Source organism: Musa acuminata, chromosome BXJ3-5 (genome assembly GCF_036884655.1).
Source record: "Musa acuminata AAA Group cultivar baxijiao chromosome BXJ3-5, Cavendish_Baxijiao_AAA, whole genome shotgun sequence".
NCBI classification, from domain to species: Eukaryota; Viridiplantae; Streptophyta; class Magnoliopsida; order Zingiberales; family Musaceae; genus Musa; species Musa acuminata.
The window spans coordinates 9,122,024-9,194,112 of NC_088353.1; the positions used below are offsets into that span (position 1 = coordinate 9,122,024).

Sequence of the window (72,089 nt, forward strand, 5' to 3'; positions counted from 1 at the left end):
GTAAGTCATACCTATCAGAACTCCTTCTAGCTCAATGAATGATTATCTTTATAATAATTCACTCGACTCATCGACTACGAACGTACTAGGTCACTACGTCATAGTCCCTAGACATACATGAGAATCCAATCCTTTGGACATATCTATCCTTAGTTACTGTGTACCTATAGTCCCTCATCCATCTAATATCCCAAAGATCGTATACTGGGCATGGTGCTGTTAGGCCCATACGATTTCTTCTACAATCTTGTTCTAATCGGATTATTTTAGAGAACTCTTTCTCTCTCAATTCGAATGATCTTGGCTAAGGATTTATTTGAGCAAGAATATATGAGATATTCCTCTCATGATACTGAGAGCAAATGATCCTCTATCGACACTCAATAGCCCTCGTAAAGTTGGTTGTCACTCCCGATAACTAGCTGTGCTAGATTTGGAACATCCAAACCCATAAGTCTGGTATCAAAGAGTAAAGTAATCATACAAAACATCCTTAGTGTCTCAAGTCTAAGGACTAGTTACACCATTGGAACGACGGAATCATTATCTAACAATAAGATATCATCAATCATCCTACTGATCATAGGTGCCCTATAAGCCAATCATGTGAGTGATTGCACGTGTGATATGATACACATTTTTTTACTTATTATTATTATTTGATATTTTATCTTTATATTACCTGTTGCATGAATATATTATGATGTCTATGGATTTATGCAATGAGAATCGAATCGTGATGAGATCATAATAATGAGACCGATTCGCCTTTAAACACGGATCCTAAATAATATCGTTCATAGGTTACTCGAGAGGGACATCAAGATAACCAAACAGATTGATGTACTATATACCTGTACATATGATGGAGGCGGCCGATTGCATAGCTGCTCATGTGAGGATACTAGAGATACAATGTATGTGCTCATTGTAGAATGAGTTCATCGATTGAAACACTCATGGAATGTTGGATGATTAATGATATCTCATTATCAGACAACGATTCCATTGTCCTAGTGGTATACTTTGTCATTAGACTTAAGACACCAGGGTGTTGAATCTCGAATTTTGATGATAAAATCAATTAGTAAATTATTGATCTAATCTATATGTTGAGATAAGTATTGCAGGATTAACTACAATAGCAATGAAGGCATAAAGCAAAATATTAGGCTGGAGTCAAATATCGGATGATATGTCGAAGATTCAAACTATGTGCTAGTTATTCGTTGGAAGCTCGCCAAGAGTTCGTTAGGAGCTCGTTGAGAGTTTGTCGGGAGTTCGCTGAGAGTTCATCAGGAGTCCGTCGAGAGTTTGTCGAAAGAACAATTGATATACCGAACCAAGATTGCTTAGATAATATCTTAAATTATCATTATTAGACTTTAAGTTGAGTTAGGATTTGGAGGTAATCCCACTAACTCAGTTAGGGGCCTGCTAGTCATAGGTGCCCAACAAGCCAATCACGTGAGTGATGACACGTGTGACTTGATACAGAATCTTTTTGCTTATTATATTTTTAGCGTATATCACTTTATAACTATTGCATAAATGCATATATATATATATATATATATATATATATATATATATATATATATATATATATATATTGTGATGTCCTTGGATTTGTGCAATAGGAATCGGATCGTGATGAGATCATGATAATGAGATCGATTCACCTTTAAACACATATCCTAAATAATCCCAGTCATAGGTTACTCGAGAGGGACATCGTGATAACCGGATATACTAGTGTGCTGTATACCCGTCCATATGATGGATACAGCTAGTCTCATAGCTACTCGTGTAGGGACACTAGGGATACAGTACAGGTGCTCATTGGAGAATGAGTTCACTGATTGATCCGCTTACGGAATGCTGGATGGTTGATGATGCCTTATTGTCAGACAGCGATTCCGTAGTCCTAGTGGTGTATCTGGTCCTTAGACTTGAAACACCAAGGATGTCCTGTATGAGTGCTCCACTCTTTGATACCAGACTTATAGGTTTGGCTGTCCCAGATCTAGTACAACTGGTCATTGGGAGTGGTAGTCGACCTTACGAGGGCTATTGAGTGTCGATATAGGATCATCCACTCTCGACGTCATGAGAGGAATATCCCATGTGTTCTTGCTCAGAAAAATCCCTGGCCAGGGTCATTCGGGTTGAGAGAGAAAGAGTTCTCCGGGAGAATCCGATTAGAGCGAGACTCGAGTAAAAACCGTATGAGTCTAACAGCACCATGCTCGATATACGGTCTCTGAGATATTAGATGGATGAGGGACTATAGGTACACGGTAACTGAGGACAAACAGGTCCAATGGATTGGATTCCCTTGTATCGTATGGGGACTACGGCATAGTGGCCTAGTACGTCCGTGGTCGATGAGTCGAATGAATTATTACAGAGATAATAATTCACTGAGTTAGAAGGAGTTCTGACAGGTATGACTCACAGCCAGCTCGATATTGGGCCTAGAGGGTCACACACATATGGTAGGCATTGCGATGAGTAGAGGTTCGGATATGAGATATCCGACGGAGCCCTTGTCTTATTAGATGCAGATTGACACGGGACCTCTATAAATTGGAGGGATTTAGAGCATCACCGTTAGAGAGGAGGACGCTTGACCTCCTTCACCCTCTCCTAAGGATCTGCAAGGAAACAGGGATATACGATCTCCCTAGGTAACACAACCTACTCTATACACAATTTTAAGTTTCGCGGATTTTGCGCAACAATCAACGCACGACAACGAACATCTATTTGGGAATCGGAGATTTTATTTTCTTGTTTTTCCACTGCGCATGTGATGTCGCCCCCAAGATTTCCCAACAGTGGTATCAAAGCCAGGTTGTTCGTGCGAATAATTGGTTTTGAACTACGTGTGTTGTGTTTAGGAAAAACCTTTTATGTTAAAATCGTTGACGCAGCAGCCGACCGGCGGAGCTGGCAGCCCGCGGGCAGAGGCGCTTGCAGCCACTTCTCCCGCGGGCGAAACCCCCCCCCCCCCCCCCCCCACAGGGGCGGCCGCCCGGCGGGACAGCACCGCCTGCGGGCGGTGCCCCGCAGGCGAGGGCAGCGCCCCGCCCCTCGTCGCACAGGCCGCCGCCAGCAGGGTGGCAGCGGCGGCGACAGCAGCAAAGGGTAGTAGGGCATTAGGGTTTTCTGGACAAAAGACAGTTTTGCCCCTCGAAATTTGAGAAATTCTAGTTTCTGTCTTTTATCCAAATTACGAAAATACCCCTATAAATTCAAAAATTCTCTACATGTCCCTGATTTCAGAAAATATTAATTAATTAAAATGTTTAGTTGATTATTATTTTTATTATTAACTAGTAGTCCTACATTATGATGATTATTTATACATGTGATGTATGATGTGTGGACGGATGATCATGGACCGTGTGATGTGTATACTTGTGATTATTATTATTGAGGTCTGTGAGCCTCCATTATATTTTTCATTTATTGTCGGGCCTGCGTGCCTATGATTAAGTTGTAATCACATGAGGAAGCGCAGCGGGAGCGTCGATGCGATAGCGGGACCCACGAGACAGACGATCGTGATGCATGAAGATGCATCAAGACGTCGACGGAACCGACGAGGACAAGATGGACGATCACTGGAGATGCACCGTTGCACACATAGATCTTGATGTGAGTGATTAGGCCTACTGGCTCGGGCCTAATCATATTAGGTTGTGGTCCATGATCATCTGGTGTGATTGCTTATACACATACTAGATATGTATATATATTTGCATGCGATGTAAATATATATTAAATATGTATATGTGTGACATGTCATATTAAGAGACCAAATAATAGAAACATCTCTTGATAATATTAAGTCGGTAAACGTGAGACAATTAGATTGACCCACGTGGCCTTCCATCGTTATAAGTAGGAACCGATTCCCGGTGTAGGTTGAGTTGGTCGAGTCCCTCGAGACTCACCTATATCGCGATTCGCTATCTTGCTTACGACATAGAGATGTCACCGGTGACCTGAGGGCATGGTATACTTGGTCGAGTCCCTCGAGGGTATATCATCAAATCGCTCATCTTGTAACGAAGGTGTTGACTTAACCGAGCATCATGGTTGGTCGAGTCCCTCGAGGCCATGGTGATTCGGAGGTCGAATAGGACGGGAATCACAAGGAGTTGCCTACCTTTTAGGTTTAGTGTGATTGGTCGAGTCCCTCGAGGTTACACTAAGACGCTGATTGGATCCTGATCCCCACTAGAAGTCTGCCGGAGACTTCCGTTTCACGTGCCGAGGGTGTCGCGTGACTCGTTAGTAAAATAGTGAGAGTATATTAAGATAGAAGTCCATATCTTGATAGTTTATTTCTTGCAAAATCTGCATGTTATTCATTTCTGCTGCATCTTTATTTTCAGAAAATGTCGTTTTCAAATCCCTTATGTGGCATACTTGATGTCAACCGTCTCACTAGTCCAAATTATACGGATTGGCTCCGTAACTTGAGAATTGTTCTCACAGCGGAGAAAATCGTGTACGTCCTTGATATAGTGATGCCTACGCCCGAAGAAGGGGCAAGCGAGGATGAGATCGCTCGCTACGTGAAGTACATTGATGACTCCACTCTTGCTCTGTGCTATATGTTAGGCTCTATGACTCCTGAGTTATAGAGACAACATGAAAAGATGGATGCCAGATCCATTCTCCTACATGTCCGCAAATTGTTTGAGGAATAGGGAAGGACTCAACGATATGAGATATCTAAGAGCCTCTTCCGCGCTAGGATGACTGAGGGGACACCGGTTCAGAACTATGTCCTAAAGATGATTGAGTGGATAGAGAAACTCCGTCCCTACCATATTCCTTTTCACAGTTCATACTGAATTTTAATATGAACAAGCTTGAGGTGACTCTCCTAGAGCTCCTCAATATGTTGAGGGAGGCAGAGAGTACTATTAAGAAAGAGAAGCCAGTTCTCTACACTGGTGAGACCAAAAAGAAAGGAAAATAGAAAGGTCCCTTAAGAAGGGAAAGGGCAAGGGCAAACCAAGTAAAGCAAAGGTTGCTAAGAAAGACCCAGCAAAGGACAAAGGCCAGTGCTTTCACTGTACTAAAGATGGGCACTGGAAGAGAAACTACAAAGAGTACCTTGCAGAAAGGGCGAAACAAAAGCTTGATGAAGCTTCAGGTACATTCATAATCAGTCTCCATTTGTCAGACTCTTATGATAACACATGGGTATTGGATACCGGTAGTGCTTATCATATATATGCAATTCGTTACAGGTTCTGGCAAGGCCTATGAGACTAGAGAGAGGCGAGATGGATCTCAAGATGGGTAATGGAGCAAAAGTTGTTGTAGTAGCTGTTGGCGAGGTCGCCCTACATCTGCCTAGTGGAGCTTTTATTGCATTAGATACATGTTATTTTGTTCCTTCTATTATGAAAAACATTATCTCCATTTCATGTTTAACAGTTAGTGGATATAAATTTGTTTTTGAGAACAATGGTTGTTCGATATTATTATATGATAAGATCATCATGAAAGGAACATTGCATAATGGTTTATTTATGTTAGACACTACTCCACATATCATGAATGTAAATATGTCCAAAAGGAAACGAGATGAGTTGAACAGTGCATACCTATGGCATTGTAGGCTAGGTCACATCAATGAAAGAAGGATTCAAAAGTTACTAAATGATGGATATCTAGATCCATTCGACTATGTGTCATATGCAACTTGTGAGCCTTGCATTCGTGGAAAATTGACCAACTATCCATTTAGTGGAACTAGAGAGAGAGCCACTGAGTTATTGGAACTCATACATAGTGATGTATGTGGACCCATGTCAACTCATGCCATTGGAGGTTACTCCTACTTCATTACATTTACTGATGATCTCTCAAGGTATGGATATGTGTACTTAATGAAGTACAAGTCCGAGGCCTTTGAGAAATTCATAGAGTATAAGAATGAGGTGGAGAACCAGACTGGAAAGAGTATCAAAACTCTTCGATCAGATCGAGGAGGTGAGTACTTAAGTACAGAGTTTACTCAGTTCCTCAAGGACCATGGGATATTATCCCAATGGACACCTCCTTATACACATCAGCTCAATGGTGTCTCTGAAAGGAGAAATCGTATGTTATTAGATATGGTACAGTCCATGATGAGTTTCGTTGACCTACCCATCTCATTCTGAGGATATGCCCTAGAAACTACAGCTTACCTTCTGAACAGAGTTCCAACTAAGTCGGTAGTGTTTACCTCATATGAGATATGGAAAGGGAAGAAGCTTAATCTTAAGGTTGTTAAGATTTGGGGCTACCCTGCTCATGTTAAAAGACACAACCTCGATAAGTTAGAATCAAGGACATAGCGATGCAAATTTGTGGGATACCCCAAGGAAACTTGTGGGTATTATTTCTATCATCTCGAGGACCAAAAGGTCTTTGTAGCTAAGAGAGCAGTGTTCCTTGAGAAGGAACACATTCTTGGCAAAGACAGTGGGAGAATGATAGAGTTGAGCGAGGTTGGAGAACCAAGCTCAAGCACCACTCTACAGCCCGAGTCTGTTCAGGTACCTAATACACAAGTTTCAACTTTACGTAGATCTGATAGAGTATCCCATCCTCCTGAGAGATATGTGGGACAGATTAGAGGAGAGGGTGATGAGGATATTGATCCTCAGACCTACGAGGAGGCTATTATGAGTATAGACTCCGGGAAGTGGCAAGAAGCTATGAATTCTAAGATGGATTCTATATACTCTAATAAGGTTTGGAACCTAGTTGATGCGCCCGAAGGTATTATACCCATCGGTTGCAAGTGGATCTTTAAGAAAAAGATCGGAGTAGATGGAAAGGTAGAGACCTATAAAGCAAGGCTAGTGGCTAAGGGGTATCGTCAAAGGCAAGATGTTGACTACGACGAAACCTTCTCACCCGTAGCAATGCTAAAATCCATCAGAATTCTATTGGCTATTGCAGCATACTATGATTATGAGATCTGGCAGATGGATGTGAAAACCACATTCCTCAATGGGAACCTCAAGGAGGAGGTGTATATGATGCAACCTGAGCATTCCTCAATGGGAACCTCGAGGAGGAGGTGTATATGATGCAACATGAGGGATTTGTGTCCAAGAACTGCCCAGATAAGGTGTGTAGGTTGCTTAGATCCATTTATGGACTAAAGCAAGCTTCCTGAAGTTGGAATATAAGATTTGATGAGGCAATCATATCTTATGACTTCGTTAAGAACGAAGATGAGCCTTGTGTGTACAGGAAGGTAAGTGGGAGCGCTATCACCTTTTTGGTGTTATATGTGGATGACATCCTGATCATTGGGAATGACGTAGGAATGCTATCCACAGTAAAGGCTTAGTTATCTAGACACTTCTCCATGAAGGATTTAGGGGAAGCATCCTATATCTTGGGGATTAGAATCTATAGAGATAGATCCAAGAGGATGCTTGGCTTGTCCCAGTCCAGGTACATAGAAACCATTGTCAAAAGGTTTGGCATGGAAAATTCCAAGAGAGGTCTCATACCGATGAGACATGAGATATCGCTTTCTACGAGTATGTCCCCAAATACTCCAAAAGAAAGGGCGAACATGAATATGATACCTTATGCCTCAACAATAGGGTCTATCATGTATGCCATACTATGTACTAGGCCTGATATAGTGCATGCTCTGAGTGTCACAAGTAGGTATCAGGCGAATCCAGGCTTAAAGTACTGGAAAGCAGTAAAGTGTATCCTTAAGTACTTGAGAAGGACTAAGGATCTTTTACTAGTATATGGAGGTAATAGTCTTAAGGTTGAAGGCTACACTAACTCAAGTTTTCAGTCTGATGTCGATGATAGCAAGTCGAATTCATTGTATGTGTACACCTTGAATGGAGGAGTAGTGTGCTAGAAGAGTTCCAATCAAGATACCACTGCTGACTCGACCATAGAGGCGGAGTACATTGCTGCATCAGATGCAGCAAAGGAGGGAGTCTGGGTGAAGAAGTTCATCATAGATTTGGGAGTCGTGTTGAGTAATGAGGAGCCGATTACCTTATATTGCGACAATTATGGAGCGATTACTCAAATAAGGGAACCCGGGTCTCATCAGAAGTGTTCTGAGGAGGTTCCAGTTTATCAAAGAGATCGTAACCCGAGGAGATGTAGTAGTGGAAAGAGTTCCATCCGAAGATAACATTGCAGATCTATTGACAAAGCCGTTATCTTAGATTGCCTTTGAGCATCATAGGGGTCTGATGGGGATCAGACACATAGGTGATTGACTTTAGGTCAAGTGGGAGATTGCTAGTCATAGGTGCCCAGCAAGCCAATCACGTGAGTGATGGCACGTGTGACTTGATACAGAATCTTTTTGCTTATTATATTTTGGCGTATATCACTTTATAACTATTGCATAAATGCATATATATATTGTGATGTCCTTGGATTTATGCAATGGGAATCGGATCGTGATGAGATCACGATAATGAGATCGATTCACCTTTAAACACATATCCTAAATAATCCCAGTCATATGTTACTCAAGAGGGACATCGTGATAACCAAATAGATTAGTGTGATGTATACCCGTCCATATGTTGGATGCAGTTGGTCTCGTAGCTGCTCGTGTAGGGACACTAGGGATACAGTACAGGTGCTCATTGGAGAATGAGTTCACTAATTGATCCGCTTACGGAATGCTGGATGGTTGATGATGCCTTATTGTCAGACAGCGATTCCGTAGTCTTAGTGGTGTATATGGTTCTTAGACTTGAGATACCAAGGATGTCCTGTATGAATGCTCCACTCTTTGATACCAGACTTATAGGTTTGGCTGTCCCAGATCTAGTACAATTGGTCATTAGGAGTGGTAGTCGACCTTACGAGGGCTATTGAGTGTCGATATAGGATCATCCACTCTCGGTGTCATGAGAGGAATATCCCATGTGTTCTTGCTCAGAAAAATCCCTGGCCAGGGTCATTCGGGTTGAGAGAGAAAGAGTTCTCCGGGAGAATCCGATTAGAGTGAGACTCGAGTAGAAACCGTATGGGTCTGACAACACTATGCTCGATATACGGTCTCTGGGATATTAGATGAATGAGGGACTATAGGTACACGGTAACTAAGGACAGACAAGTCCAATAGATTGGATTCCCCTATATCATCTGGGGACTACGGCGTAGTGGCCTAGTACATCCGTAGTCGATGAGTCGAGTGAATTATTACAGAGATAATAATTCATTGAGTTAGAAGGAGTTCTAACAGGTATGACTCACGGTCAGCTCGATATTTGGCCTAGAGGGTCACACACATATGGTAGACATTGCGATGAGTAGAGGTTCGGATATGAGATATCCGACGGAGCCCTTGTCTTATTGGATGCAGATCTAATACCCACTAGGGGAGGACCCATTAGGGTTTGACACGGGACCTCTATAAATAGGAGGGATTCATAGCCTCATAGGCTAGAGAGTCTTTGCTTGCCTTTCCTATTCTCCTCTTCCTCTCCACCTCAGAGTAGGCCTGGAGTTTTGAGGAGCGTCGTCGCAACCCTGCTGTGTGGATCACCGCTAGAGAGGAGGACGCTTGATCTCATTCACCCTCTCCTAAGGATATGCAAGGAAATAGGGATATACGATCTCCCTAGGTAACATAACTTACTCTATACGCAGTTTTAAGTTTCACGGATTTTGCGCACCAATCTTCGCACGACGACGAACATCTCTTTGGGAATCGGGGATTTTGTTTTCTTGTTCTTCCGCTGTGCATGTGATGTTGCCCCCAAGATTTCCCAATAGGGCCAACTAGGCCCTTAACAAGGCTGAATTGGGTCGGTTGAACAGCCCATTCAGCACCTGAAGTCATGGCCAATGGTGGCACCACTTGGGACTCAATTGTTAGGAACGAGGTCGACACTAAGAGGGGGGGGTGAATTAGTGCAGTGGTAAAATCACGTCTTCCAGAAAAACTTTCATTTCGATAAAACTAATTTCCGACGTAAAACCATTTAGTAAATATCTTAACTTAAAACATGTTCGTAAATGAATTGAAAGCAGTAAACACTTAAAGAGGTTTGTAGTAAGGTAATAGCAAGAATAAAATGCAAACCAAAGAATACGATAGTTTTAGAGTGGTTCGGTCAACGTGACCTACATCCACTTTCGGCTTCCTCCTCCAACGAGGTCACTACCCTTTTACACCCCTCTTCTCCTTTTACCAAGTTTAGGAGATAACCCTTACAAGCAAATATACTCCTCTCTAAACAGAACTCTACGTTTAAGCTAGAGGAGGGAATTCACTTATGATTGCAACAACGTTTTCTCTCTTTTAATCTCTCTGTGCTTGTGTGCTTTAACCAGGGATGAGAGAGATATTTATAGGCTTCAAGTTCATTCAAACTTAGAGCTTAAAACTTTCCCATCCCGGGTTCCTCGGGCACGGGCGGTACCACCACCTAGGTCTGGCGGTACCATCGCTTGGCACCCTATCAGGGGTAGTACAACCGCCCAGACTAGCGATACCACCACCTGACACAGTCTCGAAGACTATGGCACAACGATGAGACTTCTTGGGGCATTGTTTGAGCCTCTTATTGGGCCTAACACAGTTCTTACATGGGCCTAGCTAGCCCCTAATTGGGTTGGCCCAAATTCAAGCCCAATTACGTGCTAACTACGAAATCCTAAGACATTTGCTAAGCTAAACAAGTTCCTATGTCTATTCTTTTAATGAGCTTCTAGCGATCTTCCGACGAACTTCCGACGATCTCTCGGCAATGTTCCGGCAGACTCCCGGCAAGCTCCTGGACTTCACGACGATCGTCTTGGCGAGTTTCAATGAGCTTCTTTGGCAAGCTCTAAGACTTCTCGGCTGGTTCCGCTAGAACTCCCAACGAAGTCGCATCCTTGAACATCACCGAAAATTGCTAGCTTGCCTATCTTAAGAAGTAAAAGTACAAACTTATAAAATTTACAATCTTACATATCTTTAAAATTAATGATGATTTGGTGATTAGGCATGTTGTAAAGTGATAAAAAATTTGCTAGCTTGTATGTTGCAAACATTGCGTATCTCTAAAACTTAATAGTTGCACTTCTCCTTTTTGCTGATGACAAAAGGGGAGAAGATACGATGAGATGAGAATCATACATTACCATGATGATTTGAATGATGCATGCAAAACTTATGATAATGATGCATGCAATGCAATGATATGCATATAATGTATTGCATATGATGTGACTCATGATTGCTTTGACTTGAATTCAATTTGAAATCAAGGCTCTATCAATATGACACATTGATAGGGGGAGTTAAGGTTAACTCCGTTATCAATTAGTTGTCATCATAAAAAAGTGGGAGATTATTGAATCTCAGATTTTGATGATGAAACCAATTGATAGTGTTTATCTGATCTGAGTTTTGAGTGATGCAGGAAGCTTCGATTAGAGAGAGATAATTAAAATAGGAAAAATCATGTTGGGCCGAAGAGAAACATGTTAGAAGATTAGACGTCGAGCCGAAGGATCAGTCGACGTATCGGTAGAAGGCTTTGAGCTATGGGTTCGGGCATCAGGCCAAGAAGAGCAGAAATTGCAACAAGGAAATTAAAGTTGCGGAGGTCACCTGGCCGATTGGGTAATAGGGCGCAAGAGAGGACGATGCACCGAAGAATCGGACGAAGCGTCGATGAACCAATGATATGTCGGACAACATTTTATCCAATCTTTGTAATAATTGTCTAGATCGAAGTATGTTTTAAGTGTGCAGGATTAACTATGATAGCGATCAAGACATAAAGTAAAATGAAGTCCCGGAGTCAAAAACGAGATTTCGTTAGTATTGAATCTCGGATTTTGATGATGAAATCAATTGATAAATTGTTTGATATAATCTATATGTTGAGATAAGTGCGCAGGATTAATTATGATAGCGGTAAGGCATAAAAGCAGATGATGGACCGGAGTCAAAGATTCAGACGATGCACCGAGAGTTTGCCGAAGCTCGCCAAGAGTTCATCGGGAGCTCGTCGAGAGTTCAGCGAAAGATCGCCGAGAGTTTAGCGGGAGTTCGCTGAGAGTTCATCGGAGTTCACCAGAAGCTCGTTGGAAAACTCATCGAGAAGTTCATCGGAGGATCGTTGAGAGAAAACTCGACATACCAGACAAAGATTGCTTGTCTTAATCGTGATTAGTACATTAGTTGAGTTATAATTGGGAGGTAATCCCACTAACTCAATTAGGGGTCAACTGGGCCCTTAACATGGCTGAATTGGGCTGGTTGAATAGCCCATTCAGCACCTGAAGTCACGACCGACGATGGCACTGTCAAGGCCGGCGGTGGCCTTGCCTAGGACTCGGTCTCCCAGGTGCTCTGGGCGGTGGTACCATCGATAGTTAATGTTGTCAGGCGGTGATACCGCCAGATGTTGTCAGGCGGTGATACTGCCAGATCTTAGTCTCCGAGCTCTGTTAGGCAATCGTACCGCTCAGACTGGGCAGTGGTACCACCCAGTGTTAGTCTACAGGTGGAAGTATCGCCCAATAATGGCGGTGGTACCGTCAGTACCCAAAATCCGAGGATATGACACTTTTTGGCTCTAATTCTGAAGCCACTATGGCCTATAAACATCTCACCCTTTTCTGCATGAAAGGACATAAAAAAGTTTGAACAAAATCTTGAGTTCTTAGGGTATTAAAAGTGTTATAAAAGTGCAAGAGTCCTCCTCCTCCCTTTCTAGTATTGTGATCATTCAAGAGAGATGTGAGGCTTATAAGGGTTATCTTCTAAACCCGTAAAAAGGAGAAAGCATTGTAAAGATGTGGTTGGTCTTCGTCTGTTGAAGGAAGACCATTAGTGGATGCTGGTGACCTCAACGGAGGAGGAATCGAAAGTGGATGTAGGTCACTACGATCGAACCACTATAAATTCTGGTTTGCATTTCTATTATTGTCATTTACTTACTTTGCAATTGTTTCACTTCTTCCTTACTTGGTTTTCACTACTCTTACGAACAAACACACTTTCGAGTTATGTTCCGAGATCAATTTTTCATCATACGAAATTTATAAAATCGATATTTTTATCCACTACACTAATTCACCCCCCTGCTTAGTGCCGACTTGATCCTAACAATTGAGAGTTCGAGAGTTCGTTAGAAGTCCAAATGTTCTGTCACGAACTTAGCTGGTTTTACCTAAGTCGTGCGGCACCCTTGCGTGTCCGTCTATAAAGGTCAGCCTCCCCAAAACGTCTCATGGTCCCTTAGGACCTACAAAAGAGAAAATGGGTTAGAGAAAGCGCCTCACTCAGGATTCACAAGCAAACATTTCCGAAAACACTTCATAGACAATGCAAATTACAAACACACTTTACAAGCTCTGAATGATTACACAACAAAGGGTCAAAATGATCCACTACAGACCAAATATCTCTTACAAGTGTCTAAATGACACAACATTTATTTACAAGCCTAAAACGACCACCAAACCCAACTAAAATGGGGTTGTTAAGCTTTCGACCATCCCTCTATATGCTATGCAAAGCATGAACAAACCAAGAGACATAGACATATATAAGCATTACATCAAACATCCTATTTAAAATTTTGTCCGTGATAGTTCGTCGGAAGTTCTGCCGGAATTGACCGAGAAGTCCGGGAGTTTACCAAAGAATCTCATCGGAACTCACTAAGAAGATCGTCGTGAAGTCCAGGAGCTTGTCGGGAGTCTGTTGGAACATTGTTGAGAGATTGTCGGAAGTTCGCCGGAAGATCATCGGAAGCTCGTCGGAAGAAACCTAGACTTATCGAACTTATTTAGCTTAGTGTATGCCTTAAAATTCGTAGTTAGCACATAATTAGGTTAGAATTAGGCTAACTCAATTATGGGCCAATTGAGCCCAAGTTTGGGTTGTGTTGGGCCAAGTGAAAAGGCCCAAATAGTGACCCAATAGGTGAAATTGTCGTGGCATAGTCTCCGAGACTGTGTCAGGTAGTAGTACCGCCCAAATACAGTTTCCAAGAGACTGTCAAGTGGTGGTACAGCCAGACTGGGAGGTGGTACCGCCCAGTGGCAGGGTGCCAAGCGGTGGTACCACTAGATTGGGTGGTAGTACCGTCCGGTGTCAATGCTACAAGCGGTGGTACCGTCAGGATCCGAAAAACTTGGGATGAGATACTTTTAGGCCTTAAGTGCGAATGCACTTAAGGCCTATAAATATCCCTCTCATCCCTGGTTAACATACATAAGAATTGAGAGCAAAAAAGAAGAAAAATATTATTTTAATCTTATGAGAACTCCTGTAAAAGTTCTAAGTATTAGTATAATTTAAGAGAGGAGAAAGTGGGAGTGAAAAGATTATCTCCTAAACCTATAAAAAAAAGAAGAAGGGTGTAAAAGGATAATTGATCTTCGCCCATTGAAGGAAGATTGTTAGTAGATGTCGATGGCCTCGACGGAAGAGGAATCAATGGAGTAGATGTAGGTCACGATGACCGAACCACTATAAAACGGTTTGTATTTCTGTTTTGATGTTTATATTTATTACAAATTACTTTATTTCCTCGTTACTTTTGCTGTACATCCTTCCTACACTTTCAAGTTAATATCTTTCCGAAACGGTTTTTCATCGTATGAAGAATTTTTAAATCAACGTGATTTTTATCCGCTGCACTAATTCACCCCCCTTCTCTTAGTGTCGACTCAATCCTAACAGTCTGGGCAGTATAATCGCTTGACAAAGCCTTGAAGATTGGGCTCTAGTGATACCACCGCCTGACAGGGTAACTACGATAATTAAGGCTAAACAATTATAATGCAAGCAATCCTAGTTGTCCAACACATTAATTGTTCATCCGAACTTCTGGTGAAACTTTCGGCGCACTCCCGACGATCTTTTGGCAATCTTTCGAGGAACTTCCGACAAACTCCCAGCGAGCTTCTGACGCATCATTCGAACCTTCGGCACATCCCTCGATTCTTTCGAGCCGATAGTCGATCTTTAACTCCGGCCCAACATTCAATTTTATTTTAATTTTTTTGCCTTTTCACGATTGTAATTAGTTCTGCATCACTTTTCTCAATATATGGATTAGATCATTAATTTATTAATTAATTTCATCATCAAAATATGAGATTTAACATATTTTACCAATATTTATTTTTTTAAAACTTAGACAAAAACGTCCTCACTCTTTATATTAAATTACATTGAAATATATTTTTCTTTATCAACGTGATTTGGTTTGGTTTGGTTCACCAACTACTCGTTGGTCTTCTCATAGTTTGCTCCTTTTTTATCTTCTCTCACTTCACCTCCCATTTTATCTCTATTTTCTCCCATATCTTCTTCTCCCTACAGTTTACTCAAAAAAGTTATTGAACTTGAATTATAATCATATTACACTCAAATTATACTCATTCATATAATATATAAAAAATATAATAATTTTATATAAAATAATTCTAAATTTATCATAAAATTTAAAAATTAAGCTATTCTAAAAATATATTATTTTTGTATAAATTTATCTAAAATTATCCAAAAAATTATTACACTCTAATTACACACATTCATAGAATATATTAAAAAAATATTAATTTTATATAAAATTATTCTAAATTCATCATAAAACTAAATGTTTAATTTTTATCCTATAAATATATCAATTTTTATATAAAATTATCCTAAATTATTCAATAAAACTAATCATAAGATTTTTTATTTCCTATTTCTTTTATTAACCTACTTATACTTGAAATTGAACTAATTCGATCAACTACCTTATTTTAGAAATAGTACTTTTTTATTTTTAGATAATTTTAGGATGATCAATTATCAAAACTTTGATAATTCTATTAGAATATGATTCTAACAAAACTTGTATTATTTTTCCCTTTATAATAAATTTAAGATAATTTTATATAAAAAAAATAATATATTTTTTTAATAAATTTATAAATAAGTATAATTTGAGTGTAACTTAAGTATAATAGACTTTTTCGATATAGACTATGAGGAGGAGGAGGAGGAGGAGGAGGAGATACTAGAGGAGGGGAGGGGAGGAGGAAGCCAGCGATAGATGATGAGTAACAGGAAAATAGGAGGAGAACAAGGGGAGGAGGCCAATGTGGCGGAGTGGAAGGCGAAGTCGGATGAGGAGAGTATGAAGGGAGAGAATGTGAAGAGTGAGAAGATGGAGTGTGAGGAGGAGGGTTGATTTGAAATAATTTATTAGTCTAAATCGACTTAAAAAAAGTTAAAAATAAAAGAAAAATGAATATTTATGAAAAGGAAAAGCTTCAAGCCATCCCATACAAAAACGAATGGTGAGGACACTGTTTGATAAATTGCCCTAATTACTTTTGTGTGTTGATTCCTCAACACAGTTGGCATTATAACAATTAGAAAACACATTTGTAAGGACAAATACATTATTTTTAAAATGCCAGGATGTGTGTGTAAAATTACCAGATGTATTAGGAATCCCTAACGGGGGAATCGCGCTCTCTGAGCCAACGGGTTCGCGTTTCACAGGGTTGATACTTTCTTTCGGCAACGCTCGAAGAATCCGTTGTTCTTGAGAGGGAAAAAGATGGAGGAGACGCCACCATCACCGACCTCGCTGGTTGTGAGCAGCCCGAGGCGAACGCTGAGCCTACTCAGAGAGAGGAGGCAGAAACATCCCATTCCCGATCCCGACGAGAAGACCGCCGCCTCCGCCGCTGCGGCGTTCGCCGAGGAGCATGGGCCGAAGCCTTCCGAGGTCTACGGTTTCGTCGGCTGCATCACCACCGTCATTGCAGCAGGTGTTTGTCCTCTCACTGCACCCGATTGTCCAAAGTGGATCATTTTGCCTGACAAACAACTTGTGTGTGTTTCGTTGCCTCATTTTCTTGATGTAGTGATCTTTATAGTGTGGGCGTACACTCCTGAGCCGTGGTTGCATTATTTGGGCATCACCTACTATCCTAGTAAGTAAGTGAGTTTTGATTGTATGCTTGTCTTGTTTCTTTAATACGATTTGATTCCTGATCATGAGTCCATACTAATGCTTATAACCTGATTGATGCTTGTAAAAATGCCCCAACGAAATATGTTAGTCAATTATCCCAAGATTGATATTTTGATATTTTGTGGCTTTTTGCCTTCTCGGAAATAGGAAGATATAGTGTATCCTCAGTGATCTATTTATTTTTGTTGTTTCATCAATGTCGGAACTACAATCGAAGGTTGGTGTCACATTCTGTACGAGGGATCGTGATATCGCATCAAGGTGCATTTTGTTCGGATGTACTAAGTATCTTGATGGTTAAGCTTGCAGACAATGATTTTGCTTGCCTAAATGTATTAAAGAAATAAAGCTGTGAGTCATTGAAAATGTCTTTTAGACATTAGAAGCTCGAATCTTTCTTTCGTTAGGGTTTGGTTCCTGCCTTCCTGACAACTTTTTCACACTGATCTATTTATTTTTGTTGTTTCATTGATGTTGGAACTACAATCGGAGGTTGGTGTCACATTCTGTATGAGGGATCATGATATCGCATCAAGGTGCATTTTGTTTGGATGTATTAACATAGGTATCTTGATGGTTAAGCTTGCAGACAATGATTCTGCTTTCCTAAATGTATTAAATAAATAAAGCTGTCAGTATTTTCTAATAAAGCTGTGAGTAATTGAAAATGTCTTTTAGACATTAGAAGCTCAAAACTTTCTTTCATTAGGGTTTGATTCCTGCCTTCCTGACAGATTTTTCACACTGATATATAATAAATCAATATGATTCACTTCTTTCCACATATTGCAGTAAATATAGTTGTATCTTTTTTAAAAAATAGGCAAGGTCTTTCAGTATTAAAATACTATGATTTGGCTCTTTGTCATGCTTGCTTTGCATTTTTTTGGTAATAGATAAAGCAGTACTGATATCTCCTGATCTCATGCTAAATTGCTGATAGAGATGCATTTTTCTGTGGCTTGAAGTTTTGGATTGAAACAGATACTCTTCCTTATGACTCTTTATAGAAATGAGTTTATCATCACAGAGTATACCTTCAGATAGCTTATAAGTTTTTAGTTCTGGGAGGTATCAAAAGTAGCTAAAATTAGCATGTTGGCTTTGAAAGAATTTACATTAATTACGTTAGGTTCGAGTCACACTAAGAGGGGGTGGGGGGGTGAATTAGTGCAGCGGATAAAACCATCGGTTTGAAAATCTTTCGTTCGATTAAAACCGATTTTGGAAAAGATGTTGACTTGAAACACGTTTGGAAGAGTGTGCAGCTAAAGTAATGAGGAAGTATGGTGGTTTGCAATAAATGTAAATAGCAAAGCAGAAATGCAAACCAGATTTTATAGTAGTTCGGCTGTCGTGATCTACATCCACTCCCGATTCCTCTTCTGTCGAGGCCACTGGCATCCACTAACGGTCTTCCTTCAATAGGCAAAGACCAACCACCTTCTTACAACTCTATTCTCCTTTTGCAGGCTTAGGAGAGAACCTTTACACCCTCACAATCTCCTCTCTTAAACTTCACGAACACTTAGAGTTTGAGAGGAGTTCACACAAGATTACAATAGCGTTTTCTTTTATTTTTTGCTCTCAATTGTGTAAGTTAACTAGGGATGAGGGATATTTATAGGCTTTAAGTAGATTCAAACTTGGAGCCTAAAGGTGTCTCATCCTGGGTTTTTCGGGTTCTGGCGATACCACCGCCTGTGTTGGGCGGTACCACCGCCTGCAACACTGACATTGAGCGGTACCACTGCCTAGTCTGGCGGTACCACCGCTTGACACCCTGCCACTAGGCGGTACCATCGCTTGACACAGTCTCGAAGATTGTGTCATGATGGTTCCACCTGTTAGGTCACTGTTTGGGCCTTTTCACTTGGTCCAACACAGCCGAAACTTGGGCTCAATTAGCCTATAATTAAGTTGGCCCAATTCAACCCAATTATATGCTAACTACGAATTTTAAGGCATACACTAAGTTAAATAAGTTCGGTAAGTCTAGGTTTCTTTCGGCGAGCTTCCGGCGAACTTCCGACGATCTCTCGTCAATATTCCAGCGGACTCCTGACAAGCTCCTGGACTTCATGACGATCTTCTTGGTGAGTTTCGACGAGCTTCTTTGGCAAGCTCTTGAACTTTTCGGTCAATTCTGACAGAACTTCCGACGAATGTCCGGACTTCCGACGAACTCTTGAACTCCTAACGAAATTTCGTTCTTGACTCCGGGATTTCATTTTGCTTTATGCCTTGATCGCTATCGTAGTTAATCCTACACACTTAAAACCTACTTCGATCTAGACAATTATTGCAAAGCTTGAATCAAATGTTGTCTAGTATGTCATTGGTTCATGGACGCTTCGTCCGATTCTTCGGCGCATCGTCCTCTTTTGTGGCCTATTGCCTAATTGGCCAGTTGACCTCCATAACTTCGATTTTCTTGGCACAATTTCTGCTCTTCTTGGCCCGATGCCCGAACCTATGGCCCGAAGTCTTCTACCGATACGTCAACCTATCATTCGGCTCGACGTCCAATCTTCTGACATGTTCTACTTCGGCCCAACATGATTCTTCCTGCCAAGGTTCGTCGTACCGTACCATACCGGCGTTTCGACCCGAGCTCGATACGGTACGGTACCATTGTACCGGGCAGTACATCAGGGCGTACCGAGCGATACACCCTGGTGTACTGAACAATTTTATATTTTTTTTTTCATACTGTAGCACTATAGCGGTACTTGGCGATCCACGTACCGGCAACCTGTCGGACCGGTACGTACCGCCCGGTACGAGCGGTACGCTTCGGTATGGCAGACCTTGCTTCCTGCTTTAATTGTCTCTCTCTGATCGAAGCTTTTTGCGTCACTCAAAACGCAGATCAAATCATAAACACTATCAATTGGTTTCATCATCAAAATCCGAGATTTAACAAGCTCCCCTTTTTTATGATGACAACCAATTGATGACGGAGTTAACCTTAACTCCCCCTATCAATATGCCATATCGATAGAACCTTGAATTCAAATCAAAGCAATATTTCATCATGAATATATACAACACATTATATGCATATCATTGCATTGCATGCTTATCATAAGTTTTGCATGCATCATTATAAATATTTCAAATCATCATGATATCAAAATATCAAAGTATATTACATCCTACCATATATGATTCTCATATCATCATATCTTCTCCCCCTTTGTCATCAACAAAAAGGAGAAGTGCAACTATCAAGTTTTAGATATGTAATTTTAAATCATTGCATTATAAAAATAATCTCAAGTTTTATCATCATGCAAGCTAGTAGTTTTCTTTCTTCTCTTTTGAGAAGTGCATGCTAGCAATTTTGCTTCCTTGCAAGTTTTTCTCCTTGCAATTTATAAGCTAGTAAATTTAGCAAGTGTTATATCATATTAGAACATGCAAGCTAGCAAATTTATATCTATTTAGAGAATGCAAGCTAGTAAATTTTACACATATGAAAGTTAGCAAAATTTTACATCTTTTTTACATCTTCTTGAAATGTGTAGCTTAGCAAACATTGCTTCTCTTGAGATTTGCAAGATAGCACTTCTTGCTTCTCTTTTAAGATGAGCAAGCTAGCCGGTTTGCCTCTTTTCGTGATGTGCACGTTAGCAATTCTTTCTCCCCCTTTGTTATTGGCAAAAAGAGGGGAATAACAATACAATAGTGCAATTCATTTCTCTTTACTTCAATCTTCAAATCATGACAAAGATAAATAACAAAGATGATGAATCAAGTTATGAATGTCAAAAGACCATATATTATTTTTGACAAATTTCTTCATTTGTAAATAAAAAGCATGATAGGAAACGATCTTGATTCAAAAATAAGACTCAAGTTATAATTTCAAGAATTCACAAGAAAAATCATAATTCATTTGACAAAAAGATTATCGATTCATGCATTTGAATAAATATTTTTAAACCAACATCACTTCAACTCATCATGCATAATTTTAAAATGTAAAATCATCAAACATGATATAATCATTTATTTTCAAAACATTCATTATTATTTTCAACTCATTCAATTTGTCAAATCAACCAAGTCCCTTTCAAGAGATTCAAAATAAAATGAAGTGATTTATCGATCTCTTGAAATGCTAGTGATTTTCTTTCTCCCCTTTTTCATTGTAAATAAGAAGGAAGAAGAGGGGAATAATACATAACAAAACTCAAGTTAGAAATTATCAAGATGTCAAGTAGCATATCATGATTTATTAGAATAAGTCTCTTTTTTAGTGAATATAAAAAAGAATCGTAGGAGAACAAGATCTCAATTCATGCATATAAAATATTCAATCATCAAAATCATTTTCATAGTCCAAGAGATTCATACAAATAGATTCATCAATCTCTTTTTGAAAACTCAATAAGATAGGGATTGAGAAGTTTTCAAGAAAATTGTATTTCCTTTTTATTTCATACAAGCATGCCTTTATCATTTATGTCAAATCAAAACATGCATCATGTTTAAAATCGAAAAAGCAACTTTCGTTACGGCAAAGATCGATAAGCCATAAATTACAAGAATCATCATGCATAATTTCGAAATATAAACTCATTAAGCATGATCATTATGCATTATTACTTTGGGCATGATACTAAAACATGGTTTTAAGTTTTCAAGGTATAACATGCACAATTTCAAACTATAAACTCATTAAGCATGATATCAAACCTCTTAACATTTTCATTAAAACATCAAGCATAGTTTCATTGAAAATAAGGCATCTTTAATCAAAATCGAAAAGCAATACGGAAATGAACATGATACACACTATTGCTTCTTGAAAACATACATAAGATTAATCTTATTAGGTGTACAAGCATTAGATTTATATTTAACATTTTGTTGTATTTTTATAAAACATACAATTGTCATTATCATTTTTAAAATTACTAGCATTATCCTAATTTTTTATTATTTTTTATTTTATTAATAATTTACATATAATTTTTTCTAAACTAATTTAAAAACAACTCATGAAATGCATCAAGTAATTTCAAAATAAAGCAAAGGGATCTTGATTACCTCGTTGTCGAAAGCCGTTAAAGCGTAGTTTGCCACCTCGCCTTTGTTGGTTTTTTCTTCATCTTCGGATGAACTTGATTCGTCCCAAGCCACCTTGAGTGTTTTCTTCTTTTTTTGTAGCTTCTTCTTTTTAGGTTCATTTTTGGTTTTTGATTCTTGTTTTAAGAATTTTTTAAGCTTTATAGTTAAGAGTTCAAAGTCATCATCACTTGTGCTTTCGCTCGAGTGGTCTTCATTTGTTCTAAGTGTCAAATCCTTCATGTTCTTTCGAAGGTTGTTCTCAAGTTCGTCAAATGTCACATAAATCATTTCATAGGTCATTAAGGACCCAATAAGTTCTTCAATCAGAAAATAGTTCAAGTCCTTTGATTTTTGTATTGTCGTTACTTTCGAATCCTAAATTTTAGAAAGTGATCGTAACAAGTTTAAGATTCGAAAAACTTTTACTAAGAGCTTTTAGACTATTGACGACATCCGTAAAACGGATGTACATGTCTCCAATAGTCTTGTTTGGTTCCATACGAAATAATTCAAAATCACGTATAAAAATATTTATTTTAGAGTCTTTAACTCTACTAGTGCATTCGTGTGTGATTTCAAGTGTGTGCCAAATGTCAAAAGTCGTTTCGTAAGTAGAAACCCGATTGAATTCATTTTTGTCTAAGGCGCAAAATAGAGCATTCATAGCTTTAGCATTTTAAAAAAAAGTCTTCTTCTCCAAATCATTCCAATCGTTCATTGGAAGAGAAGACCTTTGAAATCTGTTTTCGATCATATTCCATAAATTTAAATCAATAGAAAGCAAGAAAACTCTCATTCGAGTTTTCCAATATGTGTAGTTCACCCCATTGAACATAGGAGGACGAATGATAGAAAGTCCCTCTTGAAAGCCAAAAAGAGTCATTTCTCTTGGGTGTTAAATCAAATGAGAAAAAACATGGCTCTGATACCAATTGTTAGGTTCGAGTCGCACTAAGAGGGGGGGGGGATTAGTGCAGCAGATAAAAACGTCGGTTTGAAAATCGTTCATTCGATTAAAACCGATTTCGGAAAAGATGTTAACTTGAAACACGTTCGTGAGAGTGTGCAGCTAAAGTAATAAGGAAGTATGACAGTTTCAATAAATGTAAATAGCAAAGCAGAAATGTAAATCAGATTTTAAAGTGGTTTGGTCGTCGTGACCTACATTCACTCTCGATTCCTCTTCCGTCGAAGCCACCGGCATCCACTAACAGTCTTCCTTCAATAGGCGAAGACCAACCACCTTCTTACAACTTTATTCTCCTTTTGCAAGCTCAGGAGAGAACCTTTACACCCCCACAACCTCCTCTCTTAAACTTCATGAACACTTAGAGTTTAAGAGGAGTTCACACAAGATTACAACAGCGTTTTTTTTTCTTTTTTGCTCTCAGTTGTATAAGTTAACCAAGGATGAGAGGAGTATTTATAGGCCTCAAGTGGATTCAAACTTGAAGCTTAAAAGTGTCACATCCCGGGTTTTCCGGGTCCTGGCGGTACCACCGCCTGCAGCACTGACACTGGGCAGTACCACTGCCTGACACCCTACCACTGGGCGGTACCACCGCTTGACAGTCTCTCGGAGACTATGTTTGGGCAGTACCACCGCCTGACATAGTCTCGGAGATTGTGCCACAACGGTTACACCTATTGGGTCACTGTTTGGGTCTTTTTCACTTGGCCTAACACAGCTCAAACTTGGGCCCAATTGGCCCCTAATTGAGTTGGCCCAATTCAACCCAATTATGTGCTAACTACGAATTTTAAGGCATACACTAAGCTAAATAAGTCCGATAAGTCTAGGTTTCTTTCGGCGAGCTTCCGGCAAACTTTCGATGATCTCTCGGCAATGTTCCAGCGGACTCCCGGCAAGCTCTTGGACTTCACGACGATCTTCTTGGCGAGTTCCGACGAGCTTCTTTGGCAAGCTCTTGGACTTTTCAGTCAGTTCTAGCAGAACTTCCGACGAATGTTCGGACTTCCGACAAACTCTCGAACTCCCGACGAAATCTCGTTCTTGACTCCGGGACTTCATTTTGTTTTATTCCTTGATCGTTATCGTAATTAATCCTGCACATTTAAAACCTACTTCGATCTAGACAATTATTACAAAGCTTGAATCAAATGTTGTCCGACATGTCATTGGTTCATCGACACTTCGTCTGAATTTTCGGCGCATCATCCTCTCTTGCGACCTATTGCCCAATCGGCCAGTTGACCTCCACAACACCGATTTCCTTGGCGCAATTTCCGCTCTTCTTGGCCCGATGCCCGAACCCATGACCCGAAGCCTTCTGCCGATACGTCCGATCCTCCGACTCGACGTCTAATCTTCTGACATGTTATACTCCGGCCCAACATAATTCTTCCTGCTTTAATTGTCTCTTCCTGATCGAAGCTTCCTGCATCACTCAAAATGCAGATCAAATCATAAACATTATGAATTGGTTTCATTATCAAAATCCAAGATTCAACAAATTGTAGTCATATTGGTATTTTGTTTTCGTTTCTACAGCCCTAATGGTAAAGATGATAATATTTCAGATCTCATCATTAAATATTTAGCTTTCAATATTCTCTAGATAATGTGAACATGTAGAAACTGAACTTTCTAACTTTCTTAAATTGAAACCTCAAAGGATGCATCAAAAGGTCCTAAAGAAGTGCATAAGTTATAGAGGTTACTTAAAATTTCCCCTTTTCTTTCAATTATTTCTCTAGCTTGTTCTTGAAAATTTGTTGCCTTTTTAAGTATAGTAATATACTTTTCCCCCAAGTGATGAGTGTAGAAAGAAATACTTGTTGATATTTCGATTAAGAGAGCCTTACCGAATTTTTAGGGGTACAAATTTGATGAATTAAGAAACTAAATCATACAAAATCAGGAAACTAATTTCATGAAAAAATAGGAAACTAATATTTACTGAATCGGGAAGATAATCTCCTTGAAATCAGGAAAATAATTTTTTCAAAATCAGGAAAGTAATTTCCTCACAAAAGAGGAAATAATCTCCACATGTCAACAAGGAGGACTGCCAAACTGACAAGACCAAGATTTATCTTGCACAAGCAACAAGCAAAAAGAAAGAAAGTGTTCATGATCATTTATACCCTTTGACTCAACTTGAACTCATGGAGGATTTTTTGTTACTTTCTCATTGATATTTAGCATAGAATGGTCTCATCTGGTATAAGGATCAACTTTGATCTAATTGGAGCCACTATGTAAATAAATTATTGTCATTCTTGAGGGATTCTATTTGATTATGTAGACTTGTAATATATACGTGAGGTGGCTTAATTAGTTTGCCAAATTATCATGACATGTAATTGAAGTTAATTACGTCCAGCATAAGGTCTAAGTAAATTTTGAGCTTGGTGTAACCCACGGTCATGTTTTTATTATTCTAATTAACTGTACTATCTTGTTATTATTAATTATAAATGACAGTAAGTATGGGTCGATGAAATAACTTATAGGGGCGTGTTTGTTCACTAGATGCTTTACTTGTCAGAGGATCTGTTTCTACTGTAGTTGTGACCAGATACTATTCCAGAAATTCATTTCTCTGATCAAATAATGAATATATGATGATGTAAATAAACCATAATATGCTTGAACTCTGAGGAGAGGCTTATCTTTTCAGTTAGTCTACCATGCTAGCCATTTTTCATTTGTATGTAATAGTCATGTTAGTATTGAGATGTACTCTTGATGATGGAGGTTGATGCCAGTTTGTTTAATTGAATTTACAATCAGGTACTGGGCAATAGCAATTCCATCTTTTCTTATTGTAACAGTGGTCTTGGCGATGGTTTCTTACCTTGGTTTAAACTTCATGGTGACTCCTCCTCCAACTTCGTTTAACATAATGTTTGGTAAGTGTCTTGCTTCGTTAACGGTAGTCTATGTTACCAATTTCATTTGATTAATAACTCGAGTCTATATGATTTTTTCTGTTCTTGTTCAGGTCACTCATGCAACGTTTTTTCTAGTCTTGAATATCTAATTCTTATTGGGCAGGCATATTCTTGGTAGAAATATCAGTGTTAAATAAAACTCTATATATATTTCTTCTGGTTGATGTAAGATTGGAAATAATTCATTTGGACCCTATTTCTTGTATAGAAAAGGTTTACATAATTTAATTTTCCTGAATAATTGATGGCAGAACCTGAAAACTGTTAACTTTAACCAAGATTTATATAATCTTCATGCCGTATGTGAACTTTGGAATTTACATATTAGTTATCTGGCTTTTGCATACATGAAAAGTACATTTCTTGTGAACTCTTATTAGTGCATTTTGGTTTACAGATGAATATAGCAGAGAACGCTCTACAGCAACATCTTTGGGCGGAGAGGAACGACCTATCGAGCCTATTTCTGATATCGGTGTAGAACAGATAAATAATATTATGTTTGGATGAAAATCGAAGCATACACACAAGACGAAAAGAAGGGAACTGTCAGGCACCAACTCGAATTGAGCAACTTGTCTGCATCAAAATGGTGGTTAAATTGATTGCCATCTCCATGTGTGAAAGAGAAAGCTGATGCTGACTACATAATACGATCTACCTTTTCTTTTGTTTCCTCTGAAGGATTTCAACTTCATATTGGAAATTTTGGAGTGAAAAGGTACCATCTGTGAGTTGATATTTCATTCAACCAAAAGCAGGCATGGCTTGCTTCTTGTTTGACCTGCGAATGTGAACTTAATGAAAATGCTCGAGTTTGGTTCTTGTTTGACCTGTGAATGGGAACTTAATGTCAATTTCATTTCTCAAGCATATGGATGGATGTCTTAAAAATTCTAGATGTAAAATCTCTAGTATTTTCCCGTCTCCATGGTTCAAGTTTCCAATTAATAGAGTAGTATTTCATCGAGGAAGACAAGGTTATTATAGCTTGATCTTGTATCAATGGGAGGTTTAAGCATTTCCTGGTGTCCACCGAAAACATTATCATAAGAAACCCAAGTAATTCTCAAATTTATCTCTCTGAACTGAACAAATACACTGAATCTTATTGAGCAATAATTCTGTTTATTCTAATTTAGTAAAAATAGTTGGGAAGAACAATAAAAACCTCGTGACCACTGTCTCAATGTTACAAATCTATCATAAGCATCTTTCTACTACTACACTTGTATTCCAGAGTCATATATGTCTCCTGCAGTCCAGTTCTGAGGTATGTTATTGGGAGGCACCACCCATGTCTCATCTCCATCATCGCCTCCACTCAACAGCATCCTCACAGAGAGAGGCCCTCTCGGTGGAGATGCTACCGCCCACACTGCTCCGTGGCTCCTCTCCAACAACTTACAGGTTAAGTTCTCGGTCTGCAGTAGTAAATCCAAAGTCAATAGGTAAATCATTAAGTATCTAACAAAGCCATCAGGCTGTAGTACCTCACACAGCTGAACAGCAGTAATATCCTTGTTCCCTTGCTGATACCATATCTGGAAGGCAAAGTAGTAGAGGTTGCTGCTCTGGTCAATCTTGAAGGTGATGTTCTTGTTTGGATAGCTGCATGATACCCTGAGGTGCCAGTCACAGCATGAACATGACGAGTGTCTTCATGTTCTTCACACTATCTGACTATATATCATGCTGCCGTAGTACTGAAATCAGCTGAAGATGAACACGCACCTGCGGTATTCGATGCCGACCGCACCGAGAGATAGAAGGGAAGCACCTGCATCAGCATTCTGACCCATGCGAGCGAAGGCGTGCTGGCTGAGAATGAAGTCGGTGTTGCCACTTGCTCCCGAGTCCGTGATGACGATCGTGACGCCGTCGGTCGAGCAGTACTTGGTATCCGTGCATCGCACCTGACGAGGTACTGCAAGTGAGTGACGTGACAAGCGAAGCAATGGCGGAAGAAGAAGAAGAAGAAGAAGAAGACCTGATAGCATGCACCGCAACCCACGCCATTCCTGTACAGGTTCGACGCTGCCGAGACGTCCCCGCCGTTGAGCGTCGCTCCGAACGTGCCATACTCGCATGCACCAGCTGAAGGTTTCATGGACAAAAGGTAAGGGGAGAGCAAAACAAGGTTTCATGTTTCATGCATGTGTCCGCAACTTACTCTCTGTCCCTTCTTTGTCAGAGTTAGGGTAGTAAGCTGCACTTGAATGGGTAAAGCAGCCACTGCAGGTATCCCCCTTGGCCTTAGACTGGCAGAGAAGCAAAGGTAAGAGGAGAAGCAGAAGTTTGTGAGCGGAGAGAGCCATTGGATGAAGAGGAAGCAAGAAGAAGAGATGGTGGGCAAGGGGAGCTCACGTTGGAGTATTTATAGTGGGCATGGCAGACACCAATCTGGATTGGAACAACTTTAGGTGTTGACATTCTTTGAGATTTGGAATGCTTCCCATCATTGACATTGCAATCACCAACTAGGATCTAATAATGCCAAGTATCATGAAATGCAAAACAACTCACTGGTTAACCTTGAAAACATAACTTCGACAGGAAGATTCATGGCACAGAGTGAGTCGGGAGAAGAAGAGGCTGCACTGAGATGGAAGTCCAGGGTGGTGGCTTTACCAGAGCATGATGGTTGAAGAAGGCTTAGTGCTCTTGTACCAACTGCAGGTTGAACAATATCCATCCTGATAGAAGAAGAAGAGTTGGTAGATTGACTTTAGGAATTCTGCATCTCCCACAACCCAAATCTTCACGGCATCCCCACTAGTGCTTGAGATTACCTGGAAACTCTGAGTCCGCTGCCGTCGAGGAAACCAAGAGGAAGTGCACTTGGAAGTCTGTGTCATCACATGACATTTGCATTCTTCCTTTCTATCTCGATCGCAAGTTGCATGGAGTAGGTGAGTGCCACCTAATGGTAAATGGTCCCTCTGCTCATGTAGCCATCCTTGATCTACTGTGCACACAGACCATTAATGCTTTCAAATCAAATGTCCAAGTTACCATACGTTCAATATAGTTAGGCAAGCATACACCAAGGCTGTGGGGTTGCAGTGGAGGCCACAGGAGTTGGATGAAGACCGTGAGTCATGTCATCACATCAACTATGACATTAAGATAGCATGATAAGGTTTACGATCCATCTCCGCCACAGAAGCTTGAGACATCAGACTTGCCATCTTTAGGATCTGTCATCTACAAGCAGGCACTGAAGCCATCTTCTCATCTGTACGACTTTTGATGTTAACGAGACTATTAATTTAATAATAATAATAATAATAATAATAATAATAATAATAATAATAATAATAGATCTGTGATTCAAAATTTCCTTCATCGGGATATTTATTACACCTGAAAAGAGGAATGAGAAACGAGAATTTGATCCCCCAACTCCACATGCATACTAAGTGTAGGAGAGCGAAGAATTGGAAACCATGGCACAGAAACTATCTATAACTCAAATAAAATTCTAGAAAGAGAAGAGGAGAGAGCTAAACAAAAATAAAGTACGATTCCCCATAATAATAAGTGCAAGTTCACCACTGCTGCTTCTTTGGAGGGAATCACAAAACAGTAGCACATTATCATACAATTGTACACAAACAAAAGCAACAACGCAAGAAAAGCCATGAGAAGTCATACAAGGAAAGGCGAGGCTGAAGATTCTGCTGCTCTGTCCTCCCAAAAAGCCAGTGAATTGTCACGAGTAGTACTGTTGCATGCTATCCCTCAGAACAGCATCTGCTTGACAAAACATAGTGGAAGCCCTCCTCGAACAGCCTATGCATTTCTTGTTGTAGAATTGCTTCATTAGGGTGATTGATGAAGCCCATAAGAAAGACTAATTATCAGTTGGGCTCATATTAAATATTGGTTTCTGGTTAAGATCACTACATTTATGAGATCTTCACTAGTATAAGCACACATGATTCAATTAGGTGAACACACTCGGTTCTTTCAAATTATATGTTTCTTGTGTTCTTTGTAATGGTAAGTGGGTAACACATATTAGATGTTGGGATTTAGGATTTTGTTATTATTATTGCTGTGTGGATAACACACATTAGATGGAATACATCTTCGCAAGTGAACTTTTATCTCCTCAGGCGTGTAGATGTAAACTTGTGAAGTCTACTAAAATTGGTAGATTATGAGCTAACCTATTAGATTGATAGGGATGTGTTTAAAACTGATTACATAAAATTTGATAGATATGATATGATATAAGCTTAGATGGATATGATATAAGCTCATTAGCATTAGATAAAATTTGGATGTTGATGAAATTGTTAACTTCAATTGTCTACTCGGTTAAGGCAATAGAATTATGAACTTTGATATTATTAAGTACTTTGTCATTCATCCTAACAAATATCAACTGAGTGAATAGGAAAAATATTAATAATAGACTTTATGAGAGTAGTCTCACTAGCCTATGAAATAAATGGATTTCTCTCTCTCTCTCTCTCTCTTTTTTTTTTTTTTTTGTAGCTTTATTATCAACCATGCATTGAAATCTATAGACAGTCTACCCAAAGACAGTTCATGACCAAGTCCACTCCTTAGTTTCGAGACTATTTAGATATATTATCTGAAGGATGGATCATCATATCAGGATTTTTGGGTTTCATATATGAAAAATAAAACTCTGATGCGTTTAGAATTAAACGAGGAGATTTCTTTCTGTCCACCATATTCATGCTGAAAAGACTTCCAATCATTTGATATTATTTTTTTTAATTTAATTTTTATTAGCGTGAAACATGAAAAAAAATAACTAAGGAAAGAAAAAAGATAAAAAGAGGACAAATAACAAGGAGGGAGAAGGGAAAGTAAGCTCTATAGTCTACGTCTTGAGAGGGTGAACTAAAGAAAAGGTTCAGTTACCTATCACCATTTCCTCTTGGCTTAGCATTATCTTTGGTGCGAAGAAGCTTCATAATCTAAGAAGAAGCAAATTAAATATGACTATTTAAAAAAATATAATAAAGGTGTATGTAACAATTCTGATATAAAGACCCCTAAGAAAATATAGTCATAGAAACTTAACTTATAGAATCAAGTCAAAGCAGCACGAGATTGAAAAGTGGATGCCAACTAGATATTTCATGTTAATATCTCATCTAAAAGTAATATTCCTCCGTTCGAGAATTTAATATTCTTTAACTGACAATTGCTATGAAATAAAAACTAGATAAAGAGTTTCTATATGTATATTTTCATTTCAAACTCATTGAAGGAATATTTTGTTGAACTGATAGCTCATGAATTCAGCCCATAGTGGGCTTTAACAGCTCACGGTTCATCCCTTTTTTACTTAACCCTAGATCAAATTAGGAAGGTGTGATGGTTACGATTTTTGGGAGAGAGAAATTATAGCAACGAGGTAGATTTTACTACAGCTATGTCATTCCAAAAATTAGGAGAAAAATATAGAAAAATAAGAGAAGGAAAGGGAAGAAGATAACGTAGAGAGGCTATTCTCAATCATCCAAGCAGTATTGATCAGATCTACAGTAGATTCTTGCTCTAATTACTTGAGGAGAATGACGTAATCCTTATATGTCATTTATTCTCTTGTGATTGTTGCTAGGGTTTTGGGCAAAATACTAAGATTTATATGTTCATTATCTCTAGTTTGCCTCGTGATTTTTACCGTTCACGTTGGAGGGGTTTTCCATGTAAATCTTGATGTTATATTTAATTATGATTCTATTTAATTTCGCTACGTGTTATGGCATGTTAATATTTGTTCATATACAGAAGTTTAAGGATTTTGTTTGACAAACCTTCAACGTATAAAAATGGGATACACAAATATTTTTTTATGGAATTCAAGAAAAATTCTCTTGATCAAGTAGTAATTATTGAATTACAACCCCTTAAGGATAACTTATTTCTCTCTTGAAAGACTTGTTATTGAGATCTATTGTAAAAGGTTTTAGGTATGTCACTTGGGCTCTCTCTCTCTCTCTCTCTCTCTCTCTCTCTACATATCCCTAGTGTAATTTTGGAGTAAATCTAGCTAAACTAGACTAGACTTGTTATAGCTCGAACATTGGACCAAATATGCTCCGAATCTCTTTAGGTATAGATCAATTTTAATCAAGATTAATCATATACACAACATGGAGTCTTCTAATTTGAACTTAGTTATTAACATTATTATTATGCTGCTGTTGCTGAAGGTGATGGAAGAAAGGGCTTCCGGAAGGTAGCTGGTCAGTGCAGACGCATCAATGGATGTGAGATATGCACACACAAGAAAAACAAAAAAGAAAAAGAGTCCCACAACCAACATAAGTGTGAAGCCTGCCGTCGACTAATACGACATTGGCGTTGGAATCATGCAAACGCATTGCACGGAAGTCTCCCTCTTCTCCCTCGGTCGGTCGGTCGGTCGTCGAAGTAAGTCTGTGACAGTACGTGCCGTTACTGACGAACCACAAGAGATGAAGTTATTGTGAAAGCTATCGTCTGCCTTGTAGACTACTCTCGAGATATTTTAATTTCATCGTGACTTAGTCGAAGAACTCCAGAGCCGATGGAATTACGTTGGTAAAGGACCAGAGCTAATCTGGTTTCGCCTGCAATGCAGTTCTGAGATTGTTGTTTGACGAAGCTTCTAAATGACTTCACAGACTTTGACTTGTGTTACCTGACCACACGCATGCCCAAAAGTCAATCAAATATCGACCCGTAAGTTCCACGTTATTTGCTTGATGTGAAGGCTTATGGTCGACATCCCCTGTGGTACGTTTTCTTTATCGTGGTCTGAGAAGCTTCTAATCAAAATAAGCTTCGTCTTCCCCGGGAAGAGTCAGTCAATTAATAATGGCGTTTGCTGCTAGAATCCAATCAGCGTAGCAGCAGAAAAGAACTCGTGAAACGTCCATTCGAACAGATCCAACCTTTTCCATATCTTCATCTTCTTCTTTAGTGGTGAGACGAGTGGAAGATGAAGTGCGAGAGGCACCCCTTCGAGGCCGGTGTGGGCGTCTGCGCCTCCTGCCTTCGCGAGCGCCTCCTCGCCATCACCGCCCCCGCGCAGGCGGCCTCCTCTCCGGAGCACCCGTCGCCTCTTCCCTTCAAATTCCCCCGCTCCGTCTCCCCCTCCGGTTCTCGGCGGTACTCTTCCGTGGTCTCCGCCCTCTTCGGCTGCCACGGACCCGGCGACCGTGACAGGACGCCCCAGAAATCGAGGTCTTGGCTCTCTGCGCTCCTCCGTGGCCGCCGGAAGAAGAACATGTCGAGCGTGTACTCCCCGGAAGACGCCGCCGCATGGCCGGGCCGGGACCCGGATCCTGAGTTCCGGTACGATGCCAAGTCTCCGTGCCGGTCGTGGCATCGGAAGCGGCAACCGATGAGGGAGCCAACGGGGGAGCACAACCACCGCGACCGCGACGATCTGACAAGGTTCGCCACGTGCTTCAGCCCGCTGATGATCGCGAGCTACTCCCGGCGGCGGTCCCGGATGGAGGAGATCGGGTTCTCCGAGCTAGGCCCGCACCACCGCCGACGTGCGTCCACCGGCGGCCCGTTGCTGTACGCGGATCCGCCGCGGAAGCTGGCCGCATTCGTCACCGTTAGGTAACGGTTTTGCGCCCGTCAACCGTCGCCTTTTACTCCCCGTTGCGTCATTAATTCCGGGAAAAATAGAATTAAAATAAATTTCGTGCATCTGCGCCAGAAAATTAAAAAAAAATAAATCCTTGTAATTCTGTGTGAAATTTAGCTCAAATAAAATTTGATGAATTCCTTTGGGATGCATTTCTTCTCTTTTGTTTTGATAATCAGTTTTCTCGCTCTCGCTTGTCAGAAAAGTTCACAGAAAGAAATGCTTATTCCAAAGGTCAATTTCTTTAGTAGTAGCAAAACTAATTAATAAGGTAAAAGAAAAAGCTAAGCACAGACCGAAAGAGAAGTGTTTGACACATTAAAAGGATACCTCACAAACGCCAACTCCACGTGAATGAATACTGTAGAGGTTATCCCGTCTTCTTTCCTGCATTAATCCTTCATCCCAATCCAATTATTTAACTGATTCTAGTTTTAGACTCGAGCAAAGCATCTTCTCGCAAATGTATACACCTAGAACCAGATATAACAAACATAGAGACTAGTTCATGCATATCTCTCTCATCAAAACATCCTTTCCTATGTAGGCTGATGCAGTTTATGAGTTGATAGAAAGCTCAGTAAAATACAACACCTCAATAGCAACCTAAACAATTATGGATGAACTCAACACTTACAACCACCAGACTGGGACTGTGATTGGGATGAATTCGCATTTGATGACCTCAAGTTTACATCCACCATGTCTTCCTGCTTTGCCGAAGAAAGATTCTCCATCCCTGGAAGAGCAGCAGCGATCTTTCGGAAAAGAGCCTGAAGAGACCGAGGCAGATGTTAGTAATCCCTTTGATAGTGAATGATAGGTAGATAGATAGATAGGTTGAAAGAACTAAAAACCAAAAACCACAGAGAAATATGAACTAAACAAAAAAACAAGGAAAACTTAAAAGGTAAATGGATTCAGTAGCTTGTCATGTAATTGACTAAGTGATCCTGCTGGTTTACCAAGTAATCTCTCACACTGTTATGGCCTCAATCCGATTGGGTATGAAATGATGACATCCTGTTTGGCTTAACATCTCTCTCACAAGTACTCTTATCTGAAATGCTTCGAGGAGGTGGTTGTTTTACACCTCAGAAAATGAATCTTTGTAGACAAGGAAACCATAACATTCAACCACACAATCCAATGCCTCTGCAGGCTTATCGTTTTTTGGACACCACTTTGCTTTAGCAAATAAATTTTGTCATTTTGAAATTTATTTTTTCACATTTCTTGTCATGGAGAAAGAAAGATAATTTTTTTTCAAGTAAAAACATGTACCTTTATATTGAAGCCAGCTTTTGCGCTTGTTTCAATAAACATGACACCAAGTTCCTGTGCTTTAGCTTCTCCTTCCTCTATTGGAACTTGCCTGACCCGCAATAAGAAAAATATACAAGTTCTATTATAAAAACCAGAATTTACAAATCAATTAATAAGACTGAAAACTCAAGCAAGCATACAGAAAATGTTTTTAAAAAAAGCTCATAAAGAATGAGAAAAGTTTCAAAAGCAAACTTGTTTCATGTTTTAAACTAGTTTCAGACAGAACCAGCTTCTATTGATAATAAGATGAGAATAGAAATAGCCAATGGCTTCTAGTCAATTGTACAATTCTATATGATGTTCAATTTTTTACCATTGGTTATTCACATTAGTACTTATTATTATAAAATCTGTCCGTTTCTATTGATGGTCAAAGAACTGAAGGTGGTGTTTGACTTCTGATGCTAAAAATATAACTGTCCATACCATATTTTCATAGTTTCATTCTCATGAGAGGTTTTTTCTTAATTTGTGATGATTGCATATTGTATCACGCTTACTATTGATCAATGGTCTTACCGTTATGTTGTATATGGATTTGACCAATTATTATGATCATGTATTGGTCATACATTGGACATTTGCTTTACAACCTGTCTTTAGAAAGGCACTCAAATCATAGATAACCATAAGGAGGTGGGAAGGCAAGGGAATCACCTCTTGTCAACAAGGTCGGTTTTGTTTCCAACAAGGACAATGATAACATCACTTCCCCTCTCTGTACGAACCTCTTCAATCCATTTTGAAGTATTCAAGAAGGATTGTCTACCTACAATGCAAATAAGAAGTAATAAATTAAAGATCCTCCAACCAATATAGTATCAGAATTATATAAACTAACAGGATAACAAGATCAATAGTATATGAATCTGGATTATGACTACATACTAATTGATCAGTTATCAGAATAAAAATAGGGGGTAAATAATTAGTCAAGTCCTTTGAACAATATAAATGCACAATCTAGATTTACAGAATACCAAGCAAGAGTTACCAAAGAAGCATACTTGCTACATCATATACAATGACTGCAACCGAGGAGTCCCGAATATAACTTGGGATAAGGCTCCTAAATCTTTCCTGTCCAGCTGTGTCCCTAAGTATGATTAGAAGTGAGATATAAGAACTATGAAAAGAGGAAAGAAAGAAAAACATGGACCTTGTAAAGAGAAAATCCTTTAGTAAAAAAGGAAAATTCTGAAGAATTTATTTTAAAGAGCAAAGTTTCTAGTACATGTCCTAGGAATTGCCTCATATCAATGAGTCTAAATTTAAGATGTATTTTCCCACTAGAATATGGTCCTTTTTGTGCTGCTTCCAGACCATAATTACTTGCCTTGAAATTCGGATTCTAAGATATGATAATAAATCAGAAGGTTTGTTAATAATGGTAGATCTAGTAACAGTTTAATTTCACTTCAGAAAAAAATGAAAAATAAGTAAAACATTTATTTTCTACAACCAATGCAACAAACATCTAGCTTCCCATGTCAAGTTGCAATGTCGGAACAGTAATGTAAAATAATGAATCTAAAAAGATTAAACATTTGTGTCAAGCATTGTGGTATGGAAGCAGTAAATGGACATTGTGCAAGGACAAAAGCATAGAATTAAAAATGTAGCAGTGATGAAATTACTACCAGAGCTGCAGTCTGACTGTTCGATCTTCAAGGTACATAGTCTTCGATAGAAAATCTATCCCAATCGTAGCCTGTTCATCATATTAATGCTTCAGGGATGACAGGAAAAAAATCAAAAGGAGAATATAAACACTAACTTGAACCTGCTTAGGCAAAATTTCAATGATATATTAGTTAGTCTATTGTGAGCAATAGAAAAATTAATTCTGTTTACCATGCGAGTAAGTAAAATAAAGAACAAGAAGTACGCAATCAATTGTGTTACCAAAGGTTGAATAATTAAGTGATTAACTTGTAGAAGCAAGTGATTGCCAAGGGAACATCATTGAAAATTTGAAAACATCTTATCATTCAAAAAAATCATACAGGTTTAATTCCCCAGAAATAGAGTGTGCATATGACTTACAGAGTTAAGACACAAGAGAATTTATAATTAACAAATTGTGTAAAGCAAATTTGTTTCAGAATACGTCATGATATGTGAATTAAAATTAATGGCTATTGTGCATTGAGGGGGAAATCTAGAAGTGTTAAAGTTTATACATGACCACCTATTATTGATTCTTGCTGAAGAAGGAATCTTTGTGCACACATACATGTAAGCATCGCAGAGGAACAAAATAATGAAAATGATGGATAACAAGCTTCTCATAATTCAATTATAAAGTTTCCTTTTGAGAAAAAAAAAAAAACACAAAGATGAGGAGGTTAGAACCCCTTTAACATAGACACAACAACTTTAACCCTATTTACCACATCTAACGTGCATCTTGAACCAAATACTTATAGAGGAAAGCAGGTTTGTAAATCTGGCTAGTATGTTAATATTATCTGTTTGTGGCAGTAAGATGAGTCAACAAGACAAATTTTGAAAGAAAGATGTAGAAAAGAAGCATCACCAACTAAGGATAGGCCTATTACTACAAAGAAAACCAACTTGTAACAAGAAGAAGCTACGAGTGGACTCTTTTAGCAAGGTAATATGCGGGTGCTACTGTCAATGATTTACCTTTCATATACACAGCTAGGGAAAGTCAAACTGGTGTGATTTTATACATGACTTTCATGTGTGACTTAATTAAGGAACCAGAAGCCCTCGTATCTCTGTTCTCCCACTTCTCGCTCTCATCCCATCAATTGTGTTCTCTAATTCATCATTTTCTTCTATGTTTCTCTGTGATTACTTAAAAATGCAGTCTATCACTGTGATTGTACCTAAAAGAAACCATGCACAAAACTCTTATTTTTCTCAACGTAACCAGTTGGCGCATATTTGTTTCTGAATCTAATTCTCAGTTGTAATAGTACAGACTTGTTCCCCTGCAATTCTAAATTATTTTTTGAAGGCATTTGCATCCAAGTATAGTTTCCAATATTTCTCATCTGCCTTTTGTATAGCAGATAATAATATGCAATAGGGGCAAACATCCTAGAACCCAGAACTAGCAAGATAATAATCCACGATCAATGATTAACAATTGTTTTACTTGACATAGAACAGAAGTAAAATTCTCGGCAAGCATTACGTCTGCACTTCTCTAAATCCAAAATTATTATCGTAATTATACAAAGAAAAAAATACTGCTCGTTTAACTGATCAATGCAAATTCTCAGAAACATAAATGGATACAGCGGTGCTCCTTAGAGCTTCTGCCGAAATCGGTCTTCTCCACCAAAAGAATTCAATCGAGTTAAAAACCACCGGAAGATAGTCAAAAGAATAATTCATCATCAACACCCTATATTACGACAGACCGATCTCGATCCTATTCGAATATAAGTTAATTCAGAACTGTACAATCAAAAGAAGCACAGATCGTTCTCGATCCATGATTACCACAAGTAAGGCAAACCTAATCGACCGTGTATGGAAGCACAGGAAACGGGGTTTACTGAAGATCACTCGAAAGCCTGATCTCGGAGTTTTTTTGCACCAAAAGAATAGATAAGAACCAGGATGAACTGATAGGTACACCAAACAAGAACGAATAAGAGCCGAGATCAACCTGATAGGTGTTGTCGAACTTATCGTACATGAATCTGGTGATGATGCTCGTCTTCCCCACCGACTGATCCCCCAGGAATACCAGCTTGTACTTGGCGAGCGCCGACACCGGGGCCATGTTGATCCTAGCAACAGATCCGAAGGCGAAAAGAGTGCGAAGAGAGAGAGAGAGAGAGATGAAGTGGCTCCTGCTTGCTGTTCCGTTGGAACAGGTTCAAGTGCCTGAACAGAGGCAGCTCTCCGGCCTCCTGTGGAAGCCGTTGGATCCACCTCAAGGTGGTGTACACCGTCTGATTCGGTGGAGGCAACAAATCGATTTCCCAAATCGATCAAAGCAAACCGTGAAACCTTTCGGTTCGGTCATAGGAATAATTTTTCCAATCAAACAAAACCATTCAATTATAGAAAAACAAAATATTATGATTCAGTGTACTAATCTTAGCTTAGATCTTTCAAATATTCTGAGTATCACTAAAAATTATTTAATAAAACCATCATATTCATTTACCTAATATTGAAGGTTCAAAGCACCATTCCATATATTTTTCACACTTTAACCATTGATTGAATGGTAGCGTACCAAATCTGACTTATCAAAATTGAAGGTTTAAAAACTTATATATTTTTGAATGTATGACTTCGATATATCATGTGCTTCTAAACCCAAATTTCACCTTAATTATTTGTTTTTTTTATAAAAGTAAAATTAAATATTATAAAATTAAATTTAAATTATAAAAAGAGATTCATTAAGTTAACGTTGATAAGGATGACGACTCGATACCAACAAGATAATTTATTTGGAGGAGATGTTAGCTAGCCGTCCTCGGTGTTAAAGCAAGTCTTTGCTTTATAACCATAATATTCGATGAATCTCAATCTTTACTTTTTGTTCCTCAATGGTTCCCCCGGCATGTCATAAAAATCTTAATCTCTATATTTTTATTTGAATCTTACAAATCCAATACTGACTTAATCAAAGAGGTTTTTATTGGGAATGCGTCTTGTTGGTGTTAGGATGAAAAATTATGTTAATTTAAAAACTTTCGATAAAGCTTATAGCGAAAAGATAGTTTAACTTGAAAGGATGTTTGTAAGCATAGTAAAAATAGTAAGTAAATAAATTAGTTTGCAATATGAGAATGACGATGAAAAGCAAAACAGAAATACAAACTAAGTTTTATAGTGGTTCGGTCATCGTGACCTACATCCACTTCTGATTCCTCTTCCATTGAGGCTACCAACGTTCACTAACGATCTTTTTTTAATAGGCAAAGACCAACCACCCTTTTACAACTCTTTCTCCTTTTAACAAGTTTATGAGATAATATTTACAACCCACTTACTCCAATCTTAAATTGAAATTAACACTTAGAGTTAGAGGAGAGGAATTCTTATAAGATTACAACGATGTTTTCCCCGATTTTTGTTCTCAATTGATGTGATCATTAAGTAGGGATGAGTGAGGTTTTTATAAACCCCAAATAGATTCAACTTTGGAGCCAAAAGTGTTATGATCAAGTTGACACTAAGAGGGAGGGTGAATTAGTGCTTTCAATCAAAACAATGTTGATTCAAAAATTCGTTCGATAAAGCTTGTATCCGAAAAGGGGTTTAAACTTGAAAACATTCGTAAGTGATTTAAGACAGTGAGCAAGTAAATCAGTGAATGATAAGAATGAAAAGTATGAAAGAAATGGTACAGAAAGAAAGCACACCAGATTTATAGTGGTTCAGTCATTGTGATCTACATCCACTCTCGATTCCTCCTCTATTGAGGCCACTAGTATCCACTAATGATCTTTTTTTAATAAGAGAAGACCAACCACCCTTTTATCATTGTTTCTCATTTTTACAGGTTTAGAAGATAACTTTTTATAAGCCTCACACCTCTTTTATTTACAAAGCTAAAGGAGGAGGACACTAAGTACTTTTTCAACACTTTTATAACCAAATCTCAAACTTTTGTTTACACTTTTTATGTTTTTTCATGCAGAAAAGAGTAGCGTATTTATAGGCCCTAATGGCTTCAAAAATAGAGCAAAAAAATATCTCATCCCCGATTTCCGGGGTATTGGCAGTACCACCGCCATTATTGGGCAGTGCCACCTCCTACAAACTAACGCTAGATGGTTTTATTGGGCAGTGCCACCGCCTACAGACCACCGCCTACATTATTGGGCAGTGCCACCGCCATCATGATATTATTGTTTTGAAAATAGAATATTTATCATGATGTGATGAAGCAATTTTATGTTGAATGGTAACAAATGTTCATAACTTTTTGGAACAATAGACAAATTTAGATTATAAAAAATGGTACCTATAGCCTCAGAATATGTGATCCCAACTGATTCTGTGTCCTATTATCCTATAAAATAGCAACCTCTTCTTTTCTCAAGAATTCCTATTAGGTTACAAATTACGTTATCCGTAATGGGTATGTGATATCCTAAGAGATAAGTGGATACCATATCTTGTTCATTCACATGTACGTTGTTGCAAATTGGAAGAACATCTAAATTAGCGAATCATTCAATTGGTTCTAAATCACTCAATTCTTCTAAATCTACATATTTTCTCTTATGTATACTTTAGACTCAAAGGTTGGGAATTTAAGGGTATGTTGAGGGGAATGAAAGAGTATAGAATCAAAGGTTTCATCTAACCTCCTGTTTCCTTTGTTCTTTTAGGATCTTTTAGATGCCATGGGGACTACATATATGACAAATAATAAGAGGCAAGGATAAGTAATAAATGGAGAATGAGAGAAAAAACGGGGTTTAAGAATTACCTATGTAGTTTAAACTTCTTGTGATCACCAAAGGGGGTTTGAGATTGATCCTTAGCTTTGTAAAGGATAGTGGTTTTCTTGAGTTTCTATAAGAAGAGTAAGAGGAATAAGGGGTGTGGAGCAGTTTAGAGAGGTGTAGAGAGGGTTAGGGGTGGTTTTATCGTCGGCCCTAACTATGGTTTTTATAGGGCAAGATTGCGGGCGGTGGTACCGCCAGTTAGGTAGTGCTACCGCCTATAAGTGGTGTGTACTGGTGGTGCTATCGCCAGTCCAGTAGTGCCATCGTAGGTGCACTATTTTTTTTTTTGCTCAAGTTATCACTGTTGGTTTTCTTTTTCTAGCATTTTTTTTTTCTTTTGAGATGCAGCAAGCAAGTACTCTTGTTTCCTTTTCTTTTGAGATATGTAAGATCACAATCATTACGTGGTGGAAACACTCATTTGTGCAAATATCATATAAAGTCATTTCATGAATCAAAGTTCTACTTTTGTAAATAGAAAGAGTAAGAATTCATATGGAAATGATCAACTCATAAAAGATCAAATATACTGATGATCCATAAATAAGATCTCTTTTTTTGTGAATTACAAAGAGAAGGAATGATAGTAAATGATCTCAAAAAATAAAACTCAATTTTTAAAAGTTGAGAAATCCAAAAATATAAAAGTGGAACTCATGCATTAAAAAGATTTAACATACCTAATTCTCTTCTAACAAAGTCAAATTGTTCCTCATTCAATGGTTTATAAAAATATCACCTAATTGATATTTTGTATCAATAAATTCTAGAGATATATCATGGTTATTAACATGATCCCTTATAAAATGATATCTAATATCAATATGTTTAGTTCTAGAGTGTTGAATGAGATTTTTTATTAAACATATTGCACTAGTGTTATCACATTTTATAGGAATATTTTTCAAGTGAATTTCATAATCTTTTAATATGTTTTTCATCTATATGACTTGTGCACAACATGCACCTACTGTTATATACTTAGTTTCAGTTGTAGATAATACAACCAATTTTTGTTTCTTTGAAAACCAAAAGACAAGTGCACGACCTAAGAGTTGACATGTTCCGGATATGCTTTTTCTATTTATTTGACAATCATCAAAATAAGCCTCGGCATAAGCAATCAATTTATGATTTTTGATTTTTGGATACCATAATCATATATTATGAGCTCCTTTTAGGTATCTAAATTTTTTTTTAATAGTTTTTAAGTGAGATAGCTTGGAATTTGACTAAAATCTAGCACATAGTCTAACATTAAATAAAATATCAGGTCTAGTTGTTGTGAGGTATAATAAACTACATATCATACCCTTATAAATCTTTTGATCAAAACATTCTCCATTAATATCCATATCTAATTTTATAGAAGTGCTCATTGGTATATTTAGAGCTTTAACACTATCCATATTAAATTATTTTAATAGATCTAACGTATACTTAGTTTGACTAACAAAAGTTTCATTATTAAATTATTTGATTTGTAAACATAAGAAAAAGGTTAATTCCCCCATTAAACTCATTTTGAATTCATGACTCATACTATTAGCAAAAGATTCTCATAAAGATTCATTTGAAAATCTGAAAATGATATCATCAACATAAATTTGAATAATAAAAAATTATTTTTAAAATATTTGATAAATAATGTAGTATTGACCTTGCCTTTCATAAAATTATTCTTAATTAAAAAGGAACTAAGTCTCTCATACTAAGCCTTTGGGGTTTATTTCAAACCATAGAGAGCATTAGACAATTTAAAAATATGATTTGGAAAAATGATATTCTCAAGTTCGGGTGGTTGTATAATATAAACTTCTTCAGAAATAAAGTTATTAAGAAAAACACTTTTAACATCCATTTAAAATAACTTAAAATTATTACAATTAGCATAGGCAAGGAGAATCTTTATGGCTTAAGTCTAATCACAAGAGCGAAGATTTCTTCATAATCGATACCTTCTTCTTGGTTGACACATTTGGCCACTAATCTAGCCTTATTTTTAACCATGATACCAAATTCATCTTGCTTGTTTCTAAAAACCAATTTAGTACTAATTACTAAATGGTAACTAGGTCTAGGAACAAGCTTCCATATCTCATTTCTCTTAAATTGATTTAATTTCTCATGCATTGCAAAGACCCATGAATAATCTTTTAGGGCTTTGTCAATGCATTTTGATTTAATTTGACAAGAAGGCTGCATTAGCATAGAAATTCTTAAATGAAGAGCAAGTTTGAATACCTTTTAAACTATCTTCAATGATTAGCTCCTTAGGATGAGCATCTATATACTTCCAATCCTTAGGTAAGGATTCTTTGGAAGAAGATGCATCCAAGTTGCTAGGGGGAGGAGAGTTTTCATTCAAATTTAAAGCATCAAAATCATCATCAAAATTATTTTTCTTAAATTCGAGAAGCTCGTTAAAATAGATTCTTCTATAACCAAAGTTCTTTTATTAAAGATATGAAAAGCTTTAGACATAGAGGAATAATCAAGAAAAATGCTTTCATCGGATTTTACATCAAATTTTCCTAAGACATCTTTTTCATTTAAAATAAAATATTTACAATCGAAAAGTTTAAAATATGAAGTATTAGGTCTTTTATTATTTCACAATTCATCAGGAGTTTTGGAAAATAATGGTTTTACAAGCACCTTGTTCATGACATAGCATCCCGTGTTAATGGCTTCGACCCAAAAATATTTGAGTAGGATATGCTCATCAAGCATGGTTTTTATCATTTCTTATAAACTCCTATTTTTTCTCTCACCAATTCTATTTTGTTGAGGGTTTCTTGGAGTGGAAAAGTTGTGGTTATACCTATTTGAATCATAAAAGTTTTTAAAATTATGATTTTGAAATTCACCACTATGATCACTTCGAATGGAGGCAATCATAAAATCCTTTTTATTTTGAACTAATTTATAAAAAATTAAAAAATATTTAAAGTAATCACTTTTATATGTCAAGAAGTATGTCCACATGTATTTACTATAATCATTAATAATTATAAAGGCATATTTACTGTCTCCTAGGCTTATTATATCAATTGGTCCAAATAAATTAATAAATTTATATGGATCAATTGTAGTGGTCTAGAGGTGCTTATTTGATTATTTGATTTGAAACTATTTTTTATTTATTTTCCTAAATGACATGCGTCACAAACTTTGTCTTTGACAAACTTGATGTTAGACATTCCTCTTACAGGTTTTCTAGTTGAAATTTAAGAGATTAGTTTCATGCTAGCATGACCTAATCTCCTATTCCAAAGCCATGCATCATTGTTTAAAACCAAAAAAACATATTTCATCATAAAAATCATCAATATCAATAGTATACATATTATTATTTTTAAGGACAATCATAGATATATTTTTGTGTAGTATTTCAATTATACAAGTATTAGATTCAAATTTGATGATATATTCTTTATCACACAATTGACTAATGTTTAGTAGATTATGTTTTAAGCCATCTATTAATAATACATCTTTAATTAAAATGTTTGATTTATTAACTATATTTCTTTTGCCAATAATTTTTTCTTTGTTGTTATCTCCAAATGTGACAAATCCTTTGTCTTGGCTAGTGAGCTTAAAGAAGTATGTTAGATCTCCGGTCACGTGTCTTGAGCATCCACTATCAAGGTACCATCTCTTGCTCTTAGCTTGTGGTTGTAGATATATTTATAAGAAAGACGGTTTTCGTTTAGGTACCCATTTAACCTTGGGTCCCTTATAAATAGATCTATCTATCATTGGGTGATTTATGGTTCCTTTAGAAACCCAAACTAATTTGTGTAAACTATACCTTTTAAATAGACATTTGTAGATAAAATTACCATATTTTTTATAAAAAATTATATTTTTCTTTAGGTGAGACATATAATGTAGGTCATTTAATGAAGATAGTTGGCTTTTGTTGAGTATTACTCATAAAGTTAATTCCTTCCTTTCTATGAATATAACCATTATTAGTAACGATCATGTTTAGAAATTTTTTACCTATTTAAAATTTTTCTAATATTTCTTCTAGTAAGACATTTTCTTTTCTAAGTGAATCTATCTTATCACAGTTAGTGCAAGCAAACATACTATCATCATGCTCATTTTTTAGTTTATCAAATTTACTAACAAGAGAAGCATGCTCCTTTTCTAATAACTTGTATTTTTTACCAACTAGCTTATATTCATCATATAGATCATTAAAAGTAATAAGTAAATCATCATAAGCTAAATGAGATTTGGTTGAGTCACTTACCTTGTCATTGAGCGCAATTAGAGCGTAATTTGCAACTTCCTCTTTGTTGATTGGCTCATCATCTTTGGATGCACTCAAATCGTCCCAAGTTTCTTTGAACGCCTTCTTTTTCTTTGGTAACTTCTTTACTTGGGGACATATATTTTTGAAGTTCCCCGGCTTCTTGCATTCATAACATATTATTTGATCATTTTTCAGTTCACTTTTATTCTTAAAGTCCTGTTTTGTTTTATTTCTTTTCAAGAATTTTTTAAACTTTCTTGTAATAAGTGTTAAGTCATCATCATCATCATTACTTGAATTTTTACCCAAGTGGCCTTCTTGGGTTCTAAATGTCATATCCTTCCTATTCTTTGGAAGGTTGTTCTCAAGTTCATCATGTGTTATGCACGTCATTTCATAGGTCATAAAGGACTTGATAAGTTCTTCAAGCGGAAAGTTATTTAGATCCTTTGCTTATTGTATTACCGTTACTTTATGATCCTAACTTTTTGGAAGGGATCTTAATATCTTGTTAACAATTTCAAAAATAGAAAAAATTTTACCAAGTGCTTTTAGACCATTGACGACATTCGTAAAACGGGTGTACATGTCTCTAATAGTTTTACTTGGTTTCATATAAAACAACTCATAGCTATGAACTAAAAGATTAATTTTTTACTCTTTAACCCTACTCGTGTTTTCATGTATGACTTCAAGCGTGTGCTAAATCTCATGTGCAGTTTTGTATATAGAAACTCGATTAAATTCATTCTTGTCAAGAGCACAAAATAAAGCGTTCATCGCTTTAGCATTCAAAGAGAAAGTCTTCTTTTCCAAATCAAGAAAATTCTCATTCTAGTTTTCCAATACATGTAGTCCGTCCTATTGAATATAGGAAGACGAGTAATAGAAAGACCCTCTTGATTGCTAATAAAAGTCATCTCTCTTGGGTTTTAAACCAAATAGAGAGTAACCTTGCTTTGATACTAACTGTTAGGATCAAGTTGGCACTAAGGGGGTGAATTAGTGCTTTTGATCAAAATGACATTGATTCAAAGATTTATTCGATAAACCTTGTATTCGAAAAAGGGTTTAAACTTAAAAATATTTGTAAGTAATTTAAGGTAGTGAGTAACTAAATCAGTGAGTGATGAGAATGAAAAGCATAAAAAATTGACACAGAAAAAAAATGCACCAGATTTATAGTGGTTCAATCATCGTGACCTACATCCACTCCTGATTCCTCCTCCGTTGAGGCCACCAGCGTCCACTAACGGTCTTCCTTCAATGGGCGAAGACCACCACCCTCTTACAACTCTTTCTCTTTTTTATAAGTTTAGGAGATAACCTTTTACAAGCCTCACACCTCTCTTAGATTTATCATAAAGCTAAAGAAGGAGGAGGAGGACACTTAGCAATTTTTCAACACTTTTACAACTAAAATCTCAGACTTTTGTTCACACTTTTCATGCTCTTTCATACAAGAAAGAGTGGGGTATTTATAGGCCCCAATGACTTCAAAAATGAAGTCAAAAAGTGTCTCATCCTTGGTTTTCGAAGTACTAGCGATACCATCGCTATTATTGGGCGGTACCATTGTATGCAAATTGACACTAGGCGATACCACTGCTCAGTCTGGTTGTATTATCGCTTGACAGAGCCTCGAAGACTAGGCTCTAGTAGTACCACCGCCTGGTAGCATTAACCGTTGATGGTACCATCGCCCAATCTAGGCAGTACCACTACCTAGTCCACCTGGGAGGCTAAGCCCCATCTATGTGGTTCCACCGCCCAGTCTGGGCGGTGCCACTGCTTGACATGGCTCCAAGTGGTTGAATGGGCCATCCAACTAGCCTAATTCAACCCTATTAAAGGCCTAATTGGCTCATAATTGAGTTAATAAAATTTCTCTCAAAACTAACTTTAATTGAAACCCTAACTATGACAATTAAGGCTAGACAATTATAATGCAAGCAATCCTAGTTGTCCAACATGTCAATTGTTCATCCGAACTCTCGGTGAACTTCTGGTAAACTCCCGACGATCTTCTAGTGAGCTTTCAGTGAACTTCTAGTGAGCTTTCACTGCATCAACCGATCCTTCAGCATATCCACTGATTCATTTGGCTCGATGATCGATCATTGACTCTGTCCAAACTTTGATTCTTCTTTAATTGTTTTGCCTTTCTCACGATCATAGTTAGTCCTGCATCACTAATCTCAACACATGGATTAGATCATTAATTTATCAATTGATTTATCATCAAAATTAGATATTCAACAAAAACGATCTCATCTCGGGTTTTCGGGGTGTTGGTGGTACCACCACTAGTATTGGGCAGTACCACCACTTGCTAGTATGATACTATGTGATACCATCACTTAGTCTAGCAGTACCACCACCTGACCACTATCATTGGGCGGTACCATTGCCTAACACAATTTGAGATATTATGTCTAGGTGGTGCCACCGCCCAATCTAGCGGTACCACCGCTTAGTTTGGCGGTACCACCACTAGACCTTGTTACAGGACACTAAATGGGCTAATCAGTAAGCCCAATTCAGTCCTGATTTAGGCTTAATTGGCTACTAACTGAGTTGGTATTGTTTCACCCCAATACCGACTCAATTAGACCTAATCTAACTTAGTCTAGACAAATTATTACAAAGCACGAATCATATGTTGTTCGGCATGTCATTGGTTCTTCTAACACTTCGTTTGATCCTTCGGCACATCGTTCTCTCCTTCGGTGTATTGCCCAATTAGCATATTAACTCTTGTGACTTTCGATCTCCTTAGCGCAATGTCCGATCCTTTGGCTTAATGGCCGACCTCATGGCACGAAGTCCTTCTGCCGATATGTCGATCGATCTTTTGGTCTGACGTCCAATCTCCTAACATGTTCAACTCTGGCCCAAAGTCTAATTCCTCATGCTTTAATTAATTTACCTCTTCTTAATTGAAGCAAGTCCTGCGTTACTCAAAACGTAGATTAGATCACAAACTCATCAATTGATTTCATCCTCAAAATTTGAGATTCAACAATCTCCCTCTTTTTTATGATGACAACCAATTAATGATGAAGTTTAAACTAAACTCCCCCTATCAAATCCCATATTGATAGAAACTTTAAATTCAAAAAATCATGACTATTTCATCATTGCATACATTATGAATATTGAAAGAATCAATTAATCATATCATCTATCTTAAAATCATAAGTATTTCATGCATAGTCAAAGTACACCATGTATGATCATCATTATAACTTCTCCCCCTTTATCATCAACAAAAAAGAGAAGTGCGATTAGCAAGTTTTATATTGCCTTAGAACATGCAAGCTAACAAATTGGCAAGTGTTACTTCTATTTGAAGTATGAAGGCTAGCAAGTTTTGCTTCTCTTGAGATGAGTAAACTAGCACTTTTCTCTTGAGATGTGCAAGATAGCAAGTTTTTATTTCTTTGAAATGTGTAAGCAAGCAATTTTGCTTCCTTTTGCAAGCTAGAACGTTTTCTTTCCTTGAAATGTGCAAGCTAGTAATTTTTGCTTCCTTTTACAATGTGCAAGTTAGCAAGACTTTTTTCCCCTTTTATTGTCAAAGAGAAGGTAATAATACAATAGTACAATTTTTCTCTTTTTTACATCAATGATTCAAAATTATATCATGAGATATATAAATCATAAATACAAGGCAATTGTACATCATAAAATTCAAGTCATAACATCAAGAAGTCAAGTGACATATCATGGTTAATTTGAATACATATCTTCTTTAGAAAATACTAAGAAGAATCATAGGAGGATAATTAATGAAAAATCTTGATTCATAATAAATCTCAATTTATAAATATCAAGTGCAAGAATCAAGATTCATTTGGATGAATCTCTTCTTCAGTGAAAGAAAAAATTTTGATTCATAGAAAACTTTAAGTTGTAATCAAAAGAACAATCATGATTCATTTGGATAATATTCCTCTTTAGTAAATGGTAAAAAGAAATATAGGAGATCAAATATGAGATCTCGATTCACAAAAAAATCTTATCAAATATCGAGAAATCAAGATCATGATTAGGATAAAAAGTAAATCTCAATCCATAAAAAATTTTTCTAAGAAATGTCAAATCATCATCATCATCGTCACTTTGGGCATGATTCTAAAACAATAAATTTTTAAATCATCATTACTTGGGTATGTATGATACCAAAATATGGTTTCAAGTCTTCAAGGTATAACACGCATAATTTCAAGCTGTTACAAACCATTATCAAGGTCATAGTTTGTTTGCATTAGTCTTTTCTTTAGTAAATAGTAAGAAGAAATCATCAAAGATAGAAAAGATTTTGATTCTCATAAAAGATATCTCACATAGAGAAATCAAAAGAAAGTTCATGAGTCAGTTGGAAAAATTTTATTCAAATTTAATTTATCAACTCCAAACTCATCATCAAAATCACTTTTCTTACATTTGGAAAATTCATTGAAAACAATGTACATTGATTCCTTTGAGATTAAAAATAGCTAAAATTCTTTAGTTTCAATTTGTGTGATTGACTTTATACTAGCATGCTCTAGTCTTCCATATAAAAGCATTGCATCATCATTTAAAATTAAAAAATAATACAAAAATCATCAAGATCAATAGATTATTATTTGTGTAATCATAAACCATTTTTAATCAAAGATTTATTATAATAAAATCATCAAGTTTCAATCATGATCTTTCCTTTATTATTGTTTGTTATAGTAATATATTTTTTTCTTTAAGTGAATCTAACTCTTCATACTTAGTGCTAGGAGTTAACATGCAATAGTTATGATCAATTTTTTTTTTAAAAATCACTAGAAAGAGAAGCATAATCCCCCTTTTTTTAAATATTAGTTACTAATTTAAAAATAACTCATGAAATGCATCAAGTAATTTCATAGTAAAGTAAAGGGGTTTTGGTTAAGTCACTTACCTTGTTTTCAAATGTACTCGTTTCGTCACATATAGTCTTGAGTGCTTTCTTCTTTTTTTGTACGAGCACATTTTTTCTTCAGTTGCGAACATTCGCTTTTGAAGTGCCCTGACCGATTGCATTTATAGCAAATTATTTTGTTATTTTTAAGTTCATTTTATTCTTAGATTCTTATTTTATGAACTTCTTAAATTTACTTGTGAGGGTTCAAAGTAATAATCACTTTAGCTTTTGCTTGAGTGGTCTTCATTTGTTCTAAGTGTCAAATCCTTCATATTTTTTAGAAGGTTATTCTCAAGTTTATCATGTGCTATACACATTATTTCATAGGTCATCAAAGATCCGATAAGTTCTTTAAGTGGAAAGTTATTTAGGTCTTTTGCCTCTTGTATTGTAGTTACTTTTGAATCTCAATTTTTAGAAAGAGATCGTAAAACTTTATTAACAAGTTTAAAATTTGAAAAATATTTACTAAGAGCTTTTAAGCCATGGACAATATCCATAAAATGGGTGTATATGTCAACAATGGTTTTACTTGACTTCATTCGAAACAGTTCAAAATCATGCATCAAAAGATTAATTTTAGACTCCTTAACTCTATTCGTGCTTTCATGAGTTACTTCTTGTGTGTATCAAATCTCATATACATTTTTACATAAAGAAATACGATTAAATTTATTTTTGTTTAAACCACAAAATAGAGTGTTCATAACTCTAGCATTCAAAGAAAAAGTTTTCTTCTCCAAATCATTCTATTCGTTCATTGGATTAGAAGACTTTTGAAAACTACTTTCAATAATATTCCATAAATTTAAATCCATAGAAAGAAAGAAAACTCTCATTCGAGTTTTTCAATAAGTGTATAATCCGTCCCATTAAACATGGGAGGATGAATAATAGGGTGACCCTCTTGAAAGCTAAAAAAAGTCATCTCTCTTGGGTGTTAAATTAAATAGAGAGAAACTTGGCTCTGATACCAACTATTGAGACCAAAATTGACACTAAGAGGGGGGTGAATTAGTACTTACAAAAAATTATGTCAATTTAAAAACTTTCGATGAAGCTCGTATCGGAAAGATGAGTTTAACTTGAAAGCGCATTTGTAAGCGTAGTGAAAGTAGTAAGCAAATAAATCAGTTTGCAAAATGAGAATGATAATGAAAAGCAAATCAAAAATGCAAACCGAGTTTTATAATGGTTCGATCGTCATGATATACGTACACTCCTAATTCCTCCTCCGTTGAGACCACTGGCATCCACTAATAGTTTTCCTTCAATGGGCGAAGACCAACTACCTTCTTACAACTTTTTTCTCCTTTTAATAGGTTTAGGAGATAACCTTTACAACCCACTCATCTCTCTCTTAAATTGAAATAAACACTTAGAGCAAGAGGAGGGGAATTCTCACAAGATTATAACAATGTTTTTCCCAAATTTTGTTCTCAGTTGATGTGTTCACTGATAAGGAATTAGTGGGGTTTTTATAAGCCCCAAATGAATTCAAATTTGGAGCCAAAATGATCTCATCCCGAGTTTTTAGGGTATTGGCAGTACTACCGCCTACCAGTCTGACACTAGGTGGTACCACTGCTTAACACACTATTACTAGGTAGTACCACTGCCTAACATAGTCTAGGAGACTGTTTGGATAGTACCCTTACTAGTTTGGGTGGTAACATCACCATACTCTATTATAGGACACTGAATGGGCTAATCAGCAAGCTAATTCAGCCTTGATTCAGGCTCAATTGGCCACTAATTGAGTTGACACTGTTTTCTTGAATATCGACTCAATTAGACCTAAACTAACTCGATCTAGACAAATTATTACAAAGCACGAATCATATGTTGTCCGGAATATCATTGGTTCTTTCAACGCTTTGTTCGATCTTTCGGTGTATCGTCCTCTCTTTTGGCATATTGCCCAATCAGCATGTTGACTCCCGTAACTTCTGATCTTCTTGGCACAATGTCTGATCCTTTGGCCCGATGCTCGAACTCATGGCACAAAGTCCTTAGGTCGGCACGTCGATCGATCCTCTAGCCCGACGTCCAATCTTCTAACATGTTCAACTCCAGCCCAACATTCGATTCCTCGTGCTTCAATCAATTTGCCTCTCCTTGATCGAAACTAGTCTTGCATCACTCAAAATGCATATTAGATCATAAACTCATTAATTGATTTTATCATCAAAATTTGAGATTCAACAGTAGGATCATAGATTGAATCCCTTGTTCTCTCGATACCTCTACCTACAACAAGCATGGAAGTGGAATCAATTGAATATGAACCTTATCCACGTGTCGAAAAATTAAATTTGATTTAATAGATTAGTGTTAAAACGAGGGTATATCTGAAATGTCATATAATAATCATATCATACCATAATGAAGGAATTAAGAAGAGCTCCTCTTGGAATCTAAACTAGGTCGTGGCAAGACTTACATGGAATAAACTCTTTTTTATTCTTGGGCTATATGGATATGTTATCGTACTATAATAGATCAAGAGAATATGTTAGAACCCTTGCAGATTCTAAACTTGGGGTTGATCTCTTTAGGGGATCGGCCTCCTTGGAACTCTATAGGGGTTCCTCCCTCCAAGTTGCTGCTCAAAGGCTGCAGAAAAGATTCATCTATTGCTTATCAAAAGAGATGGAATACATGGCTATTTATAGGGCTTCTAAACCCTAACTCCTAATAGGACTCCTACTTAAGACTCTTACTTCTAACCAACTCCTAATAGGACTCCTACTCAAGACTCCTATTCCCTTACAACTCCTAATTCTTCTCTAAGAAAAACCTCCTACATGAATGCCCCTCTCAATTAGGACTCTCCTAGCTAGAGTCCTAACATAATGTCCCTCTCAATTAGGACTCTCCTAGATAGAGTCCTAACAGTTTTACATGAATGTCCCTCTCAATTAGGACTCTCCAAGCTAGAGTCCTAACAGACCCGCCCTCTTCAAATCAGCCTTGTCCTCGAGGCTGATGATTCGTGAATTCTGGGAATTTGATCTTCAAGTCGTCATAGTTCTCCCAAGTGACATCTTCTATTGGTAGGTTCGTCCACTGTATTAGCACTTCATTAGTGGGTCGTCGTCGTCGAGTCACGATCCGTCGATCAATAATGGCACTTGGCTGGGTCTGGAGTTCTCTTTGGGTAGTCATATTTGGTGGGTGGCTTTGGGCTGTCTCCAAGCACCTATTTAAAACTTCCGTCTGGCTCTTGGTTTGTGGGTGATATGTTGTACTCCTTTCTAATTTAGTACCCTGCATATAGAATAACTTTGTCCAAAATCTGCTCTTGAAATTGCAAGTAGAATTTGTCACAAGCACAATGCGTCCCTTATAACATAATTCTTTTGAGTCCCGATTGTAATGAGCCACGGAGCTTGGTGCTTCCTCTAATTTTTTTTGTATCTTACTGGTCTCCGAATCTTCCTGCCATTCCATCTTAATATCCTCAAGAAAGTCGTTGGTTGGAAGTAAAACGACCGAAAATTCAGCTTGCTCAAGTAGCTACGAAAGCGCATCTGCAACAATATTCTCTTTCCACATTTTGTAAGTTATTTCATAATCAAATCCAAGAAGTTTTGTTACCCATTTTTGCTGCTCAGGGGATGGTATCTTTTGCTCCAAAAAGTACTTGAGGCATTTATGGTCGGTTTTATTTTGAAATCGTCGACCAATCAAGTAGGGTCTCCACCTCGTTGCTGCGCGCACAATGGCGAGCATCTCCTTATCATATGTTGACTTATTTTGATGGGAGGGAGATAATGCCTTGCTAGTATATGCGAGTGGTCGACCATCTTGCATGAGAATGACTCCAATTCTGACTCCAGATGTGTCGGCCTCAATAATGAAGGGTCGGTTGAAATCTGGTAGTGTTAGCACCGGCGTCGTCGTCATGGCTGCCTTAAGTTTGTCGAAGGCAGTGGAGGCTCTGTCCAACCATTGGAAGACATCTTTTTCTAGTAAGGAAGTAAGTGGTGCACTGATCTTTCTATAGTTTTTCACGAACTTGCGGTAGTAGCCTGTTAAACCCAGAAAGCCATGTAGCAATTTTATGTTTCTCGAGGTCGGCCAGTTTTGCATTACTCCAATTTTGAAGGGGTCCACTGCCACACCTTCCTCTGATATGATATGCCCAAGATATTCCACCTTTTGTTGAAGAAAGCAAAAATTCATGGTTGTTGTGTGTTCAAAAGGTGGTTTTCCGTATGTCTTCTTCGCATGCTCGTATTTGATGATACCCGGATCAAAGGTCCAGCTTTGTAAAGATTTGTGCTCCCTTTCATCTAGCAATTCATCTACTATTGGAATAAAGTATTTGTCCTTGATGATTATGCCATTGAGAGCTCGGTAATCAACACATATTCGCCTTGTTCCGTCCTTCTTGCGTACAAGTAGCACCGGCGAAGAGTAGAGGTTGCAACTTGGCTGAATAACTCCTGTTTCGAGCATCTCTTTTATAATCCTTTCTATTTCATCCTTCTGGAGATGTTGATACTGATATGGCTGAGCATTTGCTGAAGATTTGCCTGGAAGAATCATTATACAATGATCATGCCAACAGGTAAGAGGTAGGTTGCGCGGTTCGTCAAATATATTTGAAAATTCAGTAAGCAAAGGAAGTAGATTTGGATCTTCAAATTCTGTTGGCTCTCCCTTAGTTTGCTGCTCAAGTTGTACCAAAAAACCGCTGTATACTTTATGCAAAACATTCTCCATTTGTTGTGTGCAAATCGTTGTTATGTCGCCCCCACGTTTCCCATGCAATGTCACCTGTTTCTCCTTACTGTAAAATTTCATAATTAGTTTCATAAAATTCCAGGAAATATCACCTAATGTCGTCAACCATTTAATTCTGAGCATGGCCTCATGATTATTAAGAGGGAGAAGGAAGAAATCTGCAATTATCTCTTGGTCCTGCAGCAATAGTTTCTCCTGCGGGTGCCTATGATCACAATTTAAAATCCGTCCATCTGTGACCTTAATATCAAACATGCAGCGATTCTTGATAGGTAATGATATTCGAACAGCAAGCTTACTATTTAGGAAGTTAGTAGTACTTCCCGTGTCGATGAGAACAGTGATTGGTTGTTGTTTGAGAAGGCCTTCAACTTTCATCGTTTGCGGGTTTGAGTAACCAGCTAGTGTATGTACCGTAACTTCAGTCGGTTGTGGCTCTTCTTCTGCATCTTTTTCTTCAAGGCTCTCTTCTGAATGTTCAATGACCTCTTCTTCTATCGGTTCAATCATAAGAAGTCCCCCTTTACTACAGCGATGCTCACGGCTCCACTGCTCGTCACAATGCCAACATAACCCCTTCGTATATCGCTCCCGAAGCTCTTCTCTTATTAACCTCTTTGGTGTAGGGACTTGGTCGACAGTAGGGGGGGTTGAGGGCTTCAATATTACTGGTTGAGGAACGACCCTAGTCCTCCGAGCTTCATGGTTCAATTGCTCCTCTTGATGTTGTGCGAAAGAGATGGCTGCCATAAGCGTATACGGTTGTCGCGCTTTAACTTCTCCTCGGATCTCCGGCTTCAAGCCCTCAATGAAGGTCCTCAATAGTTGTTTTTGAGACCAATCATGATTTTGATTAGATAACCTTTCAAACCTGGTTTGGTACTCCTGAATGGTGGAGGTTTGTCGGATCTTTGCTAGTTGTTCGTCAATATTCTCGTAATCGGTTGGTCTGAAGCGGATCAGTAGTCCTTCTTTGAATTGTTGCCATGAAAGGACTCCATAAGTATGTTCAAACTGTTTAAACCACTGTATAGCATCCCCTTCAAGATGTATAGCTGCAATTTTCACCAAAGATGCATCTGCGATTTTGTGGTACCGAAAATATCGCTCCGTGTGTGAGATCCAACCAATCGGGTCTCCTTCTTCCCATCTAGGGAAGTCCACTCTCATGCATGGATAGTTGAGGTTGGTCATAGAGCTTCTCCTCTCTTGGAAGTCATATCTTTGGGCTTGGTGCGATTGGGTAAAGCTCTCTCCTTGATGTGATTTCTTCGGGCTTAGTGGTCGGCCCAATCTGAGTTCGGTAAAGAGCATCCCAATCTTATCCTCCATTCGCGCCTCGAAGGCTTCGAATTTAGCATTGAATACCTCCTCAGATATCATAGTATATGCCGTCTAATCTGTGATATCAAGATCTCTCTTTTGTTGTCGGGTTAAAGGTATGTATTGGTTAAGAAAGGTGATGGTCGAAAGGGTTGGTAGATTGGTGGATGTAGGCTACGATTTAGGCTCGTTTTGTGGCTATTTTGGGTGCAGGTTGAGGGTGTGGTTTGGTAGAGTTTTAGGGCGGTAGTTAAAAGTTTTGGATATGTGGTAGATGGTAGCAAAGGTTTGGTAGAAATCAATGGAAGTTGCAGTAAGTATGTGCTGTCTTGTAAGAGTAGAATTGTCGTCGAAGAAACAACGGTTTCTCGACGTAATTCCCACCAAAAACGTGAGAGAATTGAGGAGGGAATTGATAGCAAAATCACAATTTATATGACAGCAAGGATATCTAATTTAATCAAGAAAATTTCGGCAGTATAACAGCAAGGAAATTGGTGCATGTTGCAATTGCAGAATTCTCGTCGAAAAATTTCAGCAGGATACGACGAAAATTTGCAGCAACATAAAATCGTTTTTTGAGATGAATTTTCTTAATAGATCAATCTTAGATAGAAGCCAAGATGATATATGAAGTGTATAAGAAATTTCATTCAAAAAAGATTGCAAATAGATGGGTTAAGGCAATAATATGCGGCTGAAATTTTCTGCAGCATAGATTTTCAAGTGCAGCAGATTGGACATAAAAGATCAGTAGTTTATATTTCGAATTTTTCGATGAAACCAAAGGGAAATCTACTGTTAGGAAGTGTCAAAGATGTCATAAAAATTTCGTAGAAATTTGGATAGAAAAAGCATAGTAGCAAGATCAAACAGATGGTTCTATGCGGCTTGAATTCTGCAATTCAAGTGCAGCAGATTGGACATAAAAGATCAGTAGTTTATATTAAGAATTTTTTGATGAAACCAAAGGGAAATCCACTATTAAGAAGTGTCAAAGATGTCATAAAAATTTCGTAGAAATTTGGATATAAAAAGCACAGTAGCAAGATCAAAAAGATGGTGCTATGCGGCTGGAATTCTGCAATGTATCTTTCGTCGTAGAGATGAAAACTTTGTGACGAAAAGTTTATGCAGCAATATAAGAACGATTTTTTTTTTTTTTTTTGATTTTCAAATAAGGATAACTAAATTGCAGCAGCAGTAAGGTAGGAAACCAGAACCTGTTAATTCACGGGGAGATCAAAGGATGATCCGCGGTGGTGGAGATGATGGCGGAATTCGGTGACGATCTTTTAAGCAATTGTGGGAATTGCTTGGGATGGTTGTAGAGGGTTGATGGATGGCTGTGGAAGGGCAGCGAGACGCCAAGAACGCTGCTCTGATACCAGGTGTTAGAACCCTTGCAGATTCTAAACTTGGGGTTGATCTCTTTAGGGGATCGGCCTCCTTGGAACTCTATAGGGGTTCCTCCCTCCAAGTTGCTGCTCAAAGGCTGCAGAAAAGATTCATCTATTGCTTATCAAAAGAGATGGAATACATGGCTATTTATAGGGCTTCTAAACCCTAACTCCTAATAGGACTCCTACTTAAGACTCTTACTTCTAACCAACTCCTAATAGGACTCCTACTCAAGACTCCTATTCCCTTACAACTCCTAATTCTTCTCTAAGAAAAACCTCCTACATGAATGCCCCTCTCAATTAGGACTCTCCTAGCTAGAGTCCTAACATAATGTCCCTCTCAATTAGGACTCTCCTAGATAGAGTCCTAACAGTTTTACATGAATGTCCCTCTCAATTAGGACTCTCCAAGCTAGAGTCCTAACAGAATACCCGAAGATAAAAAAAATCATTTTTTCACTACTAATGAGTTATATTGTTATAAAGTTATGTCATTCATATAATGAGCCACTTATCATATGATGGTATAAGAGATATTCAAGAAGTAAATCGATCGTAATAAAAAAAACATATGTTGATAACATGTTTATCAAACGCCAAATAACTAATGGCCATCTAATTGACCATGAGATTTTTGCCACGATCAAAAGGGTATAATTATAGTTGCATCCCTCCAAATGTGTATAAATTTCTAGTGTTTATGATAAATAAAAAAGGAATTGATATTAATTTAAAGAAGATTGAGGTCTAATAGTTGACTGGACAAATCATTACATGAAGCTGCTTCCTCTCTAGAAACAATGATAGATGCCTCCCTTTCTTCTACATGTAAAAACATCATAAAGAATTCTAATAGAAGGTCATATTCGACCATCTAAAGGAGTCTCTCAGCATATGTTCGTAGCTCTCGAGTCTTGAACTTGACGAAGAGGCATTTTTTCACTTATCGATGACGCCCTCAACGATGAGTTCCATGCTAGTGCAGGAAGAAAACAAGATTGTTGGTCTACTATACCAGCCATGCATCGAAGGATATTAAGCATCATTATCCCAACTTCGAAAAGTAAGAATTCACCTTGATACTTACAGCCCAAAAGCTTCGTCCTTTCTAGCACATCACATTATTGTGATGAAACCTCTCCGCTAAGTCCTCTCGAAACTAGATACTTCTAACTGGCTACTGAAATCGTGGATTAAGCTCAAAGTGCTCAATATCTTATACCAGTCTCGAATCATTATAAAGGCTTAGACTTTAGTTGACTTCGTAACTGATGATTTGTGTCATAGAATTGACTCCAAAGAATGAACCATGAGTACTGCATATCGATGGTTCTGTCAAAGGATAAGTTGCACTAATCTTATAAAACCCATAGGAGAATCCTTCAAATGTGTGCTGCTTAGATTCAGCTTCAAGACTACTAATAATAAAGTTGAATATGAGGCCCTTCTTTGCTATGTGACCAACTTAAGGGTCTAGATCGACTCACAAATGGTGATAGATTGAGTCAACAAACACTATGAAGTTTGAAACCCCATGATGGCTAAGTATCTCCTCAAAGCGAAAAAAAAAAAAAGAATACCAACCTTGCTTCCTTCCAAATTGAGCAAGTACCATATGAGAAAAACACAAAAGTGGATGTGCTTTCCAAATTAGCCTCGAGAGCTTACCCGGCTTCGACTACACGAGTGGATGTGGAGACCCTCAAGTTCAGGAGTATAGATGCTGAAGATGTCATTACAATAATGCTTGAATCATCTTGGATTAGAGATATAATTCATTTCCTTCAAAATCAAATCCTTACCGGCAGATCCATTGGTAACCTAAAAGGTTCAAAGGAAGCAATCATGATATTGTATCATTAATGACTATATATGAGGTCATACTCTCAACCCTACTTACGGAGTCTACACTTAGAAGAGGCCACTTGAATCATATTCGAGCTTCATGAAAGAACTTATAGACAATACATTAACAATCAATCTCTTGCCTATAAAATTCTCTAATAGTGCTGCTAGTGATCGATCTTTCGAAAGGATGTCAAGAAGCATATACAATAGTGTGATGCCCACTAATTAGAGGTGCCTTGTAAACCAATCACATGAGTGATGACATGTATGATACGTTACACAATCTCTTTTAATTAATAATAATAATAATAATTTTATTTTATATTATATGATGAATATAATGTGATTTCATTGAATATGTGTAATGAGAATTAGATCACGATGGGATCATGATAATGAGACTAATTTACCTTTAAACACAAATCTTAAATATTCCTAGTCATAGGTTATTCGAGAAGAACATCGAGGTAACTGGATATACCGATATACTATATACCCGTCCATATGATGGAGGCAACTAGTCTTATAGTTGCTTATATGAGGACACTAGGGATATAGTGCAGGTGCTCATTAGATAATGAGTTCACTGAATGATCTACTTACGAAATGCTAGATGGTTAATGATACCTCATTGTTAGATAACGATTTTATAGTTCCAATTGTGTATCTAGTCCTTAGATTTAAAACATCAATGATACCTTATTTGAGTACTCCATTCTTTGATATTAGATTTATAGGATTGAAAGTTTCAAATATAGTATAGATAGTCATTGGGAATGATAGCCAATATTACGAAGACAATTGAGTGTTAATAAAGGATCATCCATTCTCAGTATTATGAGAAGAATATCCCGTGTATTCTCACTCAAGTAAATCCCTGATCATGGTCACTCGGATTAAGAGAGAATGAGTTCTTTGGGAGAATTCGATAAAAGTGAGACTCTAATGGATTCCGTATAGGCTTGACAATGCCATGCCCGGTATATGATCTATAGGATATTAGATAGATGAGAGACTATAGATGTATAGTAACTAAGGGCATATATGTTCAATAGATTAGATCCCCTTATACCAACTAGGGACTATAGCATAGTGGTCTAATACGTTTATAGTCGATAAGTTGAGTGAATTATTATCAGGATAATAATTCACTGAGTTAGAAGGGGTTCTCATAGGTGCAACTCACGGCCAACGCGGTATTAAGCATAAAGGGTCATACACATGTAGTGGATGACACGATGAATAGAGGATTGTATATGAGATATCCAATAAGTCCCTGTTTTAATATATCTATTAGGTGAGACATAATAGAGTTTTAAATGATTATTGGATGTGGATCCAATATCTATTAAGTCAATGATTATTGGATGTGGATCCAATAACCATTAAGAATGATCCATTTGGGCTAGCAAGAGGAGCTCTTTATAAATATGAGTGGGGCTCAAAGGATTATAGGCTATACCTTTATAGCCGCCAACCTCCTATGTCTTCCTCCCCCCATCTCTCCTTATCGTGAGCCTCCCTAGTGCAAGAGGACAACAAGAGGGTTGGCCCCTCTCTTGATTGCTATTGCGTGGTGGTGCACGATTATGAGAAGAGAATCTGTTGTGCGAGGCGATGCATTGTCGCTGCATCCACTCTGTGGATTACCACTAGAGAAGAGTCTACGAGAGCTCCTTCTGCTAGTCATAGGTGCCCTATAAGTCAATCATATGAGTGATGACATGTGTGACATAACACATAGTCTTTTTGCTTATTATTATTATAATATTTTCTCACTTTATATTGCTTGTTGCATACATATATTGTGATATCCGTAGATTTATGTAATGAAAATCGGATCATGATGAGATCACGATAATGAGACGGATTCGCCTTTAATCACAGACCTTAAATAATCTCAGTCATAGGTTACTCGAGAGAGACATCGAGATAACCGGATAGACTAATGTACTATATACTCGTTTATATGATGGAGGCAACTAGTCTCATAGCTACTCGTGTGGGAACACTAGGGATATAGTGCAAGTGCTCATTAGATAATAAGTTCATTGATTGATCCGCTTACGGAATGCTAGATAGTTGGTGATACCTCATTGTCATACAATGATTCTATCGTCCAAATGGTTTATCTTGTTCTTAGACTTGAGACATCAACGATGTCCTATATGAGTACTCCACTCTTTGATACCAGACTTGTAGATCTGGAAGTTCAGATCTAGTATAGTCGGTTATCGAGAGTGGTAGCTAATCTTATGAGGGCTATTAAGTGTCGATAGAGAATCATACACTCTTGGTGTTATGAGAGAAATATCTCATATGTTCTTGCACAAACAAATCTCTAGCTAGGGTCATTCGAATTGAGACAAAGAAAGAGTTCTCCAGGAGAATCTGATTAAAATGAGACTTGAGTAGAAATTGTATGCGCTTGAGAGCACCATGCCTGGTATATGGTCTTTAGGATATTAGATGGATAAGGGATTATAGATATACGGTAACTGAGGACAAATAGGTCCAATGAATTGAATTCTCCTGTATCATTTGGGGACTGCAACGTAATGACCTAGAATATCCATAATCGATGAGTCGAGTGAATTATTACGAAGATAATAATTCATTGAGCCAAAATGAGTTCTAATAGATATGACTCATGGCCAACTCGATATTGAACCTAGAGGATCACACACATATGGTAAGTGCTATGACAAGTAGAGGTTCGGATTTGAGATATTCATCGAAGCCCCTATTTTATTAGATATTCAATAAGCCCATGAATTATTGGATCCTATGGATGAGATCCAATAAGAGCCAATAAGAAATTATTGGATAGAGATCTACAAATCCAAGAGGTTTGAGTAGTTGGATATAGATCTAGTACCTAATAGGATAGGATCCATTAGGGCTAAGTTGACAAGGGGCCTCTATAAATAGGAGAGAACCAAAGGGTCATAGGCTAGGCCTTCTTAGCTGCCACCTCCTATTCTCCTCTCCTCTTCTCCTCCTTAGCTAGTAGGTATAGAGATTTGGGTAGCAATTTGAGGAGTATTTTTGCAGCCCATATCATATGAATCACCACTAGAGAGGAGGATACTTGACATCCTTTATCCTATCCCACAAATCTGTAAGATTTTAAGGATGTACGATCTCCCTAGATAACACAACTATCTCATACATGGTTTTCAGTTTCGTAGGGTTTTGCATAGCAATCTTCACATGATGACAAACACCTCTTTAGGAAATATGAGATTTTTATTTATGTTCTTTCGTCGCGCATGTGATGTCACCCCCAGATTTCCTTACAGTGATATTAAAGCCAAATTGTTTATGCAAAAATTAGATTTTAAGCTCCATGTGTTGTGTTTTAGAAAAGTTTTTGACGTCAAAAGTGTTAACATAAAAGGCAAGAAAGGGTAACAACTGTTGCTACCCTTGTAGGTTGGCCAAAAGCTACTTGCAATCTTGGCCGAGAGCTCCCAAGGGAGCTCTCGGCCTAGCCACCTGTGTGCAGGCATTGTGCCTACAGCACAAGCGGTGGCGCCTCCTACGGGCACAATGCTCGCGAGGGCAGCACCCACAAGGGTAACGCCTACGGGCAGGGGCAGCACCCCCCGATGTAGTGGCCACCGTCGGTGGGTTGGCTACTAGTCATAGGTGCCCTGTAAATCAATTACGTGAGTGATGACACGTGTGACATAACACACAGACTTTTTGCTTATTATTATTATTATTATATTTTCTTACTTTATATTGCTTATTGCATATATATATTGTGATGTTCATAGATCTGTACAATAGAAATCAGATTGTAATAAGATCACAATAATGAGATTGATTCACCTTTAAACACAGATCATAAATAATCTTAGTCATATGTTACTCGAGAGGGACATCGAGATAACTGAGCATACTGGTGTGCTATATACCCGTCCATATGATAGAGGCAGCTAGTCTTATAGTTGCTCGTGTGGGGATACTAGGGCTATAGTACAAGTGCTTATTGGAGAATGAGTTTACTGATTGATTTGCTCAAAGAATGCTGGATGGTTGATGATACCACATTGTCAGATAGTGATTCCATCGTCCCAATGATATATCTAGTCCTTAAAATTAAGATAACAAGGATGCCCTATATGAGTACTCTACTCTTTAATACGACTTAAAGGTTTGGAAGTTCCAGATCTAGTACAGTTGGTTATCGGGAGTAGCAACCAACCTTATAAGGGCTATTGAGTATCAATAGAGGATCATTCACTCTCGATATCATGAGAGAAATATCTCATATGTTCTTTCTCAGATAAATCCTTGGTCAAGGTCATTCAGATTGAGAGAGAAAGAGTTCTCCGAGAGAATCAGATTCGAGCGAGACTCGAGGAGAAACCGTATGATCCTAAAAGCACCATGCCCGGTGTATAGTCTTTAGGATATTAGATGGATGAAGGACTATAGGTAAATGGTAATTGAGGACAAATAGGCCCAAAGGGTTGGATTCCCTTGTATCGTCTAGGGACTATGACATAGTAGCATAGTACATCCGCAGTCGATAAGTCACGTGAATTATCACGAAGATAATAATTCACTGAGCCAGAAGGAGTTCTGATAGATATGATATATATGATAGGTGTTGCGGTGAGTAGAGGTTTGGATTTGAGATATCCGTTGGAGCTCCTATCTTAGTAGATATCTATTAAGCCCATGAATTATTGGATCCTATAGATAAGATCCAATAAGAGCCAATGAGAGATTATTGGATAGAGATCAACTAATCTAAGAGGCTTAGGTAATTGGATAGAGATCCAATACCCAAAGGGTATAGGTAAATCTATAGAATAAAAAACAAAAAACCCCAAATTTTCCAAAAAGATATCACACCAGTCTGTCCGGTTATCTTGATGTCTCTCTCGAGTAACCTATGACCAGGATTATTTAGGGTCTGTGTTTAAAGGTGAATCGATCTCATTATCATGATCTCATCACAATCTGATTCTCATTGCACAGATCCATGAACATCACAATATATATATATATATATGTATATATATATATATATATATATATATATATATATATATATATGTATATATATATATATATATGTATATATATATATGTATATATATATATATATATATGTATGTATATATATATATATGTATATATATATATATGTATATATATATATATGTATATATATATGTATGTATATATATATATATATATGTATGTATATATATATATATATATGTATGTATATATATATATATACATATATATATATACATATATATATATATATATATATATATATATATATATATATATACATATCTATATATATATATATATATATATATATGTATATATATATATATGTATGTATATATATATATGTATGTATATATATATATACATACATATATATGTATATATATATGTATATATATATATATATGTATATATATATGTATATATATATATATACACATATATATATATACATACATATATATATATATATGTATATATATATATGTATATATATATATACATATATATATATACATATATATATATATACATATATATATATATATACATATATATATATATACATATATATATATATATACATATATATATATACATACATATATGCAATAAGCAATATAAAATGATAAAATGCTAAAAAAATAATAAATAAAAAAAATGCATATCATCTCACACATGTTATCATTCACGTGATTGGCTTATAGGGCACATATGACTAACAATCTTCCACTTGATCTAAAGTTAATCACCTATGTGTCTGATCCCATCAGACCCTTGTGACGCTTAAAAACAATATAAGACAATAGCTTTATTAGTGGATCTACGATGTTATATTCATATGGAACTATTTTCGCTACTACATCTCGGGTCATGATCTCTCTAATAAGCTAGAACCTTCTCAAAATACTTTGGATGAGACTTGGGTTCCCTCATTTGAGCAATCGCTCCATTATTGTCGTAATATAAGGGAATCGACTTCCCATTGCCCGGCACGACTCCCAAATCTATGATGAACTTTTTCATCCAGACTCCCTCCTTTGCTGTCTCTACTACAGTAATGTACTCTACTTCTGTGGTCAAGTAAATAGTAATATCTTGCTTGGAATTCTTCCGGCATACTGCTCCTCCATTCAAGGTGAACACATATATAGAATTAGACTTGTTATCATCGACATTGAAATGGAAACTCGAGTCTGTGTAGCCTTTAACCCTAAGGCTACTACCTCTATATACTAGTAAAATATCATTAGTCCTTCACAAGTACTTAAGGATATACTTTACTGCTTTCCAGTGCTCCAAGCTTGGATCTTCCTGATACCTACTCGAGGCTCATCTTCATTTTTTAACAAAGTCATAAGATCTCATCGTCTCATCAAATCTTATATTCCAACTTCGGGAAGCTTGCTTCAGTCCATAAATGGACCTAAGCAACCTACACACCTTATTTGGGCAGTCCTTAGACACGAATCCCTCAGGTTGTATCATATACACCTTATCCTCGAGGTTGCCATTGAAGAACATTGTTTTCGCGTCCATCTGCCAAATCTCATAGTCATAGGTGTCCTGCAAGTTAATCATGTGAGTGATAGCACGTATGACTTGACATGTAGTCTTTTTGCTTATTATATTTTGATATTTATTACTTTATATTGCTTGTTGAATATGTGCATATATATATTGTGATGTCCTTGGATTTATACAATGGGAATCAGATCGTGATGAGATCACCATAATGAGACCGATTCGCCTTTAAACACAGATCCTAAATAATCTCGGTCATAGGTTACTCGAGAGGGACATCGAGATAACTAGATAAACTAATATATTGTATACATGTCCATATGATGGATAAAGTTGGTCTCATAACTGCTCGTGTGGGGACACTAGGGATACAATACAGGTGTTCATTAGGGAATGAGTTTACTGATTGATCTGTTTACGGAATGTTGAATGGTTGATGATGCCTTATTGTCAGATAGTGATTCTATAGTCCTAGTGGTGTATCTGGTCCTTAGACTTGGGACACCAAGGATGTCCTATATGAGTGCTCAACTCTTTGATACTGGACTTATAGGTTTGGATGTCTTAGATCTAACACAGTCGATCATCGAGAGTGATAATCAACCATACGAGGGTTATTGCGTGTCGATAGAGGATCATCCACTTTCGGTGTCATGAGAGGAATGTCCCATGTGTTTTTGCTTAGACAAATCTCTAGCTAGGGTCATTCAGATTAAGAGAGAAAGAGCTCTGGGAGAATCCGATTAGAGCGAGACTCGAGTAGAAACGTATGGGTTTGACAGCACCATACCCGGTATACGGTCTCTAGGATATTAGATGGATGAGGGACTATAGGTACATGATAACTGAGGATAAACAGGTCCAATGGATTGGATTACCTTGTATTGTTTGAGGACTGCGACGTAGTGGCATAGTACGTCCACAATCGATGAGTCGAGTGAATTATTATAGAGATAATAATTCACTGAGCTAGAAGGAGTTCTGACAGGTATGACTCACGGCCAGCTCGATATTGGGCCTAGAGGGTCACATATATATGGTAGGCATTACGATGAGTAGAGGTTCGGATATGAGATATCCGTCGGAGCTCCTATCTTATTGGATATCCAATAAGCCCCTAAATTATTGGATCCTATGGATGAGATCAAATAAGAGCTCATGAGATATTATTGGATAGAGATCCACTAATCTAAAGAGACTTGGGTGTTTGGATGGAGATCCAATACCCAATAAGGGAGGATCTATTAGGGTTAAGTTGATAGGGGACCTCTATAAATAGAAGGGTTTCAATAGTTTATAGGCTAGAGCTTTTTGCTTCCTCTCCTATTCTCCTCCCCCTCTCTATCTTAGAGTAGGCCTAAAGTTTTGAGGAGCGTCATCACAGCCTTGTTGTGTAGATCATTACTAGAGAGGAGGGTGCTTGACCTCCTTTACCCTCTCCTAGAGATCTGTAAGGATTCAGAGATATACGATCTCCATATGTAACACAATCTGTTGCACACATGGTTTCTATTTTGCAGATTTTACGCACTAATCTTCACACGACGACGAACATATCTTTAAGAATTGGGGATTTTGTTTTCTGTTCTTTCGTTGCGCATGTGATGTCGCCCCCAAGATTTCCCAATAGTTTTCACATCCATCTACCAGATCTCATAATCACAGTGTATTGTAATAGCTAATATAATTCAGATGGATTTTAGTATAGCTACGGGTGAGAAGGTTTCATCATAGTTAACACCTTGTCTTTGACGATACCCCTTAGCCACTAGTGTTGTTTTATAGGTTTATACATTTCCATCTACTCCGATCTTATTCTTAAAGATCCACTTGCAACTGATGGGTATAATACCTTCGGGTGCATCAACTATGTTTCAAACCTTTTTGGAGTATATGAAATTCTTCTTAGAATTCATGGCTTCTTGCCACTTTCCGGAGTCTATACTCATAATAGCCTCCTCGTCTGTCTGAGAATAAATATCCTTAATATCCTCTCTTTTAATATATCTCACATATCTCTCAAGAGGATGAGATACTCTACCGGACCTATATAAAGTTGGAACTTGTGTGCTAGGTACCTGAACAGACTTGGGCTGTGGAGTGGTGCTTGAGCTAGATTCTCCAACCTGGCTCAACTCTATCATATTAGGATCGGAGCGGCATTAAGAGGGGGGGGTGAATTAGTGCAGCGGATTAAAACTTCGGTTTTGATAAATCTTTCGTACAATGAAAAACAATATAAATGAAAACCGATTTTAGAAGCTTGATAACTTAGAAACGTATGGAAGCGTAGTAACTAAGTAGAGAAGTTTGCAGTATGTAAATGGCAAGAGTAGGATGCAAACCAGATAACGCAGCAGTTTTTAAAGTGGTTTGGTCAAAATGACCTACATCCACTTACGAAGCCTTCTTCGAAGAGGCTTCCAACTTCCACTAGCAAATTTCTTGTAGGGGAAGGACTAATACCCCTCTTACAACCTTTACAAGTGATTCACACTCTTACAATTTTTTCAACAAGATGGGAGGAGGTGAACACTTAAGCAATATGAAAAACAAGGCTTGCAAAGACTATTCTAAGGCTCTTAACTCAAACTATTGCTTTTCAAAAAGTTGTAATCTTAGCTGAGATTTGAGGGGTATTTATAGGCCTCAAGAGGATTCAAATTTGGGCTCCAAAATTTGAATTCTCTTTGGTTCCCGATGCTAGCGGTGCCACCGCCCAACCCAGGCGGTGCCACCGCCAAATCTGGTGGTGCCACCGCCTACACTATTTCAGCTCACTGGTTGGGCTCCAAAATTGGCCCAAACCAGTCCGAACTAGAGCCCAATTGGCCCCTACTTGGTTTATAAGATTAACACCTAATCCTAACCCTAAGTAACATGCTAACTATGAATTTAAAGACATTTTCTAAGCTATTACAAAGTCCATAAGTCAAGACTTCTTCCGGCGAGCTTCCGACGAACTTCCGACGGTTTTCCGATAAACTCTCAAAAACCATTCTACGGACTCCCAGCAAGCTCCTAGACTTCACGATTTGATCTTGACGAGTTCTAACGAGCTTCTTCGACAAGCTCCGATCTTTCTTGGCGAGCTCCACGAACTTCCAACGAACCTTCCGGCGAGCTTCCGAAAAACCCTTCGGCAAGCTCCCTACTCATTCTCGGCTAGTTCCGACAGCATTCCCGATGAACCTTCGGACTTCTATCGAACTCTCAAACTCGCAATGAATCCTTCGTGCTTGACTCCGATACTTTGTTTTGCTTTATGTCTTCATCGTTATCGTAGTTAATCCTGCACACACAAGCTAAAACTCTACTCCGATCTAGACAATTATTACAACGCGAATTGACATTCTGTTGCTCGGCATGTCATTGGTTGGCGTTTCCTCCGATTCTTCAGTGCATCGTCCTCTCTTGCGGCTTGTTGCCCAATCGGCGGTTGACCTCTGCAACCCTAATATTCTTGGTGCAATTTCGCTCTCCTTGGCCCGATGCCCGACGTCCGAAGCATTCTGCCATCCAATATCCTAACGTGATCTCCTCCGGCGCAACGTCAATTCCTCATGCGTCAATTGTCTAAACCTGATCGAGTAGACCTGCATCACTTAAAATGCAGTTAAACATCTAAACACAATCAATTAGTTTCATCATCAAAATCCGAGATTCAATAATCTCCCCCTTTTTGATGATGACAACTAATTGATGACTAACGGAGTTAACCTTAACTCCCCGGAGTTTAACCAAACTCCCCCTATCAATATGCCATTGATAGAACACTTGGATTATCCCAAATCCAAGTAATTCATCACATGTTATGAAAAACATTTAAACCATCATGCAAATATATATATAAAATATTCAATTCAATGAATGAAGTCATCAATTTACTTCTCCCCCTATGTCATCAACAAAAAGGAGAAGTAACTCTAGCTATTTTAAAAGATATGCAAGTTTTTGCAACATGAAGCTAGATTTTCATCACAACATATAAGCACAAAAGCATAGCAAGATTCTTAAGTTCAATCATGGCAATTCAACACTTGCTTCTTGTGCAAGATTGCACTTTGCTTTTCTTTGCATGTTCTAACTAGCAAAAGCTTTCTCCCCTTTGTTTTTGTCGAAAAGAAGGGAAGAGTACAAGCTAGTCAGCATTTGCCTTGAGCTAGCAATCTTTCTCCCCCTATGTCATTGTCGAAAAGAAGGAGAGGAACCAATGATTTAGACTTTTACATAAATTATGAATTTACATCAATCAATATTTCAATCATCACATGATATATACAAGACAAAAATGCAAAGAAATCATGTCATGAAAGACATCAATTGTTAAACATGATATGATAATAATCTCAAAAATTTCAATTTGCGAAACATGTGATACATTGTGATACTAAAAAATTTAATGCGATACTTTTAACGATGTCAACCTATTTTTGATACAAGTTTTCTAAGTTTTGCATTTTTTGCTTCTTTCGAGATAGCAATTCTTTGCTTCTCTACAAGCTAGCAACTTTTACGATATGCAAGTTTTACTATATACAAGCTAGCAAATTTAAAGATGTGCAAGTTGGCATATTTGCTTTTCTTTGCAATCTACATGATAGTATTTCTTTGTAATGTTCAAGATAGCAAATTGTATATCATGCTAGCTAGCAAATTAAAGATGTTCAAGAAAGCAAGCTCTTTCTTCTCTTTTGAGAAGTGTCATTTTTGCTTCCTTAGCAAAATACCAAACTAGCAAGCGACCATGTTTTACATGAGGCAAGCAAACAATTTGGCAAGTGTTACATTTGTATCTTTTCTTTAGATGTGCAAGAAAGTAAACAAGTTTTTGCATTTTCTTGACTTGTGCAAGGTAGCTAATTTCTTTTTGAGATGACCCTTTACATCAATTCAAGATAGCATATTAGCAACTCTTTCTCTCCCTTTGTCATTGGCAAAAAGAAAGTAAGATTCAAGTTATGAATATCAAAATAATAATTTTATCATGAATATTTCATCATTGCGTGCATCATTATTGCATGCATAATACCAAATCATCATATATATTTTCAAAACATATAAACTCATCATTATATGTATGATTCCAAATCATCATTCATATCATTTCAATCATTGTTTCAATCATCACTATAACTCATCATGCACAAAATGTAAAATCATCTAACATGATACAAACATTTATTTTCAAAATATTTATCACTATTTTCATGTATGATACCATTTTTCATATTGAATATATCATCACAAACAAAAAGCAATTGCATGCATAATTTCAAATCATAAATGTTTCAAATCACGATGGTATTAACTTGTCAAATTTCATCCTACCATTCATAATCATAACTTTTCATTTATATGCATCAAAATAATATTAAGAGTATTTCATGCATAATTTTAAATCACCACATAAGGAATATCAAGAAGAAAGTAATTGGGTGATGCGATAAACATTTCATGAATACAAGGAATTGCATAAAAATCATTTCATGAAAGATTAGAACATGTGAATACCAAAAGACATGATTTCTTTTTGAAAAACC

General features: G+C 37.4%; 4 protein-coding genes across 5 annotated transcripts; 2 read left to right on the forward strand and 2 right to left on the reverse strand.

Moving 5' to 3' along the window:
• Positions 1 to 16,505: 16,505 nt before the first annotated feature.
• Positions 16,506 to 26,843, forward strand: LOC103973165 (phosphatidylinositol N-acetylglucosaminyltransferase subunit P). 2 transcript variants are annotated; one of them, XM_009387659.3, is made up of 4 exons: positions 16,506 to 16,815; positions 16,912 to 16,984; positions 25,858 to 25,976; positions 26,416 to 26,843. In XM_009387659.3, the coding sequence occupies exons 1-4, from the start codon at positions 16,602 to 16,604 to the stop codon at positions 26,526 to 26,528; spliced, it is 519 nt and encodes a 172-aa protein (XP_009385934.2). In that variant the 5' UTR covers positions 16,506 to 16,601; the 3' UTR covers positions 26,529 to 26,843. The 2 variants fall into 2 exon arrangements, with proteins under 2 accessions (XP_009385934.2, XP_065007522.1); XM_065151450.1 differs by having other exon boundaries at positions 16,912 to 16,980; positions 25,899 to 25,976.
• Positions 26,844 to 27,068: 225 nt separating this feature from the next.
• Positions 27,069 to 28,367, reverse strand: LOC135637828 (expansin-like B1). The gene is made up of 5 exons (XM_065150645.1): positions 28,192 to 28,367; positions 28,009 to 28,115; positions 27,753 to 27,934; positions 27,512 to 27,641; positions 27,069 to 27,442 (listed from the first exon to the last, which is right to left on the reverse strand). Exons 1-5 carry the CDS (start codon positions 28,334 to 28,336, stop codon positions 27,242 to 27,244), a joined length of 765 nt encoding a protein of 254 aa, XP_065006717.1. The 5' UTR covers positions 28,337 to 28,367; the 3' UTR covers positions 27,069 to 27,241.
• Positions 28,368 to 32,804: 4,437 nt separating this feature from the next.
• LOC103973166 (uncharacterized) lies at positions 32,805 to 33,803 on the forward strand. Its single transcript, XM_009387661.3, has one exon. It carries the CDS (start codon positions 32,992 to 32,994, stop codon positions 33,625 to 33,627), a length of 636 nt encoding a protein of 211 aa, XP_009385936.2. The 5' UTR covers positions 32,805 to 32,991; the 3' UTR covers positions 33,628 to 33,803.
• A 288-nt stretch (positions 33,804 to 34,091) lies between these two features.
• LOC135637825 (ras-related protein RABH1b-like) lies at positions 34,092 to 38,835 on the reverse strand. Its single transcript, XM_065150641.1, has 6 exons — positions 38,627 to 38,835; positions 36,621 to 36,691; positions 35,988 to 36,076; positions 35,638 to 35,749; positions 34,936 to 35,026; positions 34,092 to 34,424 (listed from the first exon to the last, which is right to left on the reverse strand). The coding sequence occupies exons 1-6, from the start codon at positions 38,741 to 38,743 to the stop codon at positions 34,278 to 34,280; spliced, it is 627 nt and encodes a 208-aa protein (XP_065006713.1). The 5' UTR covers positions 38,744 to 38,835; the 3' UTR covers positions 34,092 to 34,277.
• Positions 38,836 to 72,089: the final 33,254 nt, after the last annotated feature.

Bases quoted from the DNA above. Each gene is read 5' to 3' on its own strand.
- LOC103973165 (XM_009387659.3), top strand. From the start codon at position 16,602: ATGGAGGAGACGCCACCATCACCGACCTCGCTGGTTGTGAGCAGCCCG. The intron at 16,816-16,911 runs GTGTTTGTCCTC...TTCTTGATGTAG, and splicing joins CACCACCGTCATTGCAGCAG to TGATCTTTATAGTGTGGGCG. The intron at 25,977-26,415 runs GTAAGTGTCTTG...TTTGGTTTACAG, and splicing joins TTCGTTTAACATAATGTTTG to ATGAATATAGCAGAGAACGC.
- LOC135637828 (XM_065150645.1), bottom strand. From the start codon at position 28,336: ATGGCTCTCTCCGCTCACAAACTTCTGCTTCTCCTCTTACCTTTGCTT. The intron at 28,116-28,191 runs GTAAGTTGCGGA...TGAAACCTTCAG, and splicing joins TGACAAAGAAGGGACAGAGA to CTGGTGCATGCGAGTATGGC. The intron at 27,935-28,008 runs GTCTTCTTCTTC...GTACCTCGTCAG, and splicing joins GTTGCGGTGCATGCTATCAG to GTGCGATGCACGGATACCAA.
- LOC103973166 (XM_009387661.3), top strand. From the start codon at position 32,992: ATGAAGTGCGAGAGGCACCCCTTCGAGGCCGGTGTGGGCGTCTGCGCC.
- LOC135637825 (XM_065150641.1), bottom strand. From the start codon at position 38,743: ATGGCCCCGGTGTCGGCGCTCGCCAAGTACAAGCTGGTATTCCTGGGG. The intron at 35,750-35,987 runs GTATGCTTCTTT...TTTGCATTGTAG, and splicing joins CATTGTATATGATGTAGCAA to GTAGACAATCCTTCTTGAAT. The intron at 34,425-34,935 runs GTACATGTTTTT...CGGTCTCTTCAG, and splicing joins AAGCTGGCTTCAATATAAAG to GCTCTTTTCCGAAAGATCGC.